At 37.3% G+C, this 72089-nt stretch overlaps 1 long non-coding RNA gene and 14 pseudogenes across 1 annotated transcript; all 15 read left to right on the top strand.

The window, feature by feature from the left end:
- The first annotated feature begins 581 nt into the window (after positions 1 to 581).
- On the top strand, positions 582 to 665 carry LOC144255594 (small nucleolar RNA SNORD116; annotated as a pseudogene).
- Positions 666 to 4576: 3911 nt separating this feature from the next.
- On the top strand, positions 4577 to 4660 carry LOC144255574 (small nucleolar RNA SNORD116; annotated as a pseudogene).
- A 3933-nt stretch (positions 4661 to 8593) lies between these two features.
- LOC144255593 (small nucleolar RNA SNORD116) lies at positions 8594 to 8677 on the top strand (annotated as a pseudogene).
- A 3930-nt stretch (positions 8678 to 12607) lies between these two features.
- LOC144255573 (small nucleolar RNA SNORD116) lies at positions 12608 to 12691 on the top strand (annotated as a pseudogene).
- Positions 12692 to 16604: 3913 nt separating this feature from the next.
- On the top strand, positions 16605 to 16689 carry LOC144255592 (small nucleolar RNA SNORD116; annotated as a pseudogene).
- A 3929-nt stretch (positions 16690 to 20618) lies between these two features.
- On the top strand, positions 20619 to 20702 carry LOC144255572 (small nucleolar RNA SNORD116; annotated as a pseudogene).
- A 3942-nt stretch (positions 20703 to 24644) lies between these two features.
- Positions 24645 to 24728, top strand: LOC144255571 (small nucleolar RNA SNORD116; annotated as a pseudogene).
- Positions 24729 to 28671: 3943 nt separating this feature from the next.
- LOC144255570 (small nucleolar RNA SNORD116) lies at positions 28672 to 28755 on the top strand (annotated as a pseudogene).
- A 3926-nt stretch (positions 28756 to 32681) lies between these two features.
- On the top strand, positions 32682 to 32765 carry LOC144255569 (small nucleolar RNA SNORD116; annotated as a pseudogene).
- A 3929-nt stretch (positions 32766 to 36694) lies between these two features.
- On the top strand, positions 36695 to 36778 carry LOC144255568 (small nucleolar RNA SNORD116; annotated as a pseudogene).
- Positions 36779 to 40704: 3926 nt separating this feature from the next.
- Positions 40705 to 40788, top strand: LOC144255567 (small nucleolar RNA SNORD116; annotated as a pseudogene).
- Positions 40789 to 44708: 3920 nt separating this feature from the next.
- Positions 44709 to 44792, top strand: LOC144255566 (small nucleolar RNA SNORD116; annotated as a pseudogene).
- Positions 44793 to 48727: 3935 nt separating this feature from the next.
- LOC144255565 (small nucleolar RNA SNORD116) lies at positions 48728 to 48811 on the top strand (annotated as a pseudogene).
- A 7824-nt stretch (positions 48812 to 56635) lies between these two features.
- LOC113192455 (uncharacterized) lies at positions 56636 to 68611 on the top strand. Its single transcript, XR_003302014.2, has 8 exons — positions 56636 to 56742; positions 59293 to 59443; positions 61812 to 61838; positions 63477 to 63560; positions 64311 to 64456; positions 65889 to 65955; positions 66729 to 66845; positions 67509 to 68611. It is a non-coding gene; the product is annotated as an uncharacterized LOC113192455 (long non-coding RNA).
- LOC113192469 (small nucleolar RNA SNORD116) lies at positions 56968 to 57050 on the top strand (annotated as a pseudogene).
- Positions 68612 to 72089: the final 3478 nt, after the last annotated feature.

Genomic DNA, 72089 nt, shown 5'->3' with positions numbered 1-72089 from the left:
ACTGAACTTGTACCCTAGAATTTTCTCTTGTCATTATTCTCTAAACAATGCAAATAATCACAATGGGTGTAATTTATGCGGCATTTACTTGTATTTGGATATTATAAACAATAAGGGACTTGAGCATCCTCAGATTTTGGTGTCTTCTGGGTATCCTTGTACAAACTCACATGGGTACTAAGGAACAAACATATTTACTGTGTTTCCACAGATCAACGTGGGCCAAGCGTAGATTGTATGACAAGGTTTATTTCTTCCTCTTGCAAGGTGACATGGAAGAGAGTTTGAGAAGAATTCAGCTTAATTATTCTCAAGTGCTTCTATGCTCATAGTTTGATGTGGTAATTTGCTCATGGTAAGCATCTTTTCCTGAAGATACTAACATTCCTCCTATGGAATCATATCACTCCAATGGCATTGGACTGTAGCTCTGATAGACAGCCATGGGAATGGTCCTTAACTGTGATGCAGGGCTCCATGATTGAAGAGTGTGGGTCCATGTGTCCCAGAATGACAAAAGCCTGGGTGATCAGTAGCTGCCACATACCTTAGGCTCAGGGTCCATTTTATTCAATGTGCCTGGACCAATGATGACTTACAAAAAATGGATCTTGTTGGAATCTGAACAAAATGAGTGACCGAACCACTTCTGTGAGCTGAGGTCCAGCATGGGGACTCTGCCAGGCAGACAGGGGTGGCAGGGGCGGGGCGGGGGGAATTCAGGTGTTCAGACAGTGGGACCCATAAGCAATAAGGTATTAGAAAACTATCTTCCTTATATTAGGTTAGGATAAAAAAAAAATTACAGAGAGCTCTTTTTGAATTTGGCGTAGTGGTGTTACATTGCACTCCTCTGAGTGCTTGACCAGAGCATTCATATACCTGCTTCTCAGGTATATGAATGGTATAGGAATGCTAGGGACAAGGTCACACATAATGAACACTGTGAAAGTAGCTGTGGTTGCATTTGAAACATTCAGACCATTTTCTTCTTTTTCAAAGTATTGCAATGTTATTTTTAAGTTTATTTTCAAACGGATACATAAAAAATGTACGTACTAGCACATTTTATTACATGAATACCTTGTATTGGGATTAAATCAGGTTAAATATACCTGTCCTCTCAAGTATTTATCATTTCTGTGTGCAAAATATTTCAAAATTCCTTTCTCCTCAATTTTTGAAATGTGAAGTTCATTATTATCTGCGGTCACCCAACTGTGTATAACAGAACTTCTTAGGCCTATATAACTGCAACTTAGTCCCTATTAATCAATATTCTCCATACCTTCCTCTTCCTGTACTCTCGCAAACCTCCAGTAAACACCATTGGACTCTCAGCTTCTATGCAATCTACTTTTAGTTTCCACCCATGAAAGAGAGCATATGGTACTATTTTTTCTGTGCATGTCTTATTTCACTTAATAATATGATCTCTTCCATTCATTTCACACTCAATAGGATTTCATTCTTTTTTGTCAGATTGTATTCCTTGTTTTATAATGTGCTACGTTTCCTTTTTATTGATTTTATTATAATTTCCAAATACACGACAACAGTGGAATGCATTACATTCCTTATTACACATATAGAGCACAATTTTTCCTGTCTCTGTATATAAAGTATGTTCACGGCAATTTATACCATTATACATGTGCTTTTCTTGGCATAACAATTCTTAATACACATATATATATATCAATTTCTCGTATCTCTGTTTGTATATAAGGTATGTTGACACCCAATACAAGTTTTCATACATGTACTTGTATCATGAAGACCATCACATTCTACCATCCTTGCTAATCCCCTCTCCCCTCCCTTTCCTTCTTACCCACTTCCCTGTCTACAACCAAACTAATCCTCCCATGCTCTCCCTCTCTACCCCACTATGAGTCACCCCCCCCCTATATCAGAGAAAACATTCGGCATTTGTGTTTGGGGCATTGGCTGACTTCACATAGCATGATCTTCTCCAACGCCATCCGTTTCCCTACAAATGCCATGACTTTGTTCTGTTTTTCATGCTGAGTAATATTCCATTGTGTTATGCCACATTTTTTTATCCATTCATCCTCTGAAGGACTTATAGGTTGCTTCCACGGTCTAGCTATTGGGAATCATGCTGCTATAAACATTGATGTGGCTGTGTCCCTGCAGTCTGTTGTTTTTAAGTCCTTTGGGTATAGTCCGAGAAGAGGAATAGTCAAATGGTGTTCCATTCCCCGATTTCCAAGGAATGTCCATACTGCTTTCCAAAGGGGCTGCACCACTTTGCACTCCCACCAGCAATGTGTGAGTGTACCATTTTCCCTACGTCCTTGCCAACACGTGTTGTTGTTTGTCCTCATAATAGCTGCCTTTCTGACTGGACTGAGATGATCTCTTAGAGTAGTTTTGATTTGCATTTCTCTGATTGCTAGAGAAGATGAGTATTTTTTCATATATTTGGTGATGGATCTTATATCCTCTTCTGAGAAGTGTCTGTTCATGTTTTTTGCCCATTTTTTGATTGGGTTATTTGGGGTTTTTTTTGGTGCTTAGCTTGTTGAGTTCTTTATATACTTTAGAGATCAGTGCTCTATCTGATGTGTGAGCACTAGAATGCTCCTAGGATGTAGGCTCTCTCAGATTGTTTCTTTTGAGGAGAACAACTTTTTAGTTTGAATCAATCCCATTTATTGATACTTACTTTTAATTCTTGTGCTATAGCTGTCTTATTAAGGAAGTGAGGGGCCTAATCCCACATTCTGAAGATTAGGGCCTACTTTTTCTTCTATTAGACACAGAGTCTCTGGTTTAACTCCTAGGTCCTTGATCCATTTTGAGGTAAGTTTCGTGCATGGTGAGAGATAAGGTTTCAATTTCATTTTGTTGCATAGGGATTTCCCATTTACCTAGCACCATTTGTTGAAGATGCTATCTTTTCTCCAGTGCCTTAGAAGCTCTCAGAATTATTTCTGCTAAAACTGGATATTGCCATCAGTGACTCCATCTTGGTTTCTTGTTGTTTCTCATTCCCAGGATATATTCTTTACTCTGCATCCTGGAGCATTTTCCCTCCAGACCAGAGAAGACTGTCATTAGAAGTTTATCTCCTCTGGTCAGTGCTGCTTTCTTAACTCGTGGTCCTGGGAAATGCTGGTTTCTGCATGTTGTCCCTAATCTGTTTCTCATATAAATATTCCCCATTTCCTTAAAGACTTTAAGGTGATATCTGGAGACATTAAAATGTCTGGCTCCTTCCAGATTACCGGCATCCTCAATAAAACCTATTTTCTTTATCTCCAATGTGCATCTGTCAGACAATGGTTTTCTATGTAGCAAGCTTCCTAACCTCAGGTTGGTAATCCGGCCACAACATAGAACTACTGTGCTGGCCACTTTTTATCAACTTCTGTATCTTCAATGGATGAAAACACCAGTTTCTGAGATAACATGACAATTTCTGTGTGTGTGTGTGTGTGTGTGTGTGTGTGTATGTGTGTGTGTGTGTGTTTCTGGAAGTTGAACTCAGGGCATCACACATGCTAGGCACTGAACTATACCTCCAGTCGGAATGTTTAACATGTACCCTGTTCAGTTTGGGGGTTAGCTCAGTGATAGAATGCCATTGTAGTGTGCATGAAGCCCTAGGTTTGTTTTGCAGCCTCACAGCTCTAAATAAATGAAAACATATTTTCATTGGTCATGTTTATGTTACAAGTAATCATGAATGTAATTGGTTTTATTAATACCCAAACAGGAGGTATTAATAATCTTATGAGACATCTGATATGTCTGTCTCTTTTTTCAAGAGATTTCCTACCTCCTCTCTTTGGCATATGGGAATAATGCTAGTAGAATAATATGCCAGTATGTTGTAAGTGCGAGGACATAGTAAACTACCCCGTCTTTCCATGATGGATAAATGGATTCATGAACTTGCCATTGTTACATATAGAATTAACCATATACAACTTATCATACTTATCTGTGGTTCAATCAGACATTTGGGGGAAAAAATTGCTACTGAACTTGTACCCTAGAATTTTCTCTTGTCATTATTCTCTAAACAATGCAAATAATCACAATGGGTGTAATTTATGCGGCATTTACTTGTATTTGGATATTATAAACAATAAGGGGCTTGAGCATCCTCAGATTTTGGTGTCTTCTGGGTATCCTTGTACAAACTCACATGGGTACTAAGGAACAAACATATTTACTGTGTTTCCACAGATCAACGTGGGCCAAGCGTAGATTGTATGACAAGGTTTATTTCTTCCTCTTGCAAGGTGACATGGAAGAGAGTTTGAGAAGAATTCAGCTTAATTATTCTCAAGTGCTTCTATGCTCATAGTTTGATGTGGTAATTTGCTCATGGTAAGCATCTTTTCCTGAAGATACTACCATTCCTCCTATGGAATCATATCACTCCAATGGCATTGGACTGTAGCTCTGATAGACAGCCATGGGAATGGTCCTTAACTGTGATGCAGGGCTCCATGATTGAAGAGTGTGGGTCCATGTGTCCCAGAATGATCAGTAGCTGCCACATACCTTAGGCTCAGGGTCCATTTTATTCAATGTGCCTGGACCAATGATGACTTACAAAAAATGGATCTTGTTGGAATCTGAACAAAATGAGTGACCAAACCACTTCTGTGAGCTGAGGTCCAGCATGGGGACTCTGCCAGGCAGACAGGGGTGGCAGGGGCGGGGCGGGGGGAATTCAGGTGTTCAGACAGTGGGACCCATAAGCAATAAGGTATTAGAAAACTATCTTCCTTATATTAGGTTAGGATAAAAAAAAAATTACAGAGAGCTCTTTTTGAATTTGGCGTAGTGGTGTTACATTGCACTCCTCTGAGTGCTTGACCAGAGCATTCATATACCTGCTTCTCAGGTATATGAATGGTATAGGAATGCTAGGGACAAGGTCACACATAATGAACACTGTGAAAGTAGCTGTGGTTGCATTTGAAACATTCAGACCATTTTCTTCTTTTTCAAAGTATTGCAATGTTATTTTTAAGTTTATTTTCAAACGGATACATAAAAAATGTACGTACTAGCACATTTTATTACATGAATACCTTGTATTGGGATTAAATCAGGTTAAATATACCTGTCCTCTCAAGTATTTATCATTTCTGTGTGCAAAATATTTCAAAATTCCTTTCTCCTCAATTTTTGAAATGTGAAGTTCATTATTATCTGCGGTCACCCAACTGTGTATAACAGAACTTCTTAGGCCTATATAACTGCAACTTAGTCCCTATTAATCAATATTCTCCATTCCTTCCTCTTCCTGTACTCTCGCAAACCTCCAGTAAACACCATTGGACTCTCAGCTTCTATGCAATCTACTTTTAGTTTCCACCCATGAAAGAGAGCATATGGTACTATTTTTTCTGTGCATGTCTTATTTCACTTAATAATATGATCTCTTCCATTCATTTCACACTCAATAGGATTTCATTCTTTTTTGTCAGATTGTATTCCTTGTTTTATAATGTGCTACGTTTCCTTTTTATTGATTTTATTATAATTTCCAAATACACGACAACAGTGGAATGCATTACATTCCTTATTACACATATAGAGCACAATTTTTCCTGTCTCTGTATATAAAGTATGTTCACGGCAATTTATACCATTATACATGTGCTTTTCTTGGCATAACAATTCTTAATACACATATATATATATATCAATTTCTCGTATCTCTGTTTGTATATAAGGTATGTTGACACCCAATACAAGTTTTCATACATGTACTTGTATCATGAAGACCATCACATTCTACCATCCTTGCTAATCCCCTCTCCCCTCCCTTTCCTTCTTACCCACTTCCCTGTCTACAACCAAACTAATCCTCCCATGCTCTCCCTCTCTACCCCACTATGAGTCACCGCCCCCCCCCCATATCAGAGAAAACATTCGGCATTTGTGTTTGGGGCATTGGCTGACTTCACATAGCATGATCTTCTCCAACGCCATCCGTTTCCCTACAAATGCCATGACTTTGTTCTGTTTTTCATGCTGAGTAATATTCCATTGTGTTATGCCACATTTTTTTATCCATTCATCCTCTGAAGGACTTATAGGTTGCTTCCACGGTCTAGCTATTGGGAATCATGCTGCTATAAACATTGATGTGGCTGTGTCCCTGCAGTCTGTTGTTTTTAAGTCCTTTGGGTATAGTCCGAGAAGAGGAATAGTCAAATGGTGTTCCATTCCCCGATTTCCAAGGAATGTCCATACTGCTTTCCAAAGGGGCTGCACCACTTTGCACTCCCACCAGCAATGTGTGAGTGTACCATTTTCCCTACGTCCTTGCCAACACGTGTTGTTGTTTGTCGTCATAATAGCTGCCTTTCTGACTGGACTGAGATGATCTCTTAGAGTAGTTTTGATTTGCATTTCTCTGATTGCTAGAGAAGATGAGTATTTTTTCATATATTTGGTGATGGATCTTATATCCTCTTCTGAGAAGTGTCTGTTCATGTTTTTTGCCCATTTTTTGATTGGGTTATTTGGGGTTTTTTTTGGTGCTTAGCTTGTTGAGTTCTTTATATACTTTAGAGATCAGTGCTCTATCTGATGTGTGAGCACTAGAATGCTCCTAGGATGTAGGCTCTCTCAGATTGTTTCTTTTGAGGAGAACAACTTTTTAGTTTGAATCAATCCCATTTATTGATACTTACTTTTAATTCTTGTGCTATAGCTGTCTTATTAAGGAAGTGAGGGGCCTAATCCCACATTCTGAAGATTAGGGCCTACTTTTTCTTCTATTAGACACAGAGTCTCTGGTTTAACTCCTAGGTCCTTGATCCATTTTGAGGTAAGTTTCGTGCATGGTGAGAGATAAGGTTTCAATTTCATTTTGTTGCATAGGGATTTCCCATTTACCTAGCACCATTTGTTGAAGATGCTATCTTTTCTCCAGTGCCTTAGAAGCTCTCAGAATTATTTCTGCTAAAACTGGATATTGCCATCAGTGACTCCATCTTGGTTTCTTGTTGTTTCTCATTCCCAGGATATATTCTTTACTCTGCATCCTGGAGCATTTTCCCTCCAGACCAGAGAAGACTGTCATTAGAAGTTTATCTCCTCTGGTCAGTGCTGCTTTCTTAACTCGTGGTCCTGGGAAATGCTGGTTTCTGCATGTTGTCCCTAATCTGTTTCTCATATAAATATTCCCCATTTCCTTAAAGACTTTAAGGTGATATCTGGAGACATTAAAATGTCTGGCTCCTTCCAGATTACCGGCATCCTCAATAAAACCTATTTTCTTTATCTCCAATGTGCATCTGTCAGACAATGGTTTTCTATGTAGCAAGCTTCCTAACCTCAGGTTGGTAATCCGGCCACAACATAGAACTACTGTGCTGGCCACTTTTTATCAACTTCTGTATCTTCAATGGATGAAAACACCAGTTTCTGAGATAACATGACAATTTCTGTGTGTGTGTGTGTGTGTGTGTGTGTGTGTGTATGTGTGTGTGTGTGTGTTTCTGGAAGTTGAACTCAGGGCATCACACATGCTAGGCACTGAACTATACCTCCAGCCGGAATGTTTAACATGTACCCTGTTCAGTTTGGGGGTTAGCTCAGTGATAGAATGCCATTGTAGTGTGCATGAAGCCCTAGGTTTGTTTTGCAGCCTCACAGCTCTAAATAAATGAAAACATATTTTCATTGGTCATGTTTATGTTACAAGTAATCATGAATGTAATTGGTTTTATTAATACCCAAACAGGAGGTATTAATAATCTTATGAGACATCTGATATGTCTGTCTCTTTTTTCAAGAGATTTCCTACCTCCTCTCTTTGGCATATGGGAATAATGCTAGTAGAATAATATGCCAGTATGTTGTAAGTGCGAGGACATAGTAAACTACCCCGTCTTTCCATGATGGATAAATGGATTCATGAACTTGCCATTGTTACATATAGAATTAACCATATACAACTTATCATACTTATCTGTGGTTCAATCAGACATTTGGGGGAAAAAATTGCTACTGAACTTGTACCCTAGAATTTTGTCTTGTCATTATTCTCTAAACAATGCAAATAATCACAATGGGTGTAATTTATGCGGCATTTACTTGTATTTGGATATTATAAACAATAAGGGGCTTGAGCATCCTCAGATTTTGGTGTCTTCTGGGTATCCTTGTACAAACTCACATGGGTACTAAGGAACAAACATATTTACTGTGTTTCCACAGATCAACGTGGGCCAAGCGTAGATTGTATGACAAGGTTTATTTCTTCCTCTTGCAAGGTGACATGGAAGAGAGTTTGAGAAGAATTCAGCTTAATTATTCTCAAGTGCTTCTATGCTCATAGTTTGATGTGGTAATTTGCTCATGGTAAGCATCTTTTCCTGAAGATACTAACATTCCTCCTATGGAATCATATCACTCCAATGGCATTGGACTGTAGCTCTGATAGACAGCCATGGGAATGGTCCTTAACTGTGATGCAGGGCTCCATGATTGAAGAGTGTGGGTCCATGTGTCCCAGAATGACAAAAGCCTGGGTGATCAGTAGCTGCCACATACCTTAGGCTCAGGGTCCATTTTATTCAATGTGCCTGGACCAATGATGACTTACAAAAAATGGATCTTGTTGGAATCTGAACAAAATGAGTGACCGAACCACTTCTGTGAGCTGAGGTCCAGCATGGGGACTCTGCCAGGCAGACAGGGGTGGCAGGGGCGGGGCGGGGGGAATTCAGGTGTTCAGACAGTGGGACCCATAAGCAATAAGGTATTAGAAAACTATCTTCCTTATATTAGGTTAGGATAAAAAAAAAATTACAGAGAGCTCTTTTTGAATTTGGCGTAGTGGTGTTACATTGCACTCCTCTGAGTGCTTGACCAGAGCATTCATATACCTGCTTCTCAGGTATATGAATGGTATAGGAATGCTAGGGACAAGGTCACACATAATGAACACTGTGAAAGTAGCTGTGGTTGCATTTGAAACATTCAGACCATTTTCTTCTTTTTCAAAGTATTGCAATGTTATTTTTAAGTTTATTTTCAAACGGATACATAAAAAATGTACGTACTAGCACATTTTATTACATGAATACCTTGTATTGGGATTAAATCAGGTTAAATATACCTGTCCTCTCAAGTATTTATCATTTCTGTGTGCAAAATATTTCAAAATTCCTTTCTCCTCAATTTTTGAAATGTGAAGTTCATTATTATCTGCGGTCACCCAACTGTGTATAACAGAACTTCTTAGGCCTATATAACTGCAACTTAGTCCCTATTAATCAATATTCTCCATACCTTCCTCTTCCTGTACTCTCGCAAACCTCCAGTAAACACCATTGGACTCTCAGCTTCTATGCAATCTACTTTTAGTTTCCACCCATGAAAGAGAGCATATGGTACTATTTTTTCTGTGCATGTCTTATTTCACTTAATAATATGATCTCTTCCATTCATTTCACACTCAATAGGATTTCATTCTTTTTTGTCAGATTGTATTCCTTGTTTTATAATGTGCTACGTTTCCTTTTTATTGATTTTATTATAATTTCCAAATACACGACAACAGTGGAATGCATTACATTCCTTATTACACATATAGAGCACAATTTTTCCTGTCTCTGTATATAAAGTATGTTCACGGCAATTTATACCATTATACATGTGCTTTTCTTGGCATAACAATTCTTAATACACATATATATATATCAATTTCTCGTATCTCTGTTTGTATATAAGGTATGTTGACACCCAATACAAGTTTTCATACATGTACTTGTATCATGAAGACCATCACATTCTACCATCCTTGCTAATCCCCTCTCCCCTCCCTTTCCTTCTTACCCACTTCCCTGTCTACAACCAAACTAATCCTCCCATGCTCTCCCTCTCTACCCCACTATGAGTCACCCCCCCCCTATATCAGAGAAAACATTCGGCATTTGTGTTTGGGGCATTGGCTGACTTCACATAGCATGATCTTCTCCAACGCCATCCGTTTCCCTACAAATGCCATGACTTTGTTCTGTTTTTCATGCTGAGTAATATTCCATTGTGTTATGCCACATTTTTTTATCCATTCATCCTCTGAAGGACTTATAGGTTGCTTCCACGGTCTAGCTATTGGGAATCATGCTGCTATAAACATTGATGTGGCTGTGTCCCTGCAGTCTGTTGTTTTTAAGTCCTTTGGGTATAGTCCGAGAAGAGGAATAGTCAAATGGTGTTCCATTCCCCGATTTCCAAGGAATGTCCATACTGCTTTCCAAAGGGGCTGCACCACTTTGCACTCCCACCAGCAATGTGTGAGTGTACCATTTTCCCTACGTCCTTGCCAACACGTGTTGTTGTTTGTCCTCATAATAGCTGCCTTTCTGACTGGACTGAGATGATCTCTTAGAGTAGTTTTGATTTGCATTTCTCTGATTGCTAGAGAAGATGAGTATTTTTTCATATATTTGGTGATGGATCTTATATCCTCTTCTGAGAAGTGTCTGTTCATGTTTTTTGCCCATTTTTTGATTGGGTTATTTGGGGTTTTTTTTGGTGCTTAGCTTGTTGAGTTCTTTATATACTTTAGAGATCAGTGCTCTATCTGATGTGTGAGCACTAGAATGCTCCTAGGATGTAGGCTCTCTCAGATTGTTTCTTTTGAGGAGAACAACTTTTTAGTTTGAATCAATCCCATTTATTGATACTTACTTTTAATTCTTGTGCTATAGCTGTCTTATTAAGGAAGTGAGGGGCCTAATCCCACATTCTGAAGATTAGGGCCTACTTTTTCTTCTATTAGACACAGAGTCTCTGGTTTAACTCCTAGGTCCTTGATCCATTTTGAGGTAAGTTTCGTGCATGGTGAGAGATAAGGTTTCAATTTCATTTTGTTGCATAGGGATTTCCCATTTACCTAGCACCATTTGTTGAAGATGCTATCTTTTCTCCAGTGCCTTAGAAGCTCTCAGAATTATTTCTGCTAAAACTGGATATTGCCATCAGTGACTCCATCTTGGTTTCTTGTTGTTTCTCATTCCCAGGATATATTCTTTACTCTGCATCCTGGAGCATTTTCCCTCCAGACCAGAGAAGACTGTCATTAGAAGTTTATCTCCTCTGGTCAGTGCTGCTTTCTTAACTCGTGGTCCTGGGAAATGCTGGTTTCTGCATGTTGTCCCTAATCTGTTTCTCATATAAATATTCCCCATTTCCTTAAAGACTTTAAGGTGATATCTGGAGACATTAAAATGTCTGGCTCCTTCCAGATTACCGGCATCCTCAATAAAACCTATTTTCTTTATCTCCAATGTGCATCTGTCAGACAATGGTTTTCTATGTAGCAAGCTTCCTAACCTCAGGTTGGTAATCCGGCCACAACATAGAACTACTGTGCTGGCCACTTTTTATCAACTTCTGTATCTTCAATGGATGAAAACACCAGTTTCTGAGATAACATGACAATTTCTGTGTGTGTGTGTGTGTGTGTGTGTGTGTGTGTGTATGTGTGTGTGTGTGTGTTTCTGGAAGTTGAACTCAGGGCATCACACATGCTAGGCACTGAACTATACCTCCAGTCGGAATGTTTAACATGTACCCTGTTCAGTTTGGGGGTTAGCTCAGTGATAGAATGCCATTGTAGTGTGCATGAAGCCCTAGGTTTGTTTTGCAGCCTCACAGCTCTAAATAAATGAAAACATATTTTCATTGGTCATGTTTATGTTACAAGTAATCATGAATGTAATTGGTTTTATTAATACCCAAACAGGAGGTATTAATAATCTTATGAGACATCTGATATGTCTGTCTCTTTTTTCAAGAGATTTCCTACCTCCTCTCTTTGGCATATGGGAATAATGCTAGTAGAATAATATGCCAGTATGTTGTAAGTGCGAGGACATAGTAAACTACCCCGTCTTTCCATGATGGATAAATGGATTCATGAACTTGCCATTGTTACATATAGAATTAACCATATACAACTTATCATACTTATCTGTGGTTCAATCAGACATTTGGGGGAAAAAATTGCTACTGAACTTGTACCCTAGAATTTTGTCTTGTCATTATTCTCTAAACAATGCAAATAATCACAATGGGTGTAATTTATGCGGCATTTACTTGTATTTGGATATTATAAACAATAAGGGGCTTGAGCATCCTCAGATTTTGGTGTCTTCTGGGTATCCTTGTACAAACTCACATGGGTACTAAGGAACAAACATATTTACTGTGTTTCCACAGATCAACGTGGGCCAAGCGTAGATTGTATGACAAGGTTTATTTCTTCCTCTTGCAAGGTGACATGGAAGAGAGTTTGAGAAGAATTCAGCTTAATTATTCTCAAGTGCTTCTATGCTCATAGTTTGATGTGGTAATTTGCTCATGGTAAGCATCTTTTCCTGAAGATACTAACATTCCTCCTATGGAATCATATCACTCCAATGGCATTGGACTGTAGCTCTGATAGACAGCCATGGGAATGGTCCTTAACTGTGATGCAGGGCTCCATGATTGAAGAGTGTGGGTCCATGTGTCCCAGAATGACAAAAGCCTGGGTGATCAGTAGCTGCCACATACCTTAGGCTCAGGGTCCATTTTATTCAATGTGCCTGGACCAATGATGACTTACAAAAAATGGATCTTGTTGGAATCTGAACAAAATGAGTGACCAAACCACTTCTGTGAGCTGAGGTCCAGCATGGGGACTCTGCCAGGCAGACAGGGGTGGCAGGGGCGGGGCGGGGGGAATTCAGGTGTTCAGACAGTGGGACCCATAAGCAATAAGGTATTAGAAAACTATCTTCCTTATATTAGGTTAGGATAAAAAAAAATTACAGAGAGCTCTTTTTGAATTTGGCGTAGTGGTGTTACATTGCACTCCTCTGAGTGCTTGACCAGAGCATTCATATACCTGCTTCTCAGGTATATGAATGGTATAGGAATGCTAGGGACAAGGTCACACATAATGAACACTGTGAAAGTAGCTGTGGTTGCATTTGAAACATTCAGACCATTTTCTTCTTTTTCAAAGTATTGCAATGTTATTTTTAAGTTTATTTTCAAACGGATACATAAAAAATGTACGTACTAGCACATTTTATTACATGAATACCTTGTATTGGGATTAAATCAGGTTAAATATACCTGTCCTCTCAAGTATTTATCATTTCTGTGTGCAAAATATTTCAAAATTCCTTTCTCCTCAATTTTTGAAATGTGAAGTTCATTATTATCTGCGGTCACCCAACTGTGTATAACAGAACTTCTTAGGCCTATATAACTGCAACTTAGTCCCTATTAATCAATATTCTCCATACCTTCCTCTTCCTGTACTCTCGCAAACCTCCAGTAAACACCATTGGACTCTCAGCTTCTATGCAATCTACTTTTAGTTTCCACCCATGAAAGAGAGCATATGGTACTATTTTTTCTGTGCATGTCTTATTTCACTTAATAATATGATCTCTTCCATTCATTTCACACTCAATAGGATTTCATTCTTTTTTGTCAGATTGTATTCCTTGTTTTATAATGTGCTACGTTTCCTTTTTATTGATTTTATTATAATTTCCAAATACACGACAACAGTGGAATGCATTACATTCCTTATTACACATATAGAGCACAATTTTTCCTGTCTCTGTATATAAAGTATGTTCATGGCAATTTATACCATTATACATGTGCTTTTCTTGGCATAACAATTCTTAATACACATATATATATATCAATTTCTCGTATCTCTGTTTGTATATAAGGTATGTTGACACCCAATACAAGTTTTCATACATGTACTTGTATCATGAAGACCATCACATTCTACCATCCTTGCTAATCCCCTCTCCCCTCCCTTTCCTTCTTACCCACTTCCCTGTCTACAACCAAACTAATCCTCCCATGCTCTCCCTCTCTACCCCACTATGAGTCACCCCCCCCCCTATATAATAGAAAACATTCGGCATTTGTGTTTGGGGCATTGGCTGACTTCACATAGCATGATCTTCTCCAACGCCATCCGTTTCCCTACAAATGCCATGACTTTGTTCTGTTTTTCATGCTGAGTAATATTCCATTGTGTTATGCCACATTTTTTTATCCATTCATCCTCTGAAGGACTTATAGGTTGCTTCCACGGTCTAGCTATTGGGAATCATGCTGCTATAAACATTGATGTGGCTGTGTCCCTGCAGTCTGTTGTTTTTAAGTCCTTTGGGTATAGTCCGAGAAGAGGAATAGTCAAATGGTGTTCCATTCCCCGATTTCCAAGGAATGTCCATACTGCTTTCCAAAGGGGCTGCACCACTTTGCACTCCCACCAGCAATGTGTGAGTGTACCATTTTCCCTACGTCCTTGCCAACACGTGTTGTTGTTTGTCGTCATAATAGCTGCCTTTCTGACTGGACTGAGATGATCTCTTAGAGTAGTTTTGATTTGCATTTCTCTGATTGCTAGAGAAGATGAGTATTTTTTCATATATTTGGTGATGGATCTTATATCCTCTTCTGAGAAGTGTCTGTTCATGTTTTTTGCCCATTTATTGATTGGGTTATTTGTTTTTTTTTTTTTTTTTGGTGCTTAGCTTGTTGAGTTCTTTATATACTTTAGAGATCAGTGCTCTATCTGATGTGTGAGCACTAGAATGCTCCTAGGATGTAGGCTCTCTCAGATTGTTTCTTTTGAGGAGAACAACTTTTTAGTTTGAATCAATCCCATTTATTGATACTTACTTTTAATTCTTGTGCTATAGCTGTCTTATTAAGGAAGTGAGGGGCCTAATCCCACATTCTGAAGATTAGGGCCTACTTTTTCTTCTATTAGACACAGAGTCTCTGGTTTAACTCCTAGGTCCTTGATCCATTTTGAGGTAAGTTTCATGCATGGTGAGAGATAAGGTTTCAATTTCATTTTGTTGCATAGGGATTTCCCATTTACCCAGCACCATTTGTTGAAGATGCTATCTTTTCTCCAGTGCCTTAGAAGCTCTCAGAATTATTTCTGCTAAAACTGGATATTGCCATCAGTGACTCCATCTTGGTTTCTTGTTGTTTCTCATTCCCAGGATATATTCTTTACTCTGCATCCTGGAGCATTTTCCCTCCAGACCAGAGAAGACTGTCATTAGAAGTTTATCTCCTCTGGTCAGTGCTGCTTTCTTAACTCGTGGTCCTGGGAAATGCTGGTTTCTGCATGTTGTCCCTAATCTGTTTCTCATATAAATATTCCCCATTTCCTTAAAGACTTTAAGGTGATATCTGGAGACATTAAAATGTCTGGCTCCTTCCAGATTACCGGCATCCTCAATAAAACCTATTTTCTTTATCTCCAATGTGCATCTGTCAGACAATGGTTTTCTATGTAGCAAGCTTCCTAACCTCAGGTTGGTAATCCGGCCACAACATAGAACTACTGAGCTAGCCACTTTTTATCAACTTCTGTATCTTCAAAGGATGAAAACACCAGTTTCTGAGATAACATGACAATTTCTGTGTGTGTGTGTGTGTGTGTGTGTGTATGTGTGTGTGTGTGTGTTTCTGGAAGTTGAACTCAGGGCATCACACATGCTAGGCACTGAACTATACCTCCAGCCGCAATGTTTAACATGTACCCTGTTCAGTTTGGGGGTTAGCTCAGTGATAGAATGCCATTGTAGTGTGCATGAAGCCCTAGGTTTGTTTTGCAGCCTCACAGCTCTAAATAAATGAAAACATATTTTCATTGGTCATGTTTATGTTACAAGTAATCATGAATGTAATTGGTTTTATTAATACCCAAACAGGAGGTATTAATAATCTTATGAGACATCTGATATGTCTGTCTCTTTTTTCAAGAGATTTCCTACCTCCTCTCTTTGGCATATGGGAATAATGCTAGTAGAATAATATGCCAGTATGTTGTAAGTGCGAGGACATAGTAAACTACCCCGTCTTTCCATGATGGATAAATGGATTCTTGAACTTGCCATTGTTACATATAGAATTAACCATATACAACTTATCATACTTATCTGTGGTTCAATCAGACATTTGGGGGAAAAAATTGCTACTGAACTTGTACCCTAGAATTTTCTCTTGTCATTATTCTCTAAACAATGCAAATAATCACAATGGGTGTAATTTATGCGGCATTTACTTGTATTTGGATATTATAAACAATAAGGGACTTGAGCATCCTCAGATTTTGGTGTCTTCTGGGTATCCTTGTACAAACTCACATGGGTACTAAGGAACAAACATATTTACTGTGTTTCCACAGATCAACGTGGGCCAAGCGTAGATTGTATGACAAGGTTTATTTCTTCCTCTTGCAAGGTGACATGGAAGAGAGTTTGAGAAGAATTCAGCTTAATTATTCTCAAGTGCTTCTATGCTCATAGTTTGATGTGGTAATTTGCTCATGGTAAGCATCTTTTCCTGAAGATACTAACATTCCTCCTATGGAATCATATCACTCCAATGGCATTGGACTGTAGCTCTGATAGACAGCCATGGGAATGGTCCTTAACTGTGATGCAGGGCTCCATGATTGAAGAGTGTGGGTCCATGTGTCCCAGAATGATCAGTAGCTGCCACATACCTTAGGCTCAGGGTCCATTTTATTCAATGTGCCTGGACCAATGATGACTTACAAAAAAATGGATCTTGTTGGAATCTGAACAAAATGAGTGACCAAACCACTTCTGTGAGCTGAGGTCCAGCATGGGGACTCTGCCAGGCAGACAGGGGTGGCAGGGGCGGGGCGGGGGGAATTCAGGTGTTCAGACAGTGGGACCCATAAGCAATAAGGTATTAGAAAACTATCTTCCTTATATTAGGTTAGGATAAAAAAAAAATTACAGAGAGCTCTTTTTGAATTTGGCGTAGTGGTGTTACATTGCACTCCTCTGAGTGCTTGACCAGAGCATTCATATACCTGCTTCTCAGGTATATGAATGGTATAGGAATGCTAGGGACAAGGTCACACATAATGAACACTGTGAAAGTAGCTGTGGTTGCATTTGAAACATTCAGACCATTTTCTTCTTTTTCAAAGTATTGCAATGTTATTTTTAAGTTTATTTTCAAACGGATACATAAAAAATGTACGTACTAGCACATTTTATTACATGAATACCTTGTATTGGGATTAAATCAGGTTAAATATACCTGTCCTCTCAAGTATTTATCATTTCTGTGTGCAAAATATTTCAAAATTCCTTTCTCCTCAATTTTTGAATTGTGAAGTTCATTATTATCTGCGGTCACCCAACTGTGTATAACAGAACTTCTTAGGCCTATATAACTGCAACTTAGTCCCTATTAATCAATATTCTCCATACCTTCCTCTTCCTGTACTCTCGCAAACCTCCAGTAAACACCATTGGACTCTCAGCTTCTATGCAATCTACTTTTAGTTTCCACCCATGAAAGAGAGCATATGGTACTATTTTTTCTGTGCATGTCTTATTTCACTTAATAATATGATCTCTTCCATTCATTTCACACTCAATAGGATTTCATTCTTTTTTGTCAGATTGTATTCCTTGTTTTATAATGTGCTACGTTTCCTTTTTATTGATTTTATTATAATTTCCAAATACACGACAACAGTGGAATGCATTACATTCCTTATTACACATATAGAGCACAATTTTTCCTGTCTCTGTATATAAAGTATGTTCACGGCAATTTATACCATTATACATGTGCTTTTCTTGGCATAACAATTCTTAATACACATATATATATATCAATTTCTCGTATCTCTGTTTGTATATAAGGTATGTTGACACCCAATACAAGTTTTCATACATGTACTTGTATCATGAAGACCATCACATTCTACCATCCTTGCTAATCCCCTCTCCCCTCCCTTTCCTTCTTACCCACTTCCCTGTCTACAACCAAACTAATCCTCCCATGCTCTCCCTCTCTACCCCACTGTGAGTCACCGCCCCCCCCCCATATCAGAGAAAACATTCGGCATTTGTGTTTGGGGCATTGGCTGACTTCACATAGCATGATCTTCTCCAACGCCATCCGTTTCCCTACAAATGCCATGACTTTGTTCTGTTTTTCATGCTGAGTAATATTCCATTGTGTTATGCCACATTTTTTTATCCATTCATCCTCTGAAGGACTTATAGGTTGCTTCCACGGTCTAGCTATTGGGAATCATGCTGCTATAAACATTGATGTGGCTGTGTCCCTGCAGTCTGTTGTTTTTAAGTCCTTTGGGTATAGTCCGAGAAGAGGAATAGTCAAATGGTGTTCCATTCCCCGATTTCCAAGGAATGTCCATACTGCTTTCCAAAGGGGCTGCACCACTTTGCACTCCCACCAGCAATGTGTGAGTGTACCATTTTCCCTACGTCCTTGCCAACACGTGTTGTTGTTTGTCGTCATAATAGCTGCCTTTCTGACTGGACTGAGATGATCTCTTAGAGTAGTTTTGATTTGCATTTCTCTGATTGCTAGAGAAGATGAGTATTTTTTCATATATTTGGTGATGGATCTTATATCCTCTTCTGAGAAGTGTCTGTTCATGTTTTTTGCCCATTTTTTGATTGGGTTATTTGGGGTTTTTTTTGGTGCTTAGCTTGTTGAGTTCTTTATATACTTTAGAGATCAGTGCTCTATCTGATGTGTGAGCACTAGAATGCTCCTAGGATGTAGGCTCTCTCAGATTGTTTCTTTTGAGGAGAACAACTTTTTAGTTTGAATCAATCCCATTTATTGATACTTACTTTTAATTCTTGTGCTATAGCTGTCTTATTAAGGAAGTGAGGGGCCTAATCCCACATTCTGAAGATTAGGGCCTACTTTTTCTTCTATTAGACACAGAGTCTCTGGTTTAACTCCTAGGTCCTTGATCCATTTTGAGGTAAGTTTCATGCATGGTGAGAGATAAGGTTTCAATTTCATTTTGTTGCATAGGGATTTCCCATTTACCCAGCACCATTTGTTGAAGATGCTATCTTTTCTCCAGTGCCTTAGAAGCTCTCAGAATTATTTCTGCTAAAACTGGATATTGCCATCAGTGACTCCATCTTGGTTTCTTGTTGTTTCTCATTCCCAGGATATATTCTTTACTCTGCATCCTGGAGCATTTTCCCTCCAGACCAGAGAAGACTGTCATTAGAAGTTTATCTCCTCTGGTCAGTGCTGCTTTCTTAACTCGTGGTCCTGGGAAATGCTGGTTTCTGCATGTTGTCCCTAATCTGTTTCTCATATAAATATTCCCCATTTCCTTAAAGACTTTAAGGTGATATCTGGAGACATTAAAATGTCTGGCTCCTTCCAGATTACCGGCATCCTCAATAAAACCTATTTTCTTTATCTCCAATGTGCATCTGTCAGACAATGGTTTTCTATGTAGCAAGCTTCCTAACCTCAGGTTGGTAATCCGGCCACAACATAGAACTACTGTGCTGGCCACTTTTTATCAACTTCTGTATCTTCAATGGATGAAAACACCAGTTTCTGAGATAACATGACAATTTCTGTGTGTGTGTGTGTGTGTGTGTGTGTGTGTATGTGTGTGTGTGTGTGTTTCTGGAAGTTGAACTCAGGGCATCACACATGCTAGGCACTGAACTATACCTCCAGCCGGAATGTTTAACATGTACCCTGTTCAGTTTGGGGGTTAGCTCAGTGATAGAATGCCATTGTAGTGTGCATGAAGCCCTAGGTTTGTTTTGCAGCCTCACAGCTCTAAATAAATGAAAACATATTTTCATTGGTCATGTTTATGTTACAAGTAATCATGAATGTAATTGGTTTTATTAATACCCAAACAGGAGGTATTAATAATCTTATGAGACATCTGATATGTCTGTCTCTTTTTTCAAGAGATTTCCTACCTCCTCTCTTTGGCATATGGGAATAATGCTAGTAGAATAATATGCCAGTATGTTGTAAGTGCGAGGACATAGTAAACTACCCCGTCTTTCCATGATGGATAAATGGATTCATGAACTTGCCATTGTTACATATAGAATTAACCATATACAACTTATCATACTTATCTGTGGTTCAATCAGACATTTGGGGGAAAAAATTGCTACTGAACTTGTACCCTAGAATTTTGTCTTGTCATTATTCTCTAAACAATGCAAATAATCACAATGGGTGTAATTTATGCGGCATTTACTTGTATTTGGATATTATAAACAATAAGGGGCTTGAGCATCCTCAGATTTTGGTGTCTTCTGGGTATCCTTGTACAAACTCACATGGGTACCAAGGAACAAACATATTTACTGTGTTTCCACAGATCAACGTGGGCCAAGCGTAGATTGTATGACAAGGTTTATTTCTTCCTCTTGCAAGGTGACATGGAAGAGAGTTTGAGAAGAATTCAGCTTAATTATTCTCAAGTGCTTCTATGCTCATAGTTTGATGTGGTAATTTGCTCATGGTAAGCATCTTTTCCTGAAGATACTAACATTCCTCCTATGGAATCATATCACTCCAATGGCATTGGACTGTAGCTCTGATAGACAGCCATGGGAATGGTCCTTAACTGTGATGCAGGGCTCCATGATTGAAGAGTGTGGGTCCATGTGTCCCAGAATGACAAAAGCCTGGGTGATCAGTAGCTGCCACATACCCTATGCTCAGGGTCCATTTTATTCAATGTGCCTGGACCAATGATGACTTACAAAAAATGGATCTTGTTGGAATCTGAACAAAATGAGTGACCAAACCACTTCTGTGAGCTGAGGTCCAGCATGGGGACTCTGCCAGGCAGACAGGGGTGGCAGGGGCGGGGCGGGGGGAATTCAGGTGTTCAGACAGTGGGACCCATAAGCAATAAGGTATTAGAAAACTATCTTCCTTATATTAGGTTAGGATAAAAAAAAAATTACAGAGAGCTCTTTTTGAATTTGGCGTAGTGGTGTTACATTGCACTCCTCTGAGTGCTTGACCAGAGCATTCATATACCTGCTTCTCAGGTATATGAATGGTATAGGAATGCTAGGGACAAGGTCACACATAATGAACACTGTGAAAGTAGCTGTGGTTGCATTTGAAACATTCAGACCATTTTCTTCTTTTTCAAAGTATTGCAATGTTATTTTTAAGTTTATTTTCAAACGGATACATAAAAAATGTACGTACTAGCACATTTTATTACATGAATACCTTGTATTGGGATTAAATCAGGTTAAATATACCTGTCCTCTCAAGTATTTATCATTTCTGTGTGCAAAATATTTCAAAATTCCTTTCTCCTCAATTTTTGAAATGTGAAGTTCATTATTATCTGCGGTCACCCAACTGTGTATAACAGAACTTCTTAGGCCTATATAACTGCAACTTAGTCCCTATTAATCAATATTCTCCATACCTTCCTCTTCCTGTACTCTCGCAAACCTCCAGTAAACACCATTGGACTCTCAGCTTCTATGCAATCTACTTTTAGTTTCCACCCATGAAAGAGAGCATATGGTACTATTTTTTCTGTGCATGTCTTATTTCACTTAATAATATGATCTCTTCCATTCATTTCACACTCAATAGGATTTCATTCTTTTTTGTCAGATTGTATTCCTTGTTTTATAATGTGCTACGTTTCCTTTTTATTGATTTTATTATAATTTCCAAATACACGACAACAGTGGAATGCATTACATTCCTTATTACACATATAGAGCACAATTTTTCCTGTCTCTGTATATAAAGTATGTTCACGGCAATTTATACCATTATACATGTGCTTTTCTTGGCATAACAATTCCTAATACACATATATATATATCAATTTCTCGTATCTCTGTTTGTATATAAGGTATGTTGACACCCAATACAAGTTTTCATACATGTACTTGTATCATGAAGACCATCACATTCTACCATCCTTGCTAATCCCCTCTCCCCTCCCTTTCCTTCTTACCCACTTCCCTGTCTACAACCAAACTAATCCTCCCATGCTCTCCCTCTCTACCCCACTATGAGTCACCCCCCCCCTATATCAGAGAAAACATTCGGCATTTGTGTTTGGGGCATTGGCTGACTTCACATAGCATGATCTTCTCCAACGCCATCCGTTTCCCTACAAATGCCATGACTTTGTTCTGTTTTTCATGCTGAGTAATATTCCATTGTGTTATGCCACATTTTTTTATCCATTCATCCTCTGAAGGACTTATAGGTTGCTTCCACGGTCTAGCTATTGGGAATCATGCTGCTATAAACATTGATGTGGCTGTGTCCCTGCAGTCTGTTGTTTTTAAGTCCTTTGGGTATAGTCCGAGAAGAGGAATAGTCAAATGGTGTTCCATTCCCCGATTTCCAAGGAATGTCCATACTGCTTTCCAAAGGGGCTGCACCACTTTGCACTCCCACCAGCAATGTGTGAGTGTACCATTTTCCCTACGTCCTTGCCAACACGTGTTGTTGTTTGTCGTCATAATAGCTGCCTTTCTGACTGGACTGAGATGATCTCTTAGAGTAGTTTTGATTTGCATTTCTCTGATTGCTAGAGAAGATGAGTATTTTTTCATATATTTGGTGATGGATCTTATATCCTCTTCTGAGAAGTGTCTGTTCATGTTTTTTGCCCATTTATTGATTGGGTTATTTGTTTTTTTTTTTTTTTTTTTTTTTTTGGTGCTTAGCTTGTTGAGTTCTTTATATACTTTAGAGATCAGTGCTCTATCTGATGTGTGAGCACTAGAATGCTCCTAGGATGTAGGCTCTCTCAGATTGTTTCTTTTGAGGAGAACAACTTTTTAGTTTGAATCAATCCCATTTATTGATACTTACTTTTAATTCTTGTGCTATAGCTGTCTTATTAAGGAAGTGAGGGGCCTAATCCCACATTCTGAAGATTAGGGCCTACTTTTTCTTCTATTAGACACAGAGTCTCTGGTTTAACTCCTAGGTCCTTGATCCATTTTGAGGTAAGTTTCGTGCATGGTGAGAGATAAGGTTTCCATTTCATTTTGTTGCATACGGATTTCCCATTTACCCAGCACCATTTGTTGAAGATGCTATCTTTTCTCAAGTGCCTTAGAAGCTCTCAGAATTATTTCTGCTAAAACTGGATATTGCCATCAGTGACTCCATCTTGGTTTCTTGTTGTTTCTCATTCCCAGGATATATTCTTTACTCTGCATCCTGGAGCATTTTCCCTCCAGACCAGAGAAGACTGTCATTAGAAGTTTATCTCCTCTGGTCAGTGCTGCTTTCTTAACTCGTGGTCCTGGGAAATGCTGGTTTCTGCATGTTGTCCCTAATCTGTTTCTCATATAAATATTCCCCATTTCCTTAAAGACTTTAAGGTGATATCTGGAGACATTAAAATGTCTGGCTCCTTCCAGATTACCGGCATCCTCAATAAAACCTATTTTCTTTATCTCCAATGTGCATCTGTCAGACAATGGTTTTCTATGTAGCAAGCTTCCTAACCTCAGGTTGGTAATCCGGCCACAACATAGAACTACTGTGCTGGCCACTTTTTATCAACTTCTGTATCTTCAATGGATGAAAACACCAGTTTCTGAGATAACATGACAATTTCTGTGTGTGTGTGTGTGTGTGTGTGTGTGTGTGTATGTGTGTGTGTGTGTGTTTCTGGAAGTTGAACTCAGGGCATCACACATGCTAGGCACTGAACTATACCTCCAGTCGGAATGTTTAACATGTACCCTGTTCAGTTTGGGGGTTAGCTCAGTGATAGAATGCCATTGTAGTGTGCATGAAGCCCTAGGTTTGTTTTGCAGCCTCACAGCTCTAAATAAATGAAAACATATTTTCATTGGTCATGTTTATGTTACAAGTAATCATGAATGTAATTGGTTTTATTAATACCCAAACAGGAGGTATTAATAATCTTATGAGACATCTGATATGTCTGTCTCTTTTTTCAAGAGATTTCCTACCTCCTCTCTTTGGCATATGGGAATAATGCTAGTAGAATAATATGCCAGTATGTTGTAAGTGCGAGGACATAGTAAACTACCCCGTCTTTCCATGATGGATAAATGGATTCATGAACTTGCCATTGTTACATATAGAATTAACCATATACAACTTATCATACTTATCTGTGGTTCAATCAGACATTTGGGGGAAAAAATTGCTACTGAACTTGTACCCTAGAATTTTGTCTTGTCATTATTCTCTAAACAATGCAAATAATCACAATGGGTGTAATTTATGCGGCATTTACTTGTATTTGGATATTATAAACAATAAGGGGCTTGAGCATCCTCAGATTTTGGTGTCTTCTGGGTATCCTTGTACAAACTCACATGGGTACTAAGGAACAAACATATTTACTGTGTTTCCACAGATCAACGTGGGCCAAGCGTAGATTGTATGACAAGGTTTATTTCTTCCTCTTGCAAGGTGACATGGAAGAGAGTTTGAGAAGAATTCAGCTTAATTATTCTCAAGTGCTTCTATGCTCATAGTTTGATGTGGTAATTTGCTCATGGTAAGCATCTTTTCCTGAAGATACTAACATTCCTCCTATGGAATCATATCACTCCAATGGCATTGGACTGTAGCTCTGATAGACAGCCATGGGAATGGTCCTTAACTGTGATGCAGGGCTCCATGATTGAAGAGTGTGGGTCCATGTGTCCCAGAATGACAAAAGCCTGGGTGATCAGTAGCTGCCACATACCTTAGGCTCAGGGTCCATTTTATTCAATGTGCCTGGACCAATGATGACTTACAAAAAATGGATCTTGTTGGAATCTGAACAAAATGAGTGACCAAACCACTTCTGTGAGCTGAGGTCCAGCATGGGGACTCTGCCAGGCAGACAGGGGTGGCAGGGGCGGGGCGGGGGGAATTCAGGTGTTCAGACAGTGGGACCCATAAGCAATAAGGTATTAGAAAACTATCTTCCTTATATTAGGTTAGGATAAAAAAAAAATTACAGAGAGCTCTTTTTGAATTTGGCGTAGTGGTGTTACATTGCACTCCTCTGAGTGCTTGACCAGAGCATTCATATACCTGCTTCTCAGGTATATGAATGGTATAGGAATGCTAGGGACAAGGTCACACATAATGAACACTGTGAAAGTAGCTGTGGTTGCATTTGAAACATTCAGACCATTTTCTTCTTTTTCAAAGTATTGCAATGTTATTTTTAAGTTTATTTTCAAACGGATACATAAAAAATGTACGTACTAGCACATTTTATTACATGAATACCTTGTATTGGGATTAAATCAGGTTAAATATACCTGTCCTCTCAAGTATTTATCATTTCTGTGTGCAAAATATTTCAAAATTCCTTTCTCCTCAATTTTTGAAATGTGAAGTTCATTATTATCTGCGGTCACCCAACTGTGTATAACAGAACTTCTTAGGCCTATATAACTGCAACTTAGTCCCTATTAATCAATATTCTCCATACCTTCCTCTTCCTGTACTCTCGCAAACCTCCAGTAAACACCATTGGACTCTCAGCTTCTATGCAATCTACTTTTAGTTTCCACCCATGAAAGAGAGCATATGGTACTATTTTTTCTGTGCATGTCTTATTTCACTTAATAATATGATCTCTTCCATTCATTTCACACTCAATAGGATTTCATTCTTTTTTGTCAGATTGTATTCCTTGTTTTATAATGTGCTACGTTTCCTTTTTATTGATTTTATTATAATTTCCAAATACACGACAACAGTGGAATGCATTACATTCCTTATTACACATATAGAGCACAATTTTTCCTGTCTCTGTATATAAAGTATGTTCACGGCAATTTATACCATTATACATGTGCTTTTCTTGGCATAACAATTCCTAATACACATATATATATATCAATTTCTCGTATCTCTGTTTGTATATAAGGTATGTTGACACCCAATACAAGTTTTCATACATGTACTTGTATCATGAAGACCATCACATTCTACCATCCTTGCTAATCCCCTCTCCCCTCCCTTTCCTTCTTACCCACTTCCCTGTCTACAACCAAACTAATCCTCCCATGCTCTCCCTCTCTACCCCACTATGAGTCACCCCCCCCCTATATCAGAGAAAACATTCGGCATTTGTGTTTGGGGCATTGGCTGACTTCACATAGCATGATCTTCTCCAACGCCATCCGTTTCCCTACAAATGCCATGACTTTGTTCTGTTTTTCATGCTGAGTAATATTCCATTGTGTTATGCCACATTTTTTTATCCATTCATCCTCTGAAGGACTTATAGGTTGCTTCCACGGTCTAGCTATTGGGAATCATGCTGCTATAAACATTGATGTGGCTGTGTCCCTGCAGTCTGTTGTTTTTAAGTCCTTTGGGTATAGTCCGAGAAGAGGAATAGTCAAATGGTGTTCCATTCCCCGATTTCCAAGGAATGTCCATACTGCTTTCCAAAGGGGCTGCACCACTTTGCACTCCCACCAGCAATGTGTGAGTGTACCATTTTCCCTACGTCCTTGCCAACACGTGTTGTTGTTTGTCGTCATAATAGCTGCCTTTCTGACTGGACTGAGATGATCTCTTAGAGTAGTTTTGATTTGCATTTCTCTGATTGCTAGAGAAGATGAGTATTTTTTCATATATTTGGTGATGGATCTTATATCCTCTTCTGAGAAGTGTCTGTTCATGTTTTTTGCCCATTTATTGATTGGGTTATTTGGTTTTTTTTTTTTTTTTTGGTGCTTAGCTTGTTGAGTTCTTTATATACTTTAGAGATCAGTGCTCTATCTGATGTGTGAGCACTAGAATGCTCCTAGGATGTAGGCTCTCTCAGATTGTTTCTTTTGAGGAGAACAACTTTTTAGTTTGAATCAATCCCATTTATTGATACTTACTTTTAATTCTTGTGCTATAGCTGTCTTATTAAGGAAGTGAGGGGCCTAATCCCACATTCTGAAGATTAGGGCCTACTTTTTCTTCTATTAGACACAGAGTCTCTGGTTTAACTCCTAGGTCCTTGATCCATTTTGAGGTAAGTTTCGTGCATGGTGAGAGATAAGGTTTCAATTTCATTTTGTTGCATAGGGATTTCCCATTTACCCAGCACCATTTGTTGAAGATGCTATCTTTTCTCCAGTGCCTTAGAAACTCTCAGAATTATTTCTGCTAAAACTGGATATTGACATCAGTGACTCCATCTTGGTTTCTTGTTGTTTCTCATTCCCAGGATATATTCTTTACTCTGCATCCTGGAGCATTTTCCCTCCAGACCAGAGAAGACTGTCATTAGAAGTTTATCTCCTCTGGTCAGTGCTGCTTTCTTAACTCGTGGTCCTGGGAAATGCTGGTTTCTGCATGTTGTCCCTAATCTGTTTCTCATATAAATATTCCCCATTTCCTTAAAGACTTTAAGGTGATATCTGGAGACATTAAAATGTCTGGCTCCTTCCAGATTACCGGCATCCTCAATAAAACCTATTTTCTTTATCTCCAATGTGCATCTGTCAGACAATGGTTTTCTATGTAGCAAGCTTCCTAACCTCAGGTTGGTAATCCGGCCACAACATAGAACTACTGTGCTGGCCACTTTTTATCAACTTCTGTATCTTCAATGGATGAAAACACCAGTTTCTGAGATAACATGACAATTTCTGTGTGTGTGTGTGTGTGTGTGTGTGTGTGTGTGTGTGTGTATGTGTGTGTGTGTGTGTTTCTGGAAGTTGAACTCAGGGCATCACACATGCTAGGCACTGAACTATACCTCCAGCCGCAATGTTTAACATGTACCCTGTTCAGTTTGGGGGTTAGCTCAGTGATAGAATGCCATTGTAGTGTGCATGAAGCCCTAGGTTTGTTTTGCAGCCTCACAGCTCTAAATAAATGAAAACATATTTTCATTGGTCATGTTTATGTTACAAGTAATCATGAATGTAATTGGTTTTATTAATACCCAAACAGGAGGTATTAATAATCTTATGAGACATCTGATATGTCTGTCTCTTTTTTCAAGAGATTTCCTACCTCCTCTCTTTGGCATATGGGAATAATGCTAGTAGAATAATATGCCAGTATGTTGTAAGTGCGAGGACATAGTAAACTACCCCGTCTTTCCATGATGGATAAATGGATTCATGAACTTGCCATTGTTACATATAGAATTAACCATATACAACTTATCATACTTATCTGTGGTTCAATCAGACATTTGGGGGAAAAAATTGCTACTGAACTTGTACCCTAGAATTTTGTCTTGTCATTATTCTCTAAACAATGCAAATAATCACAATGGGTGTAATTTATGCGGCATTTACTTGTATTTGGATATTATAAACAATAAGGGGCTTGAGCATCCTCAGATTTTGGTGTCTTCTGGGTATCCTTGTACAAACTCACATGGGTACTAAGGAACAAACATATTTACTGTGTTTCCACAGATCAACGTGGGCCAAGCGTAGATTGTATGACAAGGTTTATTTCTTCCTCTTGCAAGGTGACATGGAAGAGAGTTTGAGAAGAATTCAGCTTAATTATTCTCAAGTGCTTCTATGCTCATAGTTTGATGTGGTAATTTGCTCATGGTAAGCATCTTTTCCTGAAGATACTAACATTCCTCCTATGGAATCATATCACTCCAATGGCATTGGACTGTAGCTCTGATAGACAGCCATGGGAATGGTCCTTAACTGTGATGCAGGGCTCCATGATTGAAGAGTGTGGGTCCATGTGTCCCAGAATGACAAAAGCCTGGGTGATCAGTAGCTGCCACATACCTTAGGCTCAGGGTCCATTTTATTCAATGTGCCTGGACCAATGATGACTTACAAAAAATGGATCTTGTTGGAATCTGAACAAAATGAGTGACCAAACCACTTCTGTGAGCTGAGGTCCAGCATGGGGACTCTGCCAGGCAGACAGGGGTGGCAGGGGCGGGGCGGGGGGAATTCAGGTGTTCAGACAGTGGGACCCATAAGCAATAAGGTATTAGAAAACTATCTTCCTTATATTAGGTTAGGATAAAAAAAAAATTACAGAGAGCTCTTTTTGAATTTGGCGTAGTGGTGTTACATTGCACTCCTCTGAGTGCTTGACCAGAGCATTCATATACCTGCTTCTCAGGTATATGAATGGTATAGGAATGCTAGGGACAAGGTCACACATAATGAACACTGTGAAAGTAGCTGTGGTTGCATTTGAAACATTCAGACCATTTTCTTCTTTTTCAAAGTATTGCAATGTTATTTTTAAGTTTATTTTCAAACGGATACATAAAAAATGTACGTACTAGCACATTTTATTACATGAATACCTTGTATTGGGATTAAATCAGGTTAAATATACCTGTCCTCTCAAGTATTTATCATTTCTGTGTGCAAAATATTTCAAAATTCCTTTCTCCTCAATTTTTGAAATGTGAAGTTCATTATTATCTGCGGTCACCCAACTGTGTATAACAGAACTTCTTAGGCCTATATAACTGCAACTTAGTCCCTATTAATCAATATTCTCCATACCTTCCTCTTCCTGTACTCTCGCAAACCTCCAGTAAACACCATTGGACTCTCAGCTTCTATGCAATCTACTTTTAGTTTCCACCCATGAAAGAGAGCATATGGTACTATTTTTTCTGTGCATGTCTTATTTCACTTAATAATATGATCTCTTCCATTCATTTCACACTCAATAGGATTTCATTCTTTTTTGTCAGATTGTATTCCTTGTTTTATAATGTGCTACGTTTCCTTTTTATTGATTTTATTATAATTTCCAAATACACGACAACAGTGGAATGCATTACATTCCTTATTACACATATAGAGCACAATTTTTCCTGTCTCTGTATATAAAGTATGTTCACGGCAATTTATACCATTATACATGTGCTTTTCTTGGCATAACAATTCCTAATACACATATATATATATCAATTTCTCGTATCTCTGTTTGTATATAAGGTATGTTGACACCCAATACAAGTTTTCATACATGTACTTGTATCATGAAGACCATCACATTCTACCATCCTTGCTAATCCCCTCTCCCCTCCCTTTCCTTCTTACCCACTTCCCTGTCTACAACCAAACTAATCCTCCCATGCTCTCCCTCTCTACCCCACTATGAGTCACCCCCCCCCTATATCAGAGAAAACATTCGGCATTTGTGTTTGGGGCATTGGCTGACTTCACATAGCATGATCTTCTCCAACGCCATCCGTTTCCCTACAAATGCCATGACTTTGTTCTGTTTTTCATGCTGAGTAATATTCCATTGTGTTATGCCACATTTTTTTATCCATTCATCCTCTGAAGGACTTATAGGTTGCTTCCACGGTCTAGCTATTGGGAATCATGCTGCTATAAACATTGATGTGGCTGTGTCCCTGCAGTCTGTTGTTTTTAAGTCCTTTGGGTATAGTCCGAGAAGAGGAATAGTCAAATGGTGTTCCATTCCCCGATTTCCAAGGAATGTCCATACTGCTTTCCAAAGGGGCTGCACCACTTTGCACTCCCACCAGCAATGTGTGAGTGTACCATTTTCCCTACGTCCTTGCCAACACGTGTTGTTGTTTGTCGTCATAATAGCTGCCTTTCTGACTGGACTGAGATGATCTCTTAGAGTAGTTTTGATTTGCATTTCTCTGATTGCTAGAGAAGATGAGTATTTTTTCATATATTTGGTGATGGATCTTATATCCTCTTCTGAGAAGTGTCTGTTCATGTTTTTTGCCCATTTATTGATTGGGTTATTTGTTTTTTTTTTTTTTTTTTTTTTTTGGTGCTTAGCTTGTTGAGTTCTTTATATACTTTAGAGATCAGTGCTCTATCTGATGTGTGAGCACTAGAATGCTCCTAGGATGTAGGCTCTCTCAGATTGTTTCTTTTGAGGAGAACAACTTTTTAGTTTGAATCAATCCCATTTATTGATACTTACTTTTAATTCTTGTGCTATAGCTGTCTTATTAAGGAAGTGAGGGGCCTAATCCCACATTCTGAAGATTAGGGCCTACTTTTTCTTCTATTAGACACAGAGTCTCTGGTTTAACTCCTAGGTCCTTGATCCATTTTGAGGTAAGTTTCGTGCATGGTGAGAGATAAGGTTTCCATTTCATTTTGTTGCATACGGATTTCCCATTTACCCAGCACCATTTGTTGAAGATGCTATCTTTTCTCAAGTGCCTTAGAAGCTCTCAGAATTATTTCTGCTAAAACTGGATATTGCCATCAGTGACTCCATCTTGGTTTCTTGTTGTTTCTCATTCCCAGGATATATTCTTTACTCTGCATCCTGGAGCATTTTCCCTCCAGACCAGAGAAGACTGTCATTAGAAGTTTATCTCCTCTGGTCAGTGCTGCTTTCTTAACTCGTGGTCCTGGGAAATGCTGGTTTCTGCATGTTGTCCCTAATCTGTTTCTCATATAAATATTCCCCATTTCCTTAAAGACTTTAAGGTGATATCTGGAGACATTAAAATGTCTGGCTCCTTCCAGATTACCGGCATCCTCAATAAAACCTATTTTCTTTATCTCCAATGTGCATCTGTCAGACAATGGTTTTCTATGTAGCAAGCTTCCTAACCTCAGGTTGGTAATCCGGCCACAACATAGAACTACTGAGCTAGCCACTTTTTATCAACTTCTGTATCTTCAAAGGATGAAAACACCAGTTTCTGAGATAACAGGACAATTTCTGTGTGTGTGTGTGTGTGTGTGTGTGTGTGTGTATGTGTGTGTGTGTGTGTTTCTGGAAGTTGAACTCAGGGCATCACACATGCTAGGCACTGAACTATACCTCCAGCCGCAATGTTTAACATGTACCCTGTTCAGTTTGGGGGTTAGCTCAGTGATAGAATGCCATTGTAGTGTGCATGAAGCCCTAGGTTTGTTTTGCAGCCTCACAGCTCTAAATAAATGAAAACATATTTTCATTGGTCATGTTTATGTTACAAGTAATCATGAATGTAATTGGTTTTATTAATACCCAAACAGGAGGTATTAATAATCTTATGAGACATCTGATATGTCTGTCTCTTTTTTCAAGAGATTTCCTACCTTCTCTCTTTGGCATATGGGAATAATGCTAGTAGAATAATATGCCAGTATGTTGTAAGTGCGAGGACATAGTAAACTACCCCGTCTTTCCATGATGGATAAATGGATTCTTGAACTTGCCATTGTTACATATAGAATTAACCATATACAACTTATCATACTTATCTGTGGTTCAATCAGACATTTGGGGGAAAAAATTGCTACTGAACTTGTACCCTAGAATTTTCTCTTGTCATTATTCTCTAAACAATGCAAATAATCACAATGGGTGTAATTTATGCGGCATTTACTTGTATTTGGATATTATAAACAATAAGGGACTTGAGCATCCTCAGATTTTGGTGTCTTCTGGGTATCCTTGTACAAACTCACATGGGTACTAAGGAACAAACATATTTACTGTGTTTCCACAGATCAACGTGGGCCAAGCGTAGATTGTATGACAAGGTTTATTTCTTCCTCTTGCAAGGTGACATGGAAGAGAGTTTGAGAAGAATTCAGCTTAATTATTCTCAAGTGCTTCTATGCTCATAGTTTGATGTGGTAATTTGCTCATGGTAAGCATCTTTTCCTGAAGATACTAACATTCCTCCTATGGAATCATATCACTCCAATGGCATTGGACTGTAGCTCTGATAGACAGCCATGGGAATGGTCCTTAACTGTGATGCAGGGCTCCATGATTGAAGAGTGTGGGTCCATGTGTCCCAGAATGATCAGTAGCTGCCACATACCTTAGGCTCAGGGTCCATTTTATTCAATGTGCCTGGACCAATGATGACTTACAAAAAATGGATCTTGTTGGAATCTGAACAAAATGAGTGACCAAACCACTTCTGTGAGCTGAGGTCCAGCATGGGGACTCTGCCAGGCAGACAGGGGTGGCAGGGGCGGGGCGGGGGGAATTCAGGTGTTCAGACAGTGGGACCCATAAGCAATAAGGTATTAGAAAACTATCTTCCTTATATTAGGTTAGGATAAAAAAAAAATTACAGAGAGCTCTTTTTGAATTTGGCGTAGTGGTGTTACATTGCACTCCTCTGAGTGCTTGACCAGAGCATTCATATACCTGCTTCTCAGGTATATGAATGGTATAGGAATGCTAGGGACAAGGTCACACATAATGAACACTGTGAAAGTAGCTGTGGTTGCATTTGAAACATTCAGACCATTTTCTTCTTTTTCAAAGTATTGCAATGTTATTTTTAAGTTTATTTTCAAACGGATACATAAAAAATGTACGTACTAGCACATTTTATTACATGAATACCTTGTATTGGGATTAAATCAGGTTAAATATACCTGTCCTCTCAAGTATTTATCATTTCTGTGTGCAAAATATTTCAAAATTCCTTTCTCCTCAATTTTTGAAATGTGAAGTTCATTATTATCTGCGGTCACCCAACTGTGTATAACAGAACTTCTTAGGCCTATATAACTGCAACTTAGTCCCTATTAATCAATATTCTCCATACCTTCCTCTTCCTGTACTCTCGCAAACCTCCAGTAAACACCATTGGACTCTCAGCTTCTATGCAATCTACTTTTAGTTTCCACCCATGAAAGAGAGCATATGGTACTATTTTTTCTGTGCATGTCTTATTTCACTTAATAATATGATCTCTTCCATTCATTTCACACTCAATAGGATTTCATTCTTTTTTGTCAGATTGTATTCCTTGTTTTATAATGTGCTACGTTTCCTTTTTATTGATTTTATTATAATTTCCAAATACACGACAACAGTGGAATGCATTACATTCCTTATTACACATATAGAGCACAATTTTTCCTGTCTCTGTATATAAAGTATGTTCACGGCAATTTATACCATTATACATGTGCTTTTCTTGGCATAACAATTCCTAATACACATATATATATATCAATTTCTCGTATCTCTGTTTGTATATAAGGTATGTTGACACCCAATACAAGTTTTCATACATGTACTTGTATCATGAAGACCATCACATTCTACCATCCTTGCTAATCCCCTCTCCCCTCCCTTTCCTTCTTACCCACTTCCCTGTCTACAACCAAACTAATCCTCCCATGCTCTCCCTCTCTACCCCACTATGAGTCACCCCCCCCCTATATCAGAGAAAACATTCGGCATTTGTGTTTGGGGCATTGGCTGACTTCACATAGCATGATCTTCTCCAACGCCATCCGTTTCCCTACAAATGCCATGACTTTGTTCTGTTTTTCATGCTGAGTAATATTCCATTGTGTTATGCCACATTTTTTTATCCATTCATCCTCTGAAGGACTTATAGGTTGCTTCCACGGTCTAGCTATTGGGAATCATGCTGCTATAAACATTGATGTGGCTGTGTCCCTGCAGTCTGTTGTTTTTAAGTCCTTTGGGTATAGTCCGAGAAGAGGAATAGTCAAATGGTGTTCCATTCCCCGATTTCCAAGGAATGTCCATACTGCTTTCCAAAGGGGCTGCACCACTTTGCACTCCCACCAGCAATGTGTGAGTGTACCATTTTCCCTACGTCCTTGCCAACACGTGTTGTTGTTTGTCGTCATAATAGCTGCCTTTCTGACTGGACTGAGATGATCTCTTAGAGTAGTTTTGATTTGCATTTCTCTGATTGCTAGAGAAGATGAGTATTTTTTCATATATTTGGTGATGGATCTTATATCCTCTTCTGAGAAGTGTCTGTTCATGTTTTTTGCCCATTTATTGATTGGGTTATTTGTTTTTTTTTTTTTTTTTTTTTTTTTGGTGCTTAGCTTGTTGAGTTCTTTATATACTTTAGAGATCAGTGCTCTATCTGATGTGTGAGCACTAGAATGCTCCTAGGATGTAGGCTCTCTCAGATTGTTTCTTTTGAGGAGAACAACTTTTTAGTTTGAATCAATCCCATTTATTGATACTTACTTTTAATTCTTGTGCTATAGCTGTCTTATTAAGGAAGTGAGGGGCCTAATCCCACATTCTGAAGATTAGGGCCTACTTTTTCTTCTATTAGACACAGAGTCTCTGGTTTAACTCCTAGGTCCTTGATCCATTTTGAGGTAAGTTTCGTGCATGGTGAGAGATAAGGTTTCCATTTCATTTTGTTGCATACGGATTTCCCATTTACCCAGCACCATTTGTTGAAGATGCTATCTTTTCTCAAGTGCCTTAGAAGCTCTCAGAATTATTTCTGCTAAAACTGGATATTGCCATCAGTGACTCCATCTTGGTTTCTTGTTGTTTCTCATTCCCAGGATATATTCTTTACTCTGCATCCTGGAGCATTTTCCCTCCAGACCAGAGAAGACTGTCATTAGAAGTTTATCTCCTCTGGTCAGTGCTGCTTTCTTAACTCGTGGTCCTGGGAAATGCTGGTTTCTGCATGTTGTCCCTAATCTGTTTCTCATATAAATATTCCCCATTTCCTTAAAGACTTTAAGGTGATATCTGGAGACATTAAAATGTCTGGCTCCTTCCAGATTACCGGCATCCTCAATAAAACCTATTTTCTTTATCTCCAATGTGCATCTGTCAGACAATGGTTTTCTATGTAGCAAGCTTCCTAACCTCAGGTTGGTAATCCGGCCACAACATAGAACTACTGAGCTAGCCACTTTTTATCAACTTCTGTATCTTCAAAGGATGAAAACACCAGTTTCTGAGATAACAGGACAATTTCTGTGTGTGTGTGTGTGTGTGTGTGTGTGTGTGTGTATGTGTGTGTGTGTGTGTTTCTGGAAGTTGAACTCAGGGCATCACACATGCTAGGCACTGAACTATACCTCCAGCCGCAATGTTTAACATGTACCCTGTTCAGTTTGGGGGTTAGCTCAGTGATAGAATGCCATTGTAGTGTGCATGAAGCCCTAGGTTTGTTTTGCAGCCTCACAGCTCTAAATAAATGAAAACATATTTTCATTGGTCATGTTTATGTTACAAGTAATCATGAATGTAATTGGTTTTATTAATACCCAAACAGGAGGTATTAATAATCTTATGAGACATCTGATATGTCTGTCTCTTTTTTCAAGAGATTTCCTACCTTCTCTCTTTGGCATATGGGAATAATGCTAGTAGAATAATATGCCAGTATGTTGTAAGTGCGAGGACATAGTAAACTACCCCGTCTTTCCATGATGGATAAATGGATTCTTGAACTTGCCATTGTTACATATAGAATTAACCATATACAACTTATCATACTTATCTGTGGTTCAATCAGACATTTGGGGGAAAAAATTGCTACTGAACTTGTACCCTAGAATTTTCTCTTGTCATTATTCTCTAAACAATGCAAATAATCACAATGGGTGTAATTTATGCGGCATTTACTTGTATTTGGATATTATAAACAATAAGGGACTTGAGCATCCTCAGATTTTGGTGTCTTCTGGGTATCCTTGTACAAACTCACATGGGTACTAAGGAACAAACATATTTACTGTGTTTCCACAGATCAACGTGGGCCAAGCGTAGATTGTATGACAAGGTTTATTTCTTCCTCTTGCAAGGTGACATGGAAGAGAGTTTGAGAAGAATTCAGCTTAATTATTCTCAAGTGCTTCTATGCTCATAGTTTGATGTGGTAATTTGCTCATGGTAAGCATCTTTTCCTGAAGATACTAACATTCCTCCTATGGAATCATATCACTCCAATGGCATTGGACTGTAGCTCTGATAGACAGCCATGGGAATGGTCCTTAACTGTGATGCAGGGCTCCATGATTGAAGAGTGTGGGTCCATGTGTCCCAGAATGATCAGTAGCTGCCACATACCTTAGGCTCAGGGTCCATTTTATTCAATGTGCCTGGACCAATGATGACTTACAAAAAATGGATCTTGTTGGAATCTGAACAAAATGAGTGACCAAACCACTTCTGTGAGCTGAGGTCCAGCATGGGGACTCTGCCAGGCAGACAGGGGTGGCAGGGGCGGGGCGGGGGGAATTCAGGTGTTCAGACAGTGGGACCCATAAGCAATAAGGTATTAGAAAACTATCTTCCTTATATTAGGTTAGGATAAAAAAAAAATTACAGAGAGCTCTTTTTGAATTTGGCGTAGTGGTGTTACATTGCACTCCTCTGAGTGCTTGACCAGAGCATTCATATACCTGCTTCTCAGGTATATGAATGGTATAGGAATGCTAGGGACAAGGTCACACATAATGAACACTGTGAAAGTAGCTGTGGTTGCATTTGAAACATTCAGACCATTTTCTTCTTTTTCAAAGTATTGCAATGTTATTTTTAAGTTTATTTTCAAACGGATACATAAAAAATGTACGTACTAGCACATTTTATTACATGAATACCTTGTATTGGGATTAAATCAGGTTAAATATACCTGTCCTCTCAAGTATTTATCATTTCTGTGTGCAAAATATTTCAAAATTCCTTTCTCCTCAATTTTTGAAATGTGAAGTTCATTATTATCTGCGGTCACCCAACTGTGTATAACAGAACTTCTTAGGCCTATATAACTGCAACTTAGTCCCTATTAATCAATATTCTCCATACCTTCCTCTTCCTGTACTCTCGCAAACCTCCAGTAAACACCATTGGACTCTCAGCTTCTATGCAATCTACTTTTAGTTTCCACCCATGAAAGAGAGCATATGGTACTATTTTTTCTGTGCATGTCTTATTTCACTTAATAATATGATCTCTTCCATTCATTTCACACTCAATAGGATTTCATTCTTTTTTGTCAGATTGTATTCCTTGTTTTATAATGTGCTACGTTTCCTTTTTATTGATTTTATTATAATTTCCAAATACACGACAACAGTGGAATGCATTACATTCCTTATTACACATATAGAGCACAATTTTTCCTGTCTCTGTATATAAAGTATGTTCACGGCAATTTATACCATTATACATGTGCTTTTCTTGGCATAACAATTCCTAATACACATATATATATATCAATTTCTCGTATCTCTGTTTGTATATAAGGTATGTTGACACCCAATACAAGTTTTCATACATGTACTTGTATCATGAAGACCATCACATTCTACCATCCTTGCTAATCCCCTCTCCCCTCCCTTTCCTTCTTACCCACTTCCCTGTCTACAACCAAACTAATCCTCCCATGCTCTCCCTCTCTACCCCACTATGAGTCACCCCCCCCCTATATCAGAGAAAACATTCGGCATTTGTGTTTGGGGCATTGGCTGACTTCACATAGCATGATCTTCTCCAACGCCATCCGTTTCCCTACAAATGCCATGACTTTGTTCTGTTTTTCATGCTGAGTAATATTCCATTGTGTTATGCCACATTTTTTTATCCATTCATCCTCTGAAGGACTTATAGGTTGCTTCCACGGTCTAGCTATTGGGAATCATGCTGCTATAAACATTGATGTGGCTGTGTCCCTGCAGTCTGTTGTTTTTAAGTCCTTTGGGTATAGTCCGAGAAGAGGAATAGTCAAATGGTGTTCCATTCCCCGATTTCCAAGGAATGTCCATACTGCTTTCCAAAGGGGCTGCACCACTTTGCACTCCCACCAGCAATGTGTGAGTGTACCATTTTCCCTACGTCCTTGCCAACACGTGTTGTTGTTTGTCGTCATAATAGCTGCCTTTCTGACTGGACTGAGATGATCTCTTAGAGTAGTTTTGATTTGCATTTCTCTGATTGCTAGAGAAGATGAGTATTTTTTCATATATTTGGTGATGGATCTTATATCCTCTTCTGAGAAGTGTCTGTTCATGTTTTTTGCCCATTTATTGATTGGGTTATTTGTTTTTTTTTTTTTTTTTTTTTTTTGGTGCTTAGCTTGTTGAGTTCTTTATATACTTTAGAGATCAGTGCTCTATCTGATGTGTGAGCACTAGAATGCTCCTAGGATGTAGGCTCTCTCAGATTGTTTCTTTTGAGGAGAACAACTTTTTAGTTTGAATCAATCCCATTTATTGATACTTACTTTTAATTCTTGTGCTATAGCTGTCTTATTAAGGAAGTGAGGGGCCTAATCCCACATTCTGAAGATTAGGGCCTACTTTTTCTTCTATTAGACACAGAGTCTCTGGTTTAACTCCTAGGTCCTTGATCCATTTTGAGGTAAGTTTCGTGCATGGTGAGAGATAAGGTTTCCATTTCATTTTGTTGCATACGGATTTCCCATTTACCCAGCACCATTTGTTGAAGATGCTATCTTTTCTCAAGTGCCTTAGAAGCTCTCAGAATTATTTCTGCTAAAACTGGATATTGCCATCAGTGACTCCATCTTGGTTTCTTGTTGTTTCTCATTCCCAGGATATATTCTTTACTCTGCATCCTGGAGCATTTTCCCTCCAGACCAGAGAAGACTGTCATTAGAAGTTTATCTCCTCTGGTCAGTGCTGCTTTCTTAACTCGTGGTCCTGGGAAATGCTGGTTTCTGCATGTTGTCCCTAATCTGTTTCTCATATAAATATTCCCCATTTCCTTAAAGACTTTAAGGTGATATCTGGAGACATTAAAATGTCTGGCTCCTTCCAGATTACCGGCATCCTCAATAAAACCTATTTTCTTTATCTCCAATGTGCATCTGTCAGACAATGGTTTTCTATGTAGCAAGCTTCCTAACCTCAGGTTGGTAATCCGGCCACAACATAGAACTACTGAGCTAGCCACTTTTTATCAACTTCTGTATCTTCAAAGGATGAAAACACCAGTTTCTGAGATAACAGGACAATTTCTGTGTGTGTGTGTGTGTGTGTGTGTGTGTGTGTATGTGTGTGTGTGTGTGTTTCTGGAAGTTGAACTCAGGGCATCACACATGCTAGGCACTGAACTATACCTCCAGCCGCAATGTTTAACATGTACCCTGTTCAGTTTGGGGGTTAGCTCAGTGATAGAATGCCATTGTAGTGTGCATGAAGCCCTAGGTTTGTTTTGCAGCCTCACAGCTCTAAATAAATGAAAACATATTTTCATTGGTCATGTTTATGTTACAAGTAATCATGAATGTAATTGGTTTTATTAATACCCAAACAGGAGGTATTAATAATCTTATGAGACATCTGATATGTCTGTCTCTTTTTTCAAGAGATTTCCTACCTTCTCTCTTTGGCATATGGGAATAATGCTAGTAGAATAATATGCCAGTATGTTGTAAGTGCGAGGACATAGTAAACTACCCCGTCTTTCCATGATGGATAAATGGATTCTTGAACTTGCCATTGTTACATATAGAATTAACCATATACAACTTATCATACTTATCTGTGGTTCAATCAGACATTTGGGGGAAAAAATTGCTACTGAACTTGTACCCTAGAATTTTCTCTTGTCATTATTCTCTAAACAATGCAAATAATCACAATGGGTGTAATTTATGCGGCATTTACTTGTATTTGGATATTATAAACAATAAGGGACTTGAGCATCCTCAGATTTTGGTGTCTTCTGGGTATCCTTGTACAAACTCACATGGGTACTAAGGAACAAACATATTTACTGTGTTTCCACAGATCAACGTGGGCCAAGCGTAGATTGTATGACAAGGTTTATTTCTTCCTCTTGCAAGGTGACATGGAAGAGAGTTTGAGAAGAATTCAGCTTAATTATTCTCAAGTGCTTCTATGCTCATAGTTTGATGTGGTAATTTGCTCATGGTAAGCATCTTTTCCTGAAGATACTACCATTCCTCCTATGGAATCATATCACTCCAATGGCATTGGACTGTAGCTCTGATAGACAGCCATGGGAATGGTCCTTAACTGTGATGCAGGGCTCCATGATTGAAGAGTGTGGGTCCATGTGTCCCAGAATGATCAGTAGCTGCCACATACCTTAGGCTCAGGGTCCATTTTATTCAATGTGCCTGGACCAATGATGACTTACAAAAAATGGATCTTGTTGGAATCTGAACAAAATGAGTGACCAAACCACTTCTGTGAGCTGAGGTCCAGCATGGGGACTCTGCCAGGCAGACAGGGGTGGCAGGGGCGGGGCGGGGGGAATTCAGGTGTTCAGACAGTGGGACCCATAAGCAATAAGGTATTAGAAAACTATCTTCCTTATATTAGGTTAGGATAAAAAAAAATTACAGAGAGCTCTTTTTGAATTTGGCGTAGTGGTGTTACATTGCACTCCTCTGAGTGCTTGACCAGAGCATTCATATACCTGCTTCTCAGGTATATGAATGGTATAGGAATGCTAGGGACAAGGTCACACATAATGAACACTGTGAAAGTAGCTGTGGTTGCATTTGAAACATTCAGACCATTTTCTTCTTTTTCAAAGTATTGCAATGTTATTTTTAAGTTTATTTTCAAACGGATACATAAAAAATGTACGTACTAGCACATTTTATTACATGAATACCTTGTATTGGGATTAAATCAGGTTAAATATACCTGTCCTCTCAAGTATTTATCATTTCTGTGTGCAAAATATTTCAAAATTCCTTTCTCCTCAATTTTTGAAATGTGAAGTTCATTATTATCTGCGGTCACCCAACTGTGTATAACAGAACTTCTTAGGCCTATATAACTGCAACTTAGTCCCTATTAATCAATATTCTCCATACCTTCCTCTTCCTGTACTCTCGCAAACCTCCAGTAAACACCATTGGACTCTCAGCTTCTATGCAATCTACTTTTAGTTTCCACCCATGAAAGAGAGCATATGGTACTATTTTTTCTGTGCATGTCTTATTTCACTTAATAATATGATCTCTTCCATTCATTTCACACTCAATAGGATTTCATTCTTTTTTGTCAGATTGTATTCCTTGTTTTATAATGTGCTACGTTTCCTTTTTATTGATTTTATTATAATTTCCAAATACACGACAACAGTGGAATGCATTACATTCCTTATTACACATATAGAGCACAATTTTTCCTGTCTCTGTATATAAAGTATGTTCACGGCAATTTATACCATTATACATGTGCTTTTCTTGGCATAACAATTCTTAATACACATATATATATATATCAATTTCTCGTATCTCTGTTTGTATATAAGGTATGTTGACACCCAATACAAGTTTTCATACATGTACTTGTATCATGAAGACCATCACATTCTACCATCCTTGCTAATCCCCTCTCCCCTCCCTTTCCTTCTTACCCACTTCCCTGTCTACAACCAAACTAATCCTCCCATGCTCTCCCTCTCTACCCCACTATGAGTCACCGCCCCCCCCCCCCTATATCAGAGAAAACATTCGGCATTTGTGTTTGGGGCATTGGCTGACTTCACATAGCATGATCTTCTCCAACGCCATCCGTTTCCCTACAAATGCCATGACTTTGTTCTGTTTTTCATGCTGAGTAATATTCCATTGTGTTATGCCACATTTTTTTATCCATTCATCCTCTGAAGGACTTATAGGTTGCTTCCACGGTCTAGCTATTGGGAATCATGCTGCTATAAACATTGATGTGGCTGTGTCCCTGCAGTCTGTTGTTTTTAAGTCCTTTGGGTATAGTCCGAGAAGAGGAATAGTCAAATGGTGTTCCATTCCCCGATTTCCAAGGAATGTCCATACTGCTTTCCAAAGGGGCTGCACCACTTTGCACTCCCACCAGCAATGTGTGAGTGTACCATTTTCCCTACGTCCTTGCCAACACGTGTTGTTGTTTGTCGTCATAATAGCTGCCTTTCTGACTGGACTGAGATGATCTCTTAGAGTAGTTTTGATTTGCATTTCTCTGATTGCTAGAGAAGATGAGTATTTTTTCATATATTTGGTGATGGATCTTATATCCTCTTCTGAGAAGTGTCTGTTCATGTTTTTTGCCCATTTATTGATTGGGTTATTTGGTTTTTTTTTTTTTTGGTGCTTAGCTTGTTGAGTTCTTTATATACTTTAGAGATCAGTGCTCTATCTGATGTGTGAGCACTAGAATGCTCCTAGGATGTACGCTCTCTCAGATTGTTTCTTTTGAGGAGAACAACTTTTTAGTTTGAATCAATCCCATTTATTGATACTTACTTTTAATTCTTGTGCTATAGCTGTCTTATTAAGGAAGTGAGGGGCCTAATCCCACATTCTGAAGATTAGGGCCTACTTTTTCTTCTATTAGACACAGAGTCTCTGGTTTAACTCCTAGGTCCTTGATCCATTTTGAGGTAAGTTTCGTGCATGGTGAGAGATAGGGTTTCCATTTCATTTTGTTGCATACGGATTTCCCATTTACCCAGCACCATTTGTTGAAGATGCTATCTTTTCTCCAGTGCCTTAGAAGCTCTCAGAATTATTTCTGCTAAAACTGGATATTGACATCAGTGACTCCATCTTGGTTTCTTGTTGTTTCTCATTCCCAGGATATATTCTTTACTCTGCATCCTGGAGCATTTTCCCTCCAGACCAGAGAAGACTGTCATTAGAAGTTTATCTCCTCTGGTCAGTGCTGCTTTCTTAACTCGTGGTCCTGGGAAATGCTGGTTTCTGCATGTTGTCCCTAATCTGTTTCTCATATAAATATTCCCCATTTCCTTAAAGACTTTAAAGTGATATCTGGAGACATTAAAATGTCTGGCTCCTTCCAGATTACCGGCATCCTCAATAAAACCTATTTTCTTTATCTCCAATGTGCATCTGTCAGACAATGGTTTTCTATGTAGCAAGCTTCCTAACCTCAGGTTGGTAATCCGGCCACAACATAGAACTACGGAGCTAGCCACTTTTTATCAACTTCTGTATCTTCAATGGATGAAAACACCAGTTACTGAGATAACATGACAATTTCTGTGTGTGTGTGTGTGTGTGTGTGTGTGTATGTGTGTGTGTGTGTGTTTCTGGAAGTTGAACTCAGGGCATCACACATGCTAGGCACTGAACTATACCTCCAGCCACAATGTTTAACATGTACCCTGTTCAGTTTGGGGGTTAGCTCAGTGATAGAATGCCATTGTAGTGTGCATGAAGCCCTAGGTTTGTTTTGCAGCCTCACAGCTCTAAATAAATGAAAACATATTTTCATTGGTCATGTTTATGTTACAAGTAATCATGAATGTAATTGGTTTTATTAATACCCAAACAGGAGGTATTAATAATCTTATGAGACATCTGATATGTCTGTCTCTTTTTTCAAGAGATTTCCTACCTTCTCTCTTTGGCATATGGGAATAATGCTAGTAGAATAATATGCCAGTATGTTGTAAGTGCGAGGACATAGTAAACTACCCCGTCTTTCCATGATGGATAAATGGATTCTTGAACTTGCCATTGTTACATATAGAATTAACCATATACAACTTATCATACTTATCTGTGGTTCAATCAGACATTTGGGGGAAAAAATTGCTACTGAACTTGTACCCTAGAATTTTGTCTTGTCATTATTCTCTAAACAATGCAAATAATCACAATGGGTGTAATTTATGCGGCATTTACTTGTATTTGGATATTATAAACAATAAGGGACTTGAGCATCCTCAGATTTTGGTGTCTTCTGGGTATCCTTGTACAAACTCACATGGGTACTAAGGAACAAACATATTTACTGTGTTTCCACAGATCAACGTGGGCCAAGCGTAGATTGTATGACAAGGTTTATTTCTTCCTCTTGCAAGGTGACATGGAAGAGAGTTTGAGAAGAATTCAGCTTAATTATTCTCAAGTGCTTCTATGCTCATAGTTTGATGTGGTAATTTGCTCATGGTAAGCATCTTTTCCTGAAGATACTAACATTCCTCCTATGGAATCATATCACTCCAATGGCATTGGACTGTAGCTCTGATAGACAGCCATGGGAATGGTCCTTAACTGTGATGCAGGGCTCCATGATTGAAGAGTGTGGGTCCATGTGTCCCAGAATGATCAGTAGCTGCCACATACCTTAGGCTCAGGGTCCATTTTATTCAATGTGCCTGGACCAATGATGACTTACAAAAAATGGATCTTGTTGGAATCTGAACAAAATGAGTGACCAAACCACTTCTGTGAGCTGAGGTCCAGCATGGGGACTCTGCCAGGCAGACAGGGGTGGCAGGGGCGGGGCGGGGGGAATTCAGGTGTTCAGACAGTGGGACCCATAAGCAATAAGGTATTAGAAAACTATCTTCCTTATATTAGGTTAGGATAAAAAAAAAATTACAGAGAGCTCTTTTTGAATTTGGCGTAGTGGTGTTACATTGCACTCCTCTGAGTGCTTGACCAGAGCATTCATATACCTGCTTCTCAGGTATATGAATGGTATAGGAATGCTAGGGACAAGGTCACACATAATGAACACTGTGAAAGTAGCTGTGGTTGCATTTGAAACATTCAGACCATTTTCTTCTTTTTCAATTATTGCAATGTTATTTTTAAGTTTATTTTCAAACGGATACATAAAAAATGTACGTACTAGCACATTTTATTACATGAATACCTTGTATTGGGATTAAATCAGGTTAAATATACCTGTCCTCTCAAATATTTATCATTTCTGTGTGCAAAATATTTCAAAATTCCTTTCTCCTCAATTTTTGAAATGTGAAGTTCATTATTATCTGCGGTCACCCAACTGTGTATAACAGAACTTCTTAGGCCTATATAACTGCAACTTAGTCCCTATTAATCAATATTCTCCATACCTTCCTCTTCCTGTACTCTCGCAAACCTCCAGTAAACACCATTGGACTCTCAGCTTCTATGCAATCTACTTTTAGTTTCCACCCATGAAAGAGAGCATATGGTACTATTTTTTCTGTGCATGTCTTATTTCACTTAATAATATGATCTCTTCCATTCATTTCACACTCAATAGATTTCATTCTTTTTTGTCAGATTGTATTCCTTGTTTTATAATGTGCTACGTTTCCTTTTTATTGATTTTATTATAATTTCCAAATACACGACAACAGTGGAATGCATTACATTCCTTATTACACATATAGAGCACAATTTTTCCTGTCTCTGTATATAAAGTATGTTCACGGCAATTTATACCATTATACATGTGCTTTTCTTGGCATAACAATTCTTAATACACATATATATATATATCAATTTCTCATATCTCTGTTTGTATATAAGGTATGTTGACACCCAATACAAGTTTTCATACATGTACTTGTATCATGAAGACCATCACATTCTACCATCCTTGCTAATCCCCTCTCCCCTCCCTTTCCTTCTTACCCACTTCCCTGTCTACAACCAAACTAATCCTCCCATGCTCTCCCTCTCTACCCCACTATGAGTCACCGCCCCCCCCCCTATATCAGAGAAAACATTCGGCATTTGTGTTTGGGGCATTGGCTGACTTCACATAGCATGATCTTCTCCAACGCCATCCGTTTCCCTACAAATGCCATGACTTTGTTCTGTTTTTCATGCTGAGTAATATTCCATTGTGTTATGCCACATTTTTTTATCCATTCATCCTCTGAAGGACTTATAGGTTGCTTCCACGGTCTAGCTATTGGGAATCATGCTGCTATAAACATTGATGTGGCTGTGTCCCTGCAGTCTGTTGTTTTTAAGTCCTTTGGGTATAGTCCGAGAAGAGGAATAGTCAAATGGTGTTCCATTCCCCGATTTCCAAGGAATGTCCATACTGCTTTCCAAAGGGGCTGCACCACTTTGCACTCCCACCAGCAATGTGTGAGTGTACCATTTTCCCTACGTCCTTGCCAACACGTGTTGTTGTTTGTCGTCATAATAGCTGCCTTTCTGACTGGACTGAGATGATCTCTTAGAGTAGTTTTGATTTGCATTTCTCTGATTGCTAGAGAAGATGAGTATTTTTTCATATATTTGGTGATGGATCTTATATCCTCTTCTGAGAAGTGTCTGTTCATGTTTTTTTGCCCATTTATTGATTGGGTTATTTGGGGTTTTTTTTGGTGCTTAGCTTGTTGAGTTCTTTATATACTTTAGAGATCAGTGCTCTATCTGATGTGTGAGCACTAGAATGCTCCTAGGATGTAGGCTCTCTCAGATTGTTTCTTTTGAGGAGAACAACTTTTTAGTTTGAATCAATCCCATTTATTGATACTTACTTTTAATTCTTGTGCTATAGCTGTCTTATTAAGGAAGTGAGGGGCCTAATCCCACATTCTGAAGATTAGGGCCTACTTTTTCTTCTATTAGACACAGAGTCTCTGGTTTAACTCCTAGGTCCTTGATCCATTTTGAGGTAAGTTTCGTGCATGGTGAGAGATAGGGTTTCCATTTCATTTTGTTGCACACGGATTTCCCATTTACCCAGCACCATTTGTTGAAGATGCTATCTTTTCTCCAGTGCCTTAGAAGCTCTCAGAATTATTTCTGCTAAAACTGGATATTGCCATCAGTGACTCCATCTTGGTTTCTTGTTGTTTCTCATTCCCAGGATATATTCTTTACTCTGCATCCTGGAGCATTTTCCCTCCAGACCAGAGAAGACTGTCATTAGAAGCTTATCACCTATGGTCAGTGCTGCTTTCTTAACTCGTTGTCCTGGGAAATGCTGGTTTCTGCATGTTGTCCCTAATCTGTTTCTCATATAAATATTCCCCATTTCCTTAAAGACTTTAAGGTGATATCTGGAGACATTAAAATGTCTGGCTCCTTCCAGATTACCGGCATCCTCAATAAAACCTATTTTCTTTATCTCCAATGTGCATCTGTCAGACAATGGTTTTCTATGTAGCAAGCTTCCTAACCTCAGGTTGGTAATCCGGCCACAACATAGAACTACTGTGCTGGCCACTTTTTATCAACTTCTGTATCTTCAATGGATGAAAACACCAGTTTCTGAGATAACATGACAATTTCTGTGTGTGTGTGTGTGTGTGTGTGTGTGTGTGTGTATGTGTGTGTGTGTGTGTTTCTGGAAGTTGATCTCAGGGCATCACACATGCTAGGCACTGAACTATACCTCCAGCCGCAATGTTTAACATGTACCCTGTTCAGTTTGGGGGTTAGCTCAGTGATAGAATGCCATTGTAGTGTGCATGAAGCCCTAGGTTTGTTTTGCAGCCTCACAGCTCTAAATAAATGAAAACATATTTTCATTGGTCATGTTTATGTTACAAGTAATCATGAATGTAATTGGTTTTATTAATACCCAAACAGGAGGTATTAATAATCTTATGAGACATCTGATATGTCTGTCTCTTTTTTCAAGAGATTTCCTACCTCCTCTCTTTGGCATATGGGAATAATGCTAGTAGAATAATATGCCAGTATGTTGTAAGTGCGAGGACATAGTAAACTACCCCGTCTTTCCATGATGGATAAATGGATTCATGAACTTGCCATTGTTACATATAGAATTAACCATATACAACTTATCATACTTATCTGTGGTTCAATCAGACATTTGGGGGAAAAAATTGCTACTGAACTTGTACCCTAGAATTTTGTCTTGTCATTATTCTCTAAACAATGCAAATAATCACAATGGGTGTAATTTATGCGGCATTTACTTGTATTTGGATATTATAAACAATAAGGGACTTGAGCATCCTCAGATTTTGGTGTCTTCTGGGTATCCTTGTACAAACTCACATGGGTACTAAGGAACAAACATATTTACTGTGTTTCCACAGATCAACGTGGGCCAAGCGTAGATTGTATGACAAGGTTTATTTCTTCCTCTTGCAAGGTGACATGGAAGAGAGTTTGAGAAGAATTCAGCTTAATTATTCTCAAGTGCTTCTATGCTCATAGTTTGATGTGGTAATTTGCTCATGGTAAGCATCTTTTCCTGAAGATACTAACATTCCTCCTATGGAATCATATCACTCCAATGGCATTGGACTGTAGCTCTGATAGACAGCCATGGGAATGGTCCTTAACTGTGATGCAGGGCTCCATGATTGAAGAGTGTGGGTCCATGTGTCCCAGAATGACAAAAGCCTGGGTGATCAGTAGCTGCCACATACCTTAGGCTCAGGGTCCATTTTATTCAATGTGCCTGGACCAATGATGACTTACAAAAAATGGATCTTGTTGGAATCTGAACAAAATGAGTGACCAAACCACTTCTGTGAGCTGAGGTCCAGCATGGGGACTCTGCCAGGCAGACAGGGGTGGCAGGGGCGGGGCGGGGGGAATTCAGGTGTTCAGACAGTGGGACCCATAAGCAATAAGGTATTAGAAAACTATCTTCCTTATATTAGGTTAGGATAAAAAAAAAATTACAGAGAGCTCTTTTTGAATTTGGCGTAGTGGTGTTACATTGCACTCCTCTGAGTGCTTGACCAGAGCATTCATATACCTGCTTCTCAGGTATATGAATGGTATAGGAATGCTAGGGACAAGGTCACACATAATGAACACTGTGAAAGTAGCTGTGGTTGCATTTGAAACATTCAGACCATTTTCTTCTTTTTCAATTATTGCAATGTTATTTTTAAGTTTATTTTCAAACGGATACATAAAAAATGTACGTACTAGCACATTTTATTACATGAATACCTTGTATTGGGATTAAATCAGGTTAAATATACCTGTCCTCTCAAGTATTTATCATTTCTGTGTGCAAAATATTTCAAAATTCCTTTCTCCTCAATTTTTGAAATGTGAAGTTCATTATTATCTGCGGTCACCCAACTGTGTATAACAGAACTTCTTAGGCCTATATAACTGCAACTTAGTCCCTATTAATCAATATTCTCCATACCTTCCTCTTCCTGTACTCTCGCAAACCTCCAGTAAACACCATTGGACTCTCAGCTTCTATGCAATCTACTTTTAGTTTCCACCCATGAAAGAGAGCATATGGTACTATTTTTTCTGTGCATGTCTTATTTCACTTAATAATATGATCTCTTCCATTCATTTCACACTCAATAGGATTTCATTCTTTTTTGTCAGATTGTATTCCTTGTTTTATAATGTGCTACGTTTCCTTTTTATTGATTTTATTATAATTTCCAAATACACGACAACAGTGGAATGCATTACATTCCTTATTACACATATAGAGCACAATTTTTCCTGTCTCTGTATATAAAGTATGTTCACGGCAATTTATACCATTATACATGTGCTTTTTTTGGCATTACAATTCTTAATACACATATATATATCACAATTTCTCATATCTCTGTTTGTATATAAGGTATGTTGACACCCAATACAAGTTTTCATACATGTACTTGTATCATGAAGACCATCACATTCTACCATCCTTGCTAATCCCCTCTCCCCTCCGTTTCCTTCTTACCCCGCTTCCCTGTCTACAACCAAACTAATCCTCCCATGCTCTCCCTCTCTACCCCACTATGAGTCACCCCCCCCTTATATCAGAGAAAACATTCCGCATTTGTGTTTGGGGCAATGGCTGACTTCACATAGCATGATCTACTCCAAGGCTTTTTGTTTACCTGCAAATGCCATGACTTTGTTCTGTGTTTAATGCTGAGTATTATTCCATTATGTTATGCCACATTTTTTTTATCCATTCATCCCCTGAAGGACATATAGGTTGCTTCCAGGGTCTAGCTCTTGGGAATCGTGCTGCTATAAACATTGATGTGGCTGTCCCTGCAGTCTGTTGTTTTTAAGTCCTTTGGGTATAGTCCGAGAAGAGGGATAGTCAAATGGTGTTCCATTCCCAGATTTCCACGGAATCTCCATAATGCTTTCCAAAGTGGCTGCACCATTTTGCACTTCTACCAGCAATGTGTGAGTGTACCATTTTCCCTACGTCCTTGCCAACACGTGTTGTTGTTTGTCTTCATAATAGCTGCCGTTCTGACTGGAGTGAGATGATCTCTTAGAGTAGTTTTGATATGCATTTCTCTGATTGCTAGAGAAGATGGGTATTTTTTCATATATTTGTTGTTGGATCTTATATCCTCTTCTGAGAAGTGTCTGTTCATGTTTTTTTGCCCATTTATTGTTCCTTTTGAGGAGAACAACTTTTTAGTTTGAATTAATCCCATTTATTGATACTTACTTTTAATTCTTGTGCTATAGCTGTCTTATTAAGGAATTGAGGGGCCTAATCCCACATTCTGAAGATTAGGGCCTACTTTTTCTTCTATTAGACACAGAGTCTCTGGTTTAACTCCTAGGTCCTTGATCCATTTTGAGGTATGTTTTGTGCATGGTGAGACAGAGGGCTTCAATTTCATTTTGTTGCATATGGATTTTCCTTTTAGTTAGCACCATTTGTTGAAGATGCTATCTTTTGTCCAGTGCATGTTTTTAGCACCTTTGTCGAATATAAGATAATTGTAATTTTGTGGGTTCGCGTCCGTGTCCTCTATTCTGTATCATTGGTCTACCGGCCTGTGTTGGTGCCAATACCATCCTGTTTTTGTTACTATTGCTCTATAATATAGTTTAGGGTCTTTTCCTATACTTATTCCTTTAAGTTTTTTTCATCTAATTGCTCTCTCCAGTGTTTCAAGGACTATGTTGAATAGAATGGGTGAGAGAGGGCATCCCTCCTTGCTCCAGATTTTCCAGGGAATGCCTTCAGTTTTTCTCCATTTAGAATGATGTTGACGTGAGGCTTGGCATAGGTAGCCTTTACAATGTTTAGATATGTTCCTGTTATCTTTAGTTTTTATATTGTTTTAAGCAAAAATGGGTGCTGTATTTAGTCAGATGATTTTTCTGTGTCTATCGAACTGATCATATATTTCTTAACTTTAAGACTTTGGATGTGATGAATTACATTTATTGATTTCCAATAATATTGATCATATGACTTAAGGAATGCCTTCATTCCTTCACTGTCTTCTATTTTATTAGAGTATAAGCTTTCAAAATAATTTCTAATTATCTTCTGTATTTCTGTAGTGTCTGTTGTGATATTGCCTTTCTCATCACATATGCTGGTAATTTGAGTTCTCTCTCTCCTCTTCATTAGCATGGCTAAGGGTCTGTCAATTTTGTTTATTTTTTCAAAGAAACACCTTTTAGTTTGTCTATGTTTTTGGTTGTTTCTTTTGTTTCGATTTCATTGATTCAGCTCTGATTTTAATTATTTCTTGCCTTCTACTCCTTTTGCTGCTGATTTTTCTAGGGGTTTGAAATGTAATGTGAAGTCATTTATTTGTTGACTTTTTCTTCTTTTAAGGAATGAACTCCATGCAATGAATTTTTCTCTTAGCACTGCTTTCATAGTGTCCCAGAGAGTTCGATATGTTGTGTCTGTGTTCTCATTTACCTCTAGGAATTTTTTAATCTCCTCCTTGATGTCTTCTGTAACCCATTGTTCATTCAATAGCTATTGTTCAGTCTCCATGTGATGCAGAATTTTTTTTATTTTGTCGTTGATTTCCAATTTCATTCCTTTATGATGGGATAAAATGTCTGGTAGTATCTCTACTCCTTTGTATTTACTAAGAGTTGCCCTATGGCATATTATATGGTCTGTTTTTGAGAAGCATCCATGTGCTGCTGAGAAGAAAGTATATGTATCCACTTGATGCTGGTTGATACATTCTATATATGTCAGTGAAGTTTAAGTTATTACTTGTGTTATTGAGCTCTATAGTTTCTCTATTCAACTTTTGTTTGGAAGATCTGTCCAGTGATGAGAGAGGGGTGTTAAAGTCACCCAAGATTATTGTGTTGTGGTCAGTTTCACACTTGAATTTGAGAAGAGTTTGATGAACATACCTATAACCATTGTTTGGCATATATATATTAATGACTGTTATGTCTTGTTGGTGTATGGTTCCCTTGAGCAGTATATGATGTCCATCTTTATCCCTTTTGGTTAACTTTGGCTTGCAGTCTACTTTATTTGATATGAGTATAGAAACCCCTTCTTGCTTCCACAGTCCATGTGAGTGGTATGGTTTTTCCCAACCTTTCACCTTCAGTCTCTCTGTGTCTTTTCCTATCAAATGAGTCTCCTGTATGCAGCATATTGTTGGATCTTTTTATAATCCATTCTGCTAGCCTGTGTCTTTTGATTGGTGATTTTAAGCCATTACCATTTAGGTTTACTATTGAGACATAGTTTGTATTTCCAGCCATGTTTGCTTATTTTTGTTACTTAACTTGACTTGGTTTTCCTCTTTGATCAGCTTTTCTTTCAGTGTACTACCTCCCTCTGCTGTTTTTCATTGTTGTTTTTCATTTCCTCTTCATGAAATAATTTGCCAAGAATGTTTGTAGCGCCAGTTTTCTAGCTGTAAGTTCTTTGAACTTTTGTTCATCATGGAAGGTTTTTATTTCATTTTCAAATCTGAAGCTTAGTTTTGCTGGATACAAGATTCTTGGTTGGAACCCATTATCTTTCAGAGTTTGAAATATGTCGTTCCAGGATCTTCGAGCTTTCAGGGTCCGTGTTGAAAAATCTGCCATTATCCTAATTGGCTTACCCCTATATGTAATCTGATTCCTTTGTCTTGTGGCTTTTAAAATTCTCCCCTTATTCTGTATGTTGGGCATTTTCATTATAATGTGTCTTGGTGTGGATCTGTTGTGATTTTGCGCATTTGGCGTTCTGTAGACTTCAGGGATTTGGATTTCCGTTTCATTCTTCATGTCTGGAAAGTTTTCAGATATTATTTCATTAAACAGATTGTTCATTCCTTTGGTTTTGACCTCTACAGAGCTTTCCTCTATCCCAATAACTATTAAATTTGGTCTTTTTATGCTATCCCATATTTCTTGGATGTTCTGCTCTTGGTTTCTTATCATTTTCACTATGATATCTGCATTCATTTCAAGATGATATACTTTGTCTTCGTTGTCTGAAGTCCTATCTTCTGAGTTGTGTACTCTGCTGGTAATGCTCTCATTTGTGTTTTTAATTTGGTTTGTTATTCCTTTCATGTCAAGGATTTCTGGTTTTGTTTTGTTTTGTCTTGTTTTAATAACCTCTATCTACCTGTAGAGGTGATCTTTTGCTTCTTGAATTTGTTTATGTAGCTCATTGTCAAAGTGGTCTTTCACTGTCTGTATTTGCTGTCTAATGTCTTCTTTGAGATTCCAAAACATTTGTTCATGTAAATCCTGAACTCTTTGTCTGTCATTTGTTATGCTGTTTCTGTAAGTTCTTTTAATGATGTGTTGTCTTGAATTGTTTGTGGTACTTTCTTCCCTTGTGTTTTCATGTTGCTCACATTTCTTTCCTATTCTGTGGGACTGTTGTGATATTGTTTTTACCCTAAGGATTTGTGGTGCTCTTGTATACTTCCAAGATCCCTCCTTTGTGGGGAAGGGCAATGTTGACCATTCCCAATATCAACAATATATCACCTTAGAGTAAATTATTTTTATTAAGACATTTATAGTTAGTCTCAATGTCTAGAAATGTTGGACTCAATTATTATTTAATGTATAATGAGTAGTTTCATAAAAGATGTACCGTTTGTGGTTGTGGACAGAGAACTGGGGTCAGGTTATGATGTTATGTTAAGGGAGAAAGATGTGAAGGTATGGGCTTAATATAACTTAGGAAATTTGGAGGAGAACTCTTATCAAGAGGGTAGTACCTGGTGAATAGACAGGAGGTAATTTAAGGTATACAAGTATGTTGGAGGACAGTAGAATGCATAAAAGAAACACATATATGTATTTATAAAGCATTTGGAAGTAAGTAAAAATTAGGAGGTTGAAAGAGGAAGAGAGGGAGGGATTAAAATTAAAAGAAAGGGAAAAAGAGAGAGAGAAAGAAAAAGGGGGGACTTATGCAATTCCTCTGTATTATATTATTTTGGTGACGCAGTTCTTAAAGTTCTATTTCATGCAATCTTCTTGGTTTCACATATTTTGGGGTTGTGAGGACCTGAGGAGGAAGGGTAGAGGAAAAAGGAAGAATATAAAATGGAAGAGAAGAAAACAAACAAACAAACAACAAAATCCTCTAAGAATTTAGTTTTCTTCTCTTCTCTTCTCTTCTCTTCTCTTCTCTTCTCTTCTCTTCTCTTCTCTTCTCTTCTCTTCTCTTCTCTTCCAAGCTTGAGTCTCTTCCCTCAGTTTGGTGTTGGTAACCAGTGCGAGAAGATTAGAGCTCTCAGTCTCTTGCCTGGAGCTTCCCTAATCTTGATCTATCTGCTCTATCTGTGTTGCTCCCAGTTTTTACCCCTCCACTCTCTTGCTTATCAGATCTCAGCTGTGGGACCTCTTGCTGTCCCCATTGGATTGTACCAGGTAAGCACCGCCCTGGTTGCACTGAGCTCTATTCAACTGAGAGCTAATTTTGTGCTGATAGTTATTGTGCCAAGTTATCACAGTCGTGGGGAGGGGAAGTTGGAAACCAGGAACCTGTTCAGTGGCAGAACCATGCTGGTAGCCACACCTACCAAAAGATAGCAAGAAAGGTTTTTCAAGATAGAGTTCATCTGTTTTCCACATCAGGGTGTCTGGTGAGGTGGGGAGAGCTGGAAAGTCCTCCTGCTGTGGCTAGAATGTTGTCTGGTGACGTGCATGGGAGCAGAGCATAGTCTGGAGTTCTGCCACTCTGCAGAGGTGCTGATTTGATGTTTCTGTTCTGCAGCTTAAGAGTCGCACATGTGCTCAAATTGTGGGCTTTGGGACCAGAGACTGGAGTCTTAAAGGAATACAGAGGCTCTGAGTTCTGCTCGGTGTTCACAGTTTTGGTGGATTCTGCAAAAATCTGCTGTATGAGGTCCTGTCACACTCTAAGGTGTTGTATTCTGACAAGGTGAGACCCCGTGGAGAAGCCACCTCATAGCTTTCTCGGATTCATGCACAGAGCAGCCAGAAATGGTATCTCCTCTACTCCACCATCTTGGATCCGCCCCCATGTGCCACGTTTTCTTTATTCATCAGTTGATGGGCACCTAGCTTATTTCCATTTTTTAGCTATTGTGCACATCATTTTCTTAGATACCACAGTCATCTTAGTAAGGTTCAATAATGCACAGGTTTATGTATAGAAAATTAGGAAGAAATTATTAGTCTTCGCTCATTATGTTTCTTAACTAAAATAAATATGTGGAAATTGAAGAATAAGTTATATTCAAGAGTTTATTTTATGATGTATTTTAGTTAATTTTTAAACATTTTTCCAAGGGTTAGAACATTGTTTCATTTCTTTTTATTTTCCCACCATTCAGCAGGCAATCTTCTAAATATTCCATATGATTTAAATTATATGTTTGATCAAACATTTTTTAAATTATATTGTTAAATTTCTAAATTTGGAATTATTTAGAATACCAACAGCTCATACTCATATTCCTTCAGTGAGTCTGTGTGTGTTTAAAGAGTGATTCTCAATTTAGTTAACAATAGTAAAGGCTCACAAAAGTCTTTGGGTCAACTCTGACATCTTTGAAAAGTTGTTTTTCTATTCTACCCTGTTCTAGGGAATGAATATAATTTTACTGGTCTAGTTGTGTAGATGTTCAAATGAATATCTGTAGCTAATTTATTTTAAACTGTTCTCAGGAATCAATCCATTGGAAAGATTTTAAGACTTCCTTCATTTCCTTTGTGTTTTATAGACTGGAAGTGTTTTGGGAATTGCATGGAATTATCATCATCATCCCAAAGAAGGGCTAATTTGTCATTCTTATCTGTTCCATTTTTGGGACAGAACAAAACTTTACATTCCAAAGGTAATATCTAATTTTTAATAAATATACTTTTTTGCTTATTTATATAATTCAATAGGTAATTTGTTTTGTAAAGTGTCTGATAATTCAGACAGTGTGAGTTACAAATTAACTGCTGAACCATCTCAGGCTTTCAGCTCTTTATGACTCCCTTTTGAATGATGTTAGAAACAACCTAATAGAGGTATATAAAATTATTTTATATGAAGGCCTATAAATAATCCTCCTGTGTTAAGAATGTTTGACAAATAAAAAATGTGTGCTTTATGCTTTTCACATTTCCAAACTTTTATTGTTGCCACAGATTGGCATGCTACCAAAAACTGAATTTTATATTAAAGAGTTTATTTAATCTTCTTGAGAGCTGATGTGAAGCAAAGTATTAAGAATAATTTTGCTAACCCATCATCAGGAGCCAGTTGGAATTCTCATAAGGTAAGAATTTTATCCTGAGAATATTTGATATTCCTCTTGGGGAATCACAGTATTTTAATGACACTGGACACTGGCTATGATAGACAGCCAAAGGAATGGTCATTAACTGTGATGCAGAGCTCCATGGTTGAAGAGTGTGGGTCTGTGTGTCCCAGAATGACAAACTCCTGGGTAATCAGTACCTACCACATACCTTAGACTCAGGGTGGCTTATTCAATGTGCCTGGACCAATGATCACTTACAAAAATGAATCTTGTTGGAATCTGAACAAAATGAGTGACCAAACTACTTCTGTGAGCTGAGGTCCAGCATGGGGATCCTGTTAGACAGACATATGGGAGGGATTTCAGGTATTCAGGCAGTAGGGACCATGGGGTCTAGGATATTTGAAAGCTAACATGAGAGCAGCTGTTAAATAGATTGTAAAGTTCTTTATAAATATCTATTGTGGATTACACAGCAAATTTTGTGAGTACTTGATAGTTAACGTCTATCTCCTTTTAGTAATCCAACTCTGGGAAATTAGCACATGACTAGTGAGACTCCACTGAGTTATTATGGTAGTGCCTGGCCTTTAACCATTTATACATTTACAATTTTCCATTAGGATCAGTCTGTAGAAGTCTATTGAATGATCAGTTCAAAAGATATTTTTGTCTTCTCTATTGTTTTTAGGTAGGAGTATCTGGAAAATGAGTGATTTCTAATCATGGGAATGTCTCAGAATGTGTTTAAATTTTCTTGCTATTCCAGATGTACAAGTTCAGATGATTTTTTTTCTGTCATTCTTAAAGAGCAGTTTTCTAAATACTTGAGTGATTCCGGTGGATACTGCTTTAAATAGTTTTAATTGTAAAATTATTATATTCTACTTCTTAAAGTTTTATACCAATTTTATTGGCTAATATTCACACCCTTCAGGGGATTTCCTGTTCTCTTTGAGGAAGACCCTAGTTTTAATGAGGGATGCTAAAGTGGACTTTGGTGAATCTTTGAGCAAGTTTTAGAAAAAAGATTTTCCACACTTTCCTGTTCCATGGAATACAGTGACTTGTTTTTTTGTCATACAATTGTATAGATGATAGATAGATAGATAGATAGATAGATAGATATAGATATAGATAGATATATAGACATATATGTGAAATCAATTCCTTAAAAATCAACATTCAATTTGGAAGATTTCCTTTTTCCACTTTTCTATTTCCCCTGTGTTTTGTAGGTTCAAAATTGGAATTGCATGAATCTCTTACTGTCACACTAATGAAGAGCTAATTTCGTCATTTCTACCAGCTTGTTTGAGAAGGAACAGAATGGCACACTCTTGAGTTAACATTTAATTTTTTATAGTTCTTTCCTAACTAGTTTTATTATTAAGAATTCGGTAGTATAGTTTAAGATCTGGTATAGTGATGCCACCTGCTTCACTCTTCCTGCTAAGAATTGTGTTAGCTATTCTGGGTCTCTTATTTTTCCAAATAAATTTCATGACTGCTTTTTCTATTTCTATGAAGAATGTCACTGGAATTTTGATCAGAATTGCATTAAATCTGTATAGTGCTTTTGGTAGTATGGTCATTTTGATAATATTAATTCTGCTTATCCAAGAGTAAGGTGGATAATAAAGGCCTTCCAATGTCTGAATTAACAGATTTTAAGCAGTAGATGATAAAGGTAGATGATAAAGGCCTTTCTAATGTCTGAATTAACAGATCTTTCCATCCTCTAAGGTCTTCTTTGATTTCTTTCTTTAGGGTTCTGTAATTTTCATTATATATATCTTTCACCTCTTTTATTGATTCCCAAGTTTGTTTGTTTTTTTGAGGCTATTGCAAATGGGGTAGTTTTTCTAGTTTCCTTTTCTAAGGATTTGTCACTGATATACAGAAATGCATTTGATTTATGGGTATTGATTTTATATCCTGCTACTTTGCTGAATGCATTTACTAGCTCTAGAAGTTTTCTGATGGAACTTTTAGGGTCTTCTAGGTATAGAATCATATCATCAGGAAATAGTGCCAATTTGAGTTATGTGGCATATATACACAATGGAATATTACTCAGCAATAAGAGAATAAAATCATGGCACTTGTAGGTAAATGTATGGAGTTAGAGAAGATAATGCTGAGTGAAGTTAGCCAATCCCAAAAACTCAAATGCCAAATATTTTCTCTGATATAAGGAGGCTTATTCATAGTGGGGTAGGGAGGAGGATCATGGGAGGAATAGACAAACTATAGATAGGGCAAAGGGGTTGGAGGGGAAAGGAGGGGGCATGGGGTTAGAAATGTTGGTGGAATGTAATAGACATTATTATCCAAAGTACATGTATGAAGACACGAATTGGTGTGAATATATTTTGAATACAATCAGAGATATGAAAAATTGTGCTCTATATGTATAATAAGAATTATAATGCATTCTTCTGTCATATATAAATTTAAAAAATCTGGAATTTAATTGGTGATGTTTACAATCTGTTAATTCAGACATTGGAAGGCCTTTATCATCTGATGAGTACTCTGAGATTTCTATTTGTTCTTTTCTAGAATTTTGGCACATTCTCAATCTTCCTGATGATTCCTTCTCTGGAAACTAGGCATGGAGAGTGACGGAGATGCTCTTCCTTACTGGTGTGGCAGAGGGAAGCTTGAGAGATATAATTGCCTAGGTTCCACTGAGTCTGAAGCTGTGGGCCTGGTGAGCTTTACTCTGAAAGGAGGATGGGGAGTATCTCACAGTGAGAGGGCCCAGTGTCTCCATTGTTCACTCTATGCATGCTACACAACCATTCTAATCACATGTATATACTTTACCTGGGTGTGTCCTCCCGGCATTGCTCTGACCACTCTAAACTGAATGGGGTGCAACATACATAACCTTGGGCAGCCTCTGCAAATTTCCAGGTTTCTGTACTCAAACATGTTAAATGCTACAATCCATATTTAGACAGTTGTTCCTTCTTTTCCCTGCCATAGCTTTTCATGACTACCTTCTTCCCAATCCATTGAATCACCTTTGAAGGTTAAATGATTCTATGGTTGAATTAAATTGATATGCTGTTCACCAGTTCACCATTTTTTGTAGTCTAAGTATATTCATTTAGTCTGATTGCACATTTGTCTGGCAGAAAGTATTGGGCACAATGTTCCCTGATAGAGGTTGGAAGCTAATACAATGACCATAGTACCCATTCTAGAAGAGTACTACATTAGCTAATTTAAAATGCAATATATAACTGAACCCTACTGTGCCTCATAGACCAATGAACATGTATGCTTCTATACCTCTCTCTTTCATTGTTTTTATTCCTACAGGTCAACAAGGACAAAGTACAGGGCCTTACATTAAAATCCATTTTTTCACCATGAGATGTGAAATAAAGAAATTTGTGGGAAATGATTTCTGCCATCCTGTCTTGGGGGGCCAGTGGGAATTCTCATGTTAGTGATATTTTATCCATGAAATATTGATATTATATGATTTTTGTAGGTATTATGTAATACCCCACAGGACACTGTACTGGGCAGCAATGGAATCTGGGTCACTCATGATTGTGTGTGTGTGTGTGTGTGTGTGTGTGTGTGTGTGTGTGTAAGAGAGAGAGACACAGAGAGAGGGTGAGCGAGAGAGAAAGGGAGAGACATCTAAAGATATAAGATATATACTGGATATAGATATATTGAAACACTCTATCCAACATTAGCAGAATACAATTTATTTTCAAGCATACCTGAACATTCTCCCAAGATAGATTAGATGTTAAGCCATAAAACTATACTCAATAAGCTTAAAAGGACGAAAATAATGTAGAGTATGTTCTATGACCACAGAGAAATTAGAAATAAAAATCAAGTTGAAAATTGCCAAATATTTGGAAATAAACACACCATATAGAACCCATGAGTCAAATAAAATATGTTAAAAGAAAGTATAAAACATTTTGTGCTGAGTGTGATATAATTAAAGAAATTCTCAGATGGAAGCATACAATGATTATATCAGAAAAGAAAAAGATAAATAAGCTTCTACCTTGGGAAATAAGAAAAATGCTAAATGAGGAAATACAACCCAAAGTGCACAGGAGGAAGTAAATAATATGGATCTGAGCAAAAATTGTTGATATGAAGAAAGAAAAAATATACAAAAAAACCCATGAAATTAAACATGAGTGAAATTGATAAACTATATAGACTGATACAAATCACTAAAATTAGTTTTGAAAGAGGGGATATTACTACTGACCCTGTAGATTCAATTAGGTATGTTATTTATGTTTCTAGCTAATTTGTGTTTTTTAACTAGCCAGTAATTTAATCTACATTGGAAATCTTCTTATAATTAAAAAACATTAAAAATATTTTAAGTTCTCCCTGGCTTCCATTCCTTCAAATTCTAGATTTTTTATATTTCTATGCTTAGCTTATACCATAAAAGCACTAGTCAGTCAAGAGTGTTTGAATGTCTCCTTCTCTTTTAAGAACAGAGATGATATTGGGCCAAAATGAGATGTATGACAGAGAATGTACCTGGGACCTCAACAGTGTATTTTGTAGGGTGTGAGTATTAGAAGGATGTAGCCAATTCTTACAACTTTAATTTTTGCCCCAGCATCCATTTTGAGTATATTTAACTTTCTCATATCAGAAGCAGGATTTATTCATCTAGGACACAGTTTCCAGTTCTATACCTCCTCTCATTTCCTCAATGTAGTCAATCCAGATAACTGCCTTTTGTAATTGCCTCTTGGTTGACCACCTTCCTATGGGACATCTAGGTACAACCTACCTACTTGACTGGCCCTGTTAACTCTCACCCCACCCCATATGGATTGTGCACATATGCTGCAGTGACCACCTCTCTCTCACAGTGTGACTCCATGGAATTTGTGTTTTCTTGCTTTAAACCCACCAATTAAAACTCCCAAGGAAGCCTGTTTGGATAACACTATGAACTCAACTAACTCTCCCTCTCTCTCACCCTTCACTCCCTTTTCTTCTCCTTTCCCTCTCCCTTTCCCTCCTTTCTTCTCTTCATGTGCTGCTTGACTTCTACATGTGACCTCCAGAGCATGTGATATCCTCCCCAAGGACTTGTAAGTAATATAGTCTTTATTTCTATCTTCTGTCTCTTCTAATCATAGAAGGGGATGCTTTCATCTTAAAGATCCTAAATTGAAACTGCCTCCAACTGTCTCCAAACACAGTTTGTTATAGGCTGGAACATCCTGTATACACTCCTTACACATTCAGTTATTTTTCTCAACTTACTCTACACTAGGTATTGGCAACATAATTAATATCCTCATGGATGACACTGATTCTTAGGGGGAAAAAATTTTCATTATTTCACTGACTTGTTCTCCCAACAACTATAGTACATAATCAGATAGATACATGGCATAATTGTATTACTAAAATTTGGACAGGAATGGGGAATGAAAATTAAGGAAAAATGTCTAAGGATATCCATGGAGATTATGATGAAAAGAAATAGTTTAGAAGTACTGTTTTCCATGTATAGAGGAATATTGTTTCCACCACCCAATTGTGGAAGAATTGGGTATAAAGCATATCAGTTGATATTTTTCCAGGATTCCCACAGAAGTAGCAGGCTTTGCAGAAACAGTGATACATTATCTTAACTTAAATCCTAGTTGAAGGAATGTGTCTGTGTAGTTTTCTTAAAACTAAATAAAAATATTTATTTTGAAAAAACATTTTCCAAAATTCAGAAAACTCAACTGTTCCAGACTTACATCCACATATTTGTTAGCAGGAATTTTTAGGGCAACATTTACTATGTTTGAGACCAGAGAATTAAGTATGCATAGTGATATACTGCTTCTCTGGCCCTTAAGTTTTTATTTACCATTGTTCAGCAAGAACCGTTGAGATTTATAATTCAGTCAAAGAATGATTGATATTGAGCTTACAAATTTGAACAAGCAGGAGGGTGTATCAATAGTCTTTACTTCTATCATGTTTTTTAACATTATCCATACAAGTGCCAAATCCATATATTGGTGTAAAATGCAAACCTTTGCAACACCCGGACACAATTTGAGTGCCATGTGTCCCTTAAGTGGGAATATAAACACTTGGACCCAAAGGGCATTGGGCAAATATCCACTATAGTTCTGTGATCTACAACTACTTTATAATCCTTTTTGGTCTAGGCTGCAGTAGCAACAAGGTTACATAATTTAGGGCTGGATTCACCACCCCCACCCCAAATACCATCTTGTTTCTCATTTTCACAGAGAAAACATGTAAAGTTGCAAGCTATTTCTTACCATTACTTATAGAATAATGTTCTGTGCTTGTATAGTCTAGGGAAACTAAGATAATAAGGAAGAAGGAATACTTAACAATCTACAGTTCATTGAACTTCCTCAATGACAAAAACAAACAAAATTACACAAAATAGTCACCTGAGAGTCACACTTAATTTCAAGTTTCTGACTTTGGACAATTAAAATCAAGTTCTTTCCTTTATTAATTTTATTTTATATTCTTTTTGAGAAAATAGGAATAACATTTATCCTTTGGGGGATATTTCTGTACTTCTTGAAAGATTCACCAATCTTTTAAAAATATTTTTAACTGTCCTTTGTAAGATTATCTTAAATGTTCTTAGGAGTTTTATTTTGTAACAGCTATAGTTTATATTGTTGTTCAGTATAATAGACATCAGACATTATACATTAAACAATAAGTTCTCCCTTCAATAGATGAATGGATAAAGAAACTGTGGTATATATACACAATGGACTATTACTCAGCATTAAAAGAGAATAAAATCATGGCATTTGCAGGTAAATGGATGGACTTGGAGAATATCATACTAAGTGAAGTTAGCTAATCCTAAAAAATCAAAGGCTGGATGTTTTCTCTAATGTGTGGATGCCAATCCATAATGGGGATGTGTATGGGGGAGTGGCATGCAAGAAATGGAGAAACTTTAGATAGGGCAAAGGGGAGGGAGGGGGAGGGAGAGGGCATGGGGATAAGAAAGATGGTGGAATGAGATGGACATCATCACCCTAAGTACATTTATGAAGACACGAATGGTGTGTCTCTCTTTTATGTACAACCAGAGATATGAAAATTGTGCTCTATATAAATGTATTACATATTGAAATGCATTCTGATGTCATGTATAACAAATTAGAATAAATAAATAAATTTTAAAAAATATCAAGTTCTAAAGTCACAGTACCTTATTTCATATGCTCAGTAGCCACATGTGGCTCTAGCTTACTATATTGGACAGCATGAGATGATAAAATATTTTTATTGTCACAGAAAGTTCCATTGGATGCAAATTATTTAGAGCTATGATAGTGTATCAGGATATGATAAAGGATGTAGATGAGATAAATACAAAATATATAAAATACCCTTTGTTAAAATCTTAGCTAAGATTATTCTGGGAAAAGTATGTTTGAAAATAGAAGTGTAAGTTGCCATATTGATAAATGTTTCTGAATTTGTTTAGACTTGCCACGAAGCTAGAATATGAAGTAAATCAGATAATAATCTTGAATCATTATGTCTATATTTAGAAGACAAATGCATACCCAAAGGACTTAAAAACAGCATATTACAGTGACACTGCCACATCAATGTTTACAGCAACTCAACTTGCAATAGCTGAACTATGGAATCAACCTAGGTGTCATTCAACAGATGAATGGATAAAGAAAATGTGGTATATATGCACAATGGAATATTACTCTACCTTAAAGAAGAATAAAATTATGGCATTTGCTGGTAAATGGATAAAGCTGGAGAATATCATGCTAAGTGAAAGAAGCCAATCTTCAAAAAACAAAAGCTGAATGTTTTCTCTGATAAATGGATGCTAATTCACAATAAAGAGCGTGGGGCTAAGGAAGAATAGAGTTACTTTGGATTAGGTAGAGGGGAGTGAAGGGAGGGGAGGGGGATGGGGGTAGGAAGGATAGTAGAATGAATCTGACATTACAATCCTATGTACATATATGACTACATGACTGGTGTGATTCTACATCATGTACAACCAGAAGTGAGAAATTATACTCCATTCAATGTATGATGTGTCAAAATGCATTCTACTGTCATTTATAACTAATTAGAACAAATTTCTTAAAAGTTGATTTTATATGCTTTTTCAAAATTATAGATAAACATTGTTTATGGATATCTTTTAAATGAAAAATGATTAGGACACTTGCTTATTGCACTTGAATGCACCCTTTCACTAGATTGTTACTTTGGGGCAAATTTTAGACTACTTTTTAAAAAATGTTTAGCATAATTTAGTTGAATACAACCTTTCTAGATATTCAGATATTATTGGCATGTGCATTTTTCTATAAAGATGGTCTTGTGAAAATTGGTAAGTTAGAATAGATTTAGTTTGCCAGTGAAATTGTTAGAACTTGTCCTTAGGCTTTATGGAATGGAAATGAAGAGATTATGGTTTTGTTGCTTTTTTAAAAACTAACTTATTTATTAATTGGTACTAAGGATTGAACCCATGGACACTTAACCACTAAGCCATGAACCCAGCCCTTTTTATGTTTTATTTTGAGACAGGGTCTCACTAAGTTGCTGATGGTCTCACTAAGTTGCTAAGGCTGGCCTTGAACTTGTGATCCTCCTGCCTCAGCCTCCCAAGTCACTGGGATTGTTAATTTTTATAGTAGTATTTAAAAAAAATTTATAACAGTCTTAATAGAACATGAATATTTTATTTCAAAAACATAATTATTACTGAACTGTTCTCTGTCCTTTGGACCTTATGGGAAAAGGGAGAGTGGTTCATATTTGTGCATGTGACACACAGAGGACTTAGTAATATCCACCGTTCCCAGTCTGTGCATAGCATAGCATACTCACACTTCATAACTGTTTTATTGTTAGATTCTGTGTGCCCTATGTACATATAGGCACATCTGTATGCATGCATATTTTTGTTTTATTGTTAGATTGTGTGTGCCCTGTGTACATATAGACACATCTGTATGCATGCATATTTTTGTATTAAGATGTTATTTTTCCTCTTTTTTTTTTCTTTTCTCTGTTAGGTGACCATAAACCCCAAAATGGAAGGGCAGTTGTTCATGCCTGTCTTCTTAATTCTTAAATGTCATTTTCAGAGTATGAGCTGACAACTTACTTCCAAGGTCTCCATTCCTACCTATGGACTCTTGGACACCCTCACAGGTATAATAACTATATGGGCAGGGAATTTCATGTTTATAAGAAAGCAGCCTGGAATGGGTTTGAATTAATATATCTTCTTCTTAGGTTTGATTGTATTTGGTTGCAGCCAAAAGGGATTAGAACTCATCCAAAAACCAGATGAGTATGGTTACAGTACAGAGGAGTTATAGCTATGTGATCATAACAGGTTTTCTTGAACTGGAGGTCTCTCCTCAATAATCCTACCCTCAGCTGAATTACCTTTATCAGACTATTACATTTTAGCTCTTTATTGGCATGATAGATTCATCCAATGTACTTTTGATTTCCTGTGGTCAGATAACTTTCAGTTTATTTTTTGTGACAAAGCCACCTTGTGTATTGCCTTTTATACAATAAATTCTCAGTAACTTTTGGTGAGAATAGATATATTTGTACCCTGTTTTGAGTGATTTGGGGAATAATCTTTCCAACAAATCAGTGAAAGATGATTTTTAAGAAAGCAAAAGACACTATTTTCAGTGGGACTCAGGTGATTCATTCAGTTTTAAAAATCTGAAAGATACAATGTTTTGATCCTAAAACATATAGAGACATGGAACATCTGGTTATGGTTTCAGAGCTGTGTAAATAAGGAGCAGTTTCCAAATGAAATCAATATTAAAAAGAAATAAACAGCAAATTTCCCAGACTCTCACTGCATTACCTGCTTCACTGGAAATAGAGTTTTTTGTTTGTTTGTTTGCTTGCTTATTTATTTATTTATTTATTTATTTATTTATTTATCACCTCAGAAGAGAACTTTTTTGGGAATTCTTCTGGGAGTGAATGGCACCATTAAATTTCCAAAAGAAGGCTCCTCCAACAAAGAGCTCTTCACCTGAATATTTTGCAAGAGACACACTCTGAAGGTAAGGTTGTTAGTTAGAATAGTCCTTGCTTTCTAGAAGCCATGTCTGGGTAGAAAATGATATGTTAATTTCTTGCAGTCTGATGATTTGAGTACATTTTAATGGATTCCAATGGCCACATAGCACAGTGGGTTAAATGTCAGAGCTTTTGTGTATAGCTTTTCTACATTCCAACATGAAGGATTTCCTTATAACTTTTCTTCTCTCATCCAGTTGACAGCACTTTTTTATGGCTGGATCCATTGTATTGCTATAAAATTGTATTCATGAGATACAGTATATTCTCAGTGACTCCGACCAGAAAGTTGACAAATAGTTTTGTCTGAAATAATTGATCAAATGAATGAGCTTTAAGGAGCCAATAACAGCAGGGAAGAGACAGACACAAAATTTGAAGTTGCTGAAGAATGTCCATAACTTTTTAGTCCATCAAAAGGAGAAAATGCAATACAATAGTACTTGGCATTCTTTATGTTAGGAAGTTATAAAGTGATTTTTGTAGCTATAGTGTGGATCCAGCTTCTAGAAATGTGGCTTTCTCTTTGTACTCTACATAGATTTGTTCCATCACATGTATGGGAATAGTAAGAATTTCATGACCCCCTGCCTCCTTAGGGCATGTGTTTCTAACCTCTGTCATTTTTTCTCTCTGTGTCTTTGTAGGTGATGACCCCAAAGACAAGGTATATTTGTTAGAGTTGGTGCCATTACTTCTACCACCAGCTTCACCAAAACAATGATATAGTCTTCCTTATGCACAGTCACTTCTCTTTCCTGTGTGGCAGTGGATACCTCCTGCAGATAAGAAATGCTTAACTGAGAAATGCTCATGTTGGGATATCATCGATGAGACTTTAATTTGGGCATGGTGACTGTTTCCCTTGCTGCCACTTGACTCAAACCCAGGAGCCTCACTAGAGGAAATAATATTACACAAGAAGCTCAAAATGATGGAATTGCTCAGTGCTCCCATAAAGATACACTTATAATTTTCCTTTGCCATGTGATAAATTTTTGAAAATAGGATACAGTCAAAAGAAACTCTGCATGATATTTTTTAAAAACTCGACATTTAAATAATTAATATATAAATTAAGTGCCCTCCTCTCATTAATGCCACCCTTATAGTTTTCTTCTATTAAGGGAGGTATGTGCATTCTTTTAGAGGATAGATGTGCACAAACACAAAACCTATTTTGGGGAGGGGGTCTAGAAGTGGGACATATTGTAATACATTCTCCTGCAAATTGCCTCTTTCATTTAATAGTCTTTTCAATGGGCTTTTTCTACTTCAGTAATACATACATATCTGTGCCATTTGTTGAATGACTGCATGACTGTTTTGTAGATGAAATATAATTAAATGTTTTAAGCATTTCTCATTCATAGATATTTATGTTAGCACCAAATTTCTGTGCAATGAACCTCCCTATATATCAACAATCTTGCTTTTGTTTATTATATCATAATAAAATTACTAAGTAGTTGAATCATTGGGATTAAGAATATACACATTTCAAATTCTGAAAATTATTGCAAATTTTTCCTTTAAAATGTGGTTAACAATTTTATCCTTCATGGCAACAAATGAGATTGCCAACGTTCCCACAACCGTACAGATAATGGATTTTATAAATATTTAAAATCTTTGCCAATGTTATCACCCAAACTATTGTCTTAAATTGTATTTCTTTTGTTTTTTTAGTTTTATCATTTTTTCATGTTTATTAGTCATCTGTATTTTTTAATTTCTTCTTTTATGTCCAATTTTGAGGGTTTGGGGAGGTTTTAGTCTCTTCCAGATTTCAAAGAGCACATTTACTATTGAGGAAATAAGCTTTGGATTGTCAAGCATTACAGATTTTTTTACACACTTTTTAACTTTGTTTTTGTTACAAGAATGTGTATGATTGTTATATGTCCAAGTATAACCATGTTTGCTTTTATGGTTTCTGAGTTTCATGTCATTTTTGGAAAGATACTTATACTTAGTCCATAAAACCCTTCACCTATGTTAACTTCTAATTATTTTGTGTTTTTTTAATTCAAATTCTTAAATCATGAGAAATTTTTTTGTTTTGAAATCTTAAGGTTGCCAAGTTATTTGCCATTACTTGCGATTATTTGCCAATAATTGCCCATTTATCTGTAATGCCATCCTGCGCATATGCTGTATTCCCATCTGTGACGGGCTCCATCTTTGTTCTGTGGATCTGTGTGTTTCTTCTTTTGCCTCCTGTCTCATGTGTCTTCTTGTTGGGAGAAATTGCAGTTTAGACTGCAATTTCATAAACTATAATAAATTAATTTAGGGAAGAATTGGTTTTTAATAATATTAAGTCTTCATATCCAAGAATAAGGTATGTCTTTATTATTCAATAATTTTAATGACTGTTAATATTTTTACTTTTATGATGGGGTTTTTATTCTAATTTATTTGCTTGTTTATTTTTCTTTATCTGAAAGTTTTGATTAGTTTTGTTTTGGGGGGATTAATAGTCATCTTACTGTTTCTCATTTCTTTTCAGATTTTTTCAAAATATTTATCAAATTCTTTGCAAATATTGATAATTTTTATTTTCTCCCTTATTGACCCTGATTTTAATTATGTTGATAAAGTGCACATGCAGGGCACTCAAACGATTGTGTAAATAATTACCCACCCTTGACTTAAATGGGTTTTAATGGAATGCTTCTTGGGTTTGAACAGCACATTGTTGCTGGTTTATTTCCCCCAAAAGACTACCTGAAAAAGCTATGATCAAGCAAAGCTGAGCTTATTAAACTTATTGCAGCAAGGGAAAACACCACCTTGACAGGGTTTAATAGTGTTTTAAAAGCAGGAAATAAGGGCTCTGGGTCTGGGCTGATGTGATTTAAAGCAGGAAAGTGATTAGGGATGGGCAAAATTCATCATGTAATTCTTTAAGATTGATGGGAGAGTATTATGAGGTTCTTAATGTTAGTCCTGATAATCAAGTTATTGTCTAAATGAACTGCTTGCCTAGATAAAATGTTATCAGTGATAGAAAACCTATTTGCCTATGTGAACAAACTGAATTTATTTATTAGCTTATGCTTTTATCTTGCTGGGCAGGACTCAGGGGTGGTATCAGGTCTTATTCCCAATAGGTAAGTTATTTTTATATAGATGGTCTTAGTCATCAATGTAAGATGCTAATTTTAAGTTTGAAATATTTTGTTTATTGCATTAGAAAAATTTTCCACTTTTCATATTTTTCTAAGACATTTTAACGAAAACCATGTAATAGATATATTCATTGATTTTTGTACAGTTATATTCTTTTTCAAAACATTTATTGGTATAAAAATTCATTTCCTATTATTGAAATTTCCTAATTTTCTGTGAACAAACAGACCATATTTGGTTTTTTTAAAAAATTGATTATTTTAATTCACTTCTGAATTGTGGGTATTTTGATTTGGGAGTTTTGAAAGCATATTACTACAGGAAATTTAATCTATTATTTTATGTGCTGTTTTTGTCATGCTTTTATATCCAATTTTCTGGTTGATTATGTTAAAGCAATTTTGAGCATTTCTTTCTATTCTTTGCTCTAGAATGGGTTAAATAGCTCTAGCATTACTATCAATGGTTAAACAAATACATCAATGAAATCAACCACTCTTTTGTTTTTGTTGGTTTGAAAAAGCGATGCTGTCTAGAATTTTTTTTTTTACTTTTTTCTATGGTTATTACTTGTCTGACATTTTGCATATTACATTTAATCTTTTTTCCCCAGAAGATTACAATCCATGTAGGTTTTCTAGCATATTAGAATGGAGTTTGGGTTATTTCTGCTATGACTTTTTAAACTTTGTAAATTTAATCAGTAGATTTTTGACATCATTAGTCCTTCATTTCCTTTTCCCCTCAATCAGTTTTTCAGCACAATTTATCAGGCTTTTAAATGTTCTAATTATTTATATATTCCCTGCATTCTTTTCTGCTTTTCCTAATAAATTCTTAAATAGAGCCAGAAACAGTGATGTATGCCTGTAATCTCAGAAACTTAGGACGCTCAGGTAGGAGGATCATAAATTCAAGATCAGCCTGGCAACTTAGTGAGAGCCTGTCTTAAGATAAAAAGGGATTGGATTGTAACTCAGTGATAGAGTGCCCCCTGGGTTCTATACCTAGTACCAAAAACACCTTAAAAATTTGTAATTTATAATCTATATTTATTTTCATTTGTTCTAGTGTTCTTGGTAACCAAAGATTTTTCTCTGTTTATTTTATAACTTTTCATTTTGAACACATTATAAGCATTCAAATTAATAAAAGGAAAGAACAGTGAACTTGCACATACTGGAGACTAGGAACCTGTGTTCCATTGTTATCAACATTTGTCATAGTTACTTCATGTTTTTTAAAAAGTATGTTTAAATGAGCCTGGAAATCAAAAGTATCTCTTTTTCCCTAGTAGAAACAATTTTAATTTTTATTTTCAAATAATGATATATATTATAAAATCCAAATTTACAAAAGATGCATAGATCTTAAAAGTGAAATGCAATCTACCTTCTCAGTTCTATCTTTTATGGCCACACAGTTTCTCCTTCCTGGAGACAGTTAGTGTTATTGGTTTTTTGTTTCTCCCTACATACATCCCCACACACACATCCTCCATACTCCAGGATAGATAGATACACACACACACACACATACAATTTTATACTTTTCTGTAACTTTCTTTTGCATACTTATGTGAAATATAAATACTTAAATATTTCTAGCAGGTTATTTTATATTAGTATATGAGGAGCTTTTTTATTATTTTAAATAATTTTAATTTATATCTTTACATAGGTAAAATTTACATACATGCTTAAATATTAATTGTATAATTTAATGAGTTTTCTTAAATGTAACTACTGCCTAAGGAGATATTTTTATAACTACTTAAGTAGTTTCGATACTACCTCTTTTCAGTCAAGGAAATTCTCATAAGAAAGTGTTCTGATTTCTGTGATCATAGATTGGTTTTGCCTATTTTTGAAATTAATATGAATGGAATCATACAGTATATGTCTGTCTTCTTCCACCCATCATAATGATATTGAGATTTATCCACACTATTCCCTATATTAGTGCATTTTTTATAAAAATAACAATAATAATGTTCCTTTTCCAGTGGATCTTATCTATAATAAATGATATCCATTTGTATTATTTCTACTAATGTTAAATATGATCAATTGATTAAGGTGGTGTCTGCCAGT

Source organism: Urocitellus parryii, chromosome 6 (genome assembly GCF_045843805.1).
Source record: "Urocitellus parryii isolate mUroPar1 chromosome 6, mUroPar1.hap1, whole genome shotgun sequence".
NCBI classification, from domain to species: domain Eukaryota; kingdom Metazoa; phylum Chordata; class Mammalia; order Rodentia; family Sciuridae; genus Urocitellus; species Urocitellus parryii.
This window is presented reverse-complemented; position numbering and strand designations above follow the sequence as displayed.